This window comes from Enhydra lutris, unplaced genomic scaffold, assembly GCF_002288905.1.
Source record: "Enhydra lutris kenyoni isolate GAN:26980312 unplaced genomic scaffold, ASM228890v2 scaffoldscaffold8, whole genome shotgun sequence".
Classification (NCBI taxonomy): domain Eukaryota; kingdom Metazoa; phylum Chordata; class Mammalia; order Carnivora; family Mustelidae; genus Enhydra; species Enhydra lutris.
Genome location: NW_019154092.1, coordinates 1,422,092 through 1,489,163, shown reverse-complemented (window position 1 = coordinate 1,489,163; position 67,072 = coordinate 1,422,092). Strand labels below are relative to the sequence as shown.

The 67,072-nt window shown below is 53.4% G+C and overlaps 5 protein-coding genes across 11 annotated transcripts; 3 read left to right on the top strand and 2 right to left on the bottom strand.

Annotated features, from left to right (window-relative positions):
• Positions 1-1,110: 1,110 nt before the first annotated feature.
• LOC111142755 (chromosome unknown C22orf15 homolog) lies at positions 1,111-2,756 on the top strand. Its single transcript, XM_022496049.1, has 5 exons — positions 1,111-1,270; positions 1,869-1,955; positions 2,049-2,186; positions 2,421-2,495; positions 2,576-2,756. Exons 1-5 carry the CDS (start codon positions 1,246-1,248, stop codon positions 2,713-2,715), a joined length of 465 nt encoding a protein of 154 aa, XP_022351757.1. The 5' UTR covers positions 1,111-1,245; the 3' UTR covers positions 2,716-2,756.
• An 855-nt stretch (positions 2,757-3,611) lies between these two features.
• LOC111142584 (coiled-coil-helix-coiled-coil-helix domain containing 10) lies at positions 3,612-5,597 on the bottom strand. 2 transcript variants are annotated; one of them, XM_022495875.1, is made up of 5 exons: positions 5,459-5,597; positions 4,971-5,178; positions 4,688-4,708; positions 3,931-4,078; positions 3,612-3,828 (listed from the first exon to the last, which is right to left on the bottom strand). In XM_022495875.1, the coding sequence occupies exons 1-5, from the start codon at positions 5,497-5,499 to the stop codon at positions 3,809-3,811; spliced, it is 438 nt and encodes a 145-aa protein (XP_022351583.1). In that variant the 5' UTR covers positions 5,500-5,597; the 3' UTR covers positions 3,612-3,808. The 2 variants fall into 2 exon arrangements, with proteins under 2 accessions (XP_022351583.1, XP_022351582.1); XM_022495874.1 differs by lacking the exon at positions 4,688-4,708.
• A 2,396-nt stretch (positions 5,598-7,993) lies between these two features.
• On the top strand, positions 7,994-18,363 carry LOC111142751 (matrix metallopeptidase 11). 2 transcript variants are annotated; one of them, XM_022496045.1, is made up of 9 exons: positions 7,995-8,124; positions 9,641-9,644; positions 13,175-13,404; positions 14,339-14,482; positions 14,562-14,695; positions 14,835-15,076; positions 15,156-15,372; positions 16,033-16,290; positions 17,525-18,363. In XM_022496045.1, the coding sequence occupies exons 1-9, from the start codon at positions 7,997-7,999 to the stop codon at positions 17,656-17,658; spliced, it is 1,491 nt and encodes a 496-aa protein (XP_022351753.1). In that variant the 5' UTR covers positions 7,995-7,996; the 3' UTR covers positions 17,659-18,363. The 2 variants fall into 2 exon arrangements, with proteins under 2 accessions (XP_022351754.1, XP_022351753.1); XM_022496046.1 differs by lacking the exon at positions 9,641-9,644 and having other exon boundaries at positions 7,994-8,107.
• A 1,131-nt stretch (positions 18,364-19,494) lies between these two features.
• On the top strand, positions 19,495-56,582 carry LOC111142756 (SWI/SNF related, matrix associated, actin dependent regulator of chromatin, subfamily b, member 1). Of its 2 annotated transcripts, none has more exons than XM_022496051.1 (9): positions 19,495-19,772; positions 23,655-23,766; positions 25,470-25,599; positions 30,150-30,287; positions 32,323-32,450; positions 42,637-42,803; positions 48,808-48,998; positions 55,711-55,842; positions 56,240-56,582. In XM_022496051.1, exons 1-9 carry the CDS (start codon positions 19,680-19,682, stop codon positions 56,277-56,279), a joined length of 1,131 nt encoding a protein of 376 aa, XP_022351759.1. In that variant the 5' UTR covers positions 19,495-19,679; the 3' UTR covers positions 56,280-56,582. The 2 variants fall into 2 exon arrangements, with proteins under 2 accessions (XP_022351759.1, XP_022351758.1); XM_022496050.1 differs by having other exon boundaries at positions 23,655-23,793.
• A 1,910-nt stretch (positions 56,583-58,492) lies between these two features.
• Positions 58,493-60,705, bottom strand: LOC111142757 (derlin 3). Of its 4 annotated transcripts, none has more exons than XM_022496054.1 (7): positions 60,585-60,705; positions 60,406-60,471; positions 60,247-60,320; positions 60,035-60,128; positions 59,373-59,568; positions 58,812-58,902; positions 58,493-58,712 (listed from the first exon to the last, which is right to left on the bottom strand). In XM_022496054.1, exons 1-7 carry the CDS (start codon positions 60,675-60,677, stop codon positions 58,631-58,633), a joined length of 696 nt encoding a protein of 231 aa, XP_022351762.1. In that variant the 5' UTR covers positions 60,678-60,705; the 3' UTR covers positions 58,493-58,630. The 4 variants fall into 4 exon arrangements, with proteins under 4 accessions (XP_022351762.1, XP_022351760.1, XP_022351761.1 ...); XM_022496053.1 differs by having other exon boundaries at positions 58,572-58,736; XM_022496055.1 differs by having other exon boundaries at positions 58,572-58,712; positions 60,406-60,468.
• Between the last annotated feature and the right edge of the window lie 6,367 nt (positions 60,706-67,072).

The window sequence follows — 67,072 nt, the reverse complement described above, 5'->3', positions numbered from 1 at the left end:
CAGAAACCGAGAGACAGAGAGGGTGCTAAGGGGGAGGAAGGAAAGAAGATGATGAAGAGAAGAGAAAGGGGGAGAGAAAGTCAAAGAAAGGATGGGCATGGATGGAGAGGCAAAGAAACACAATATCCTGTCCGCCAATGTCTATCCTGGCTTTATGCGTAAATGCAAAAAACTGAGAACTATCCAAACAATAGCAGGTGAATGGATCAACACACAGGCACACCCCGACAATGGGACCCTCCTCAGCAGCAAGAAGGAACGAACTGTTGAGTGACTTGCATGCTGAGGGAGAGAAACCAGACTCCAAAGGCTCCATGCTGCATGATTCCCTTTACACAATTCTGGAAAAGGCAGCGACAGGACACAGAGCTGTGGTGGCCAGAGGCTGGCACGGACTACAAGGGGGCATAAAGGAATTTGGGGGCTGGGGATGAGGGAAATGATCTGCCTCCCGAATGCGGTGGTGGTTCTATGAGACTTGTCAAAACTCGAAAACACGAAAAAGTGAATTTTACTGTATGTAAATCACAGCTCAAGAAACTTGCCCAAACAAGGAGAGAAACGAGCACAGAAGGAAAGATAGGGGAGGGTGGAGGTGAGGAGAAAGGCAGAGAGGGCAGGGAAGTGAGGACAGGGAAGGGGGCCTTGAGAAGGTAGGGGATCACAAGGGTGCTGAGAATCTCCCTGCTTCCATCAGGCCATAGCCCTACCTGCTCATAGTTTTCCCAGGACAAGGGGCCCTGATCCAGGAATCTCCCCGCTTTCAGCCTGGGAGCTCTGTCTCTCTCTCTACTGGTGGGGGATGTGGTCTTGGGCCATCCCTGGACCACAAGCCTTGAACCCCCATTGCAGCCCTGCCTTAGGGAGTGCCTGTACTCCTGCACCAGATCCTGTTACCGGGATACTGTGGGGTGGGGGAAGGCATTTCCTGCCTAGATGACTTGGCAGCTCCCACTGCCATGGAGACCAACTTGGAAGCTGGGAGGGCCTCAGTCTCCTCGGGTTGCTCTGAACCAGCGGGCAAGAGGAAGAGGAAGCCAAAGGGACCCCTTTAGACTGGTGGTCTAGACCTAAGGGGGGCCAAGCAAGGACCTAAGCCCGGATCCACCCACCCATTGCCACACACACACACATTTCCTGGCAGTGCCATCCTCCCCACTAGATCTCAGCCCTAGATCCTTCCATAGCTGGAAAATCAGATTGGGGGATCAAAGCCCCCACATCTGTCTCCTCTCTCCTACAGCCATGTTTATCAAAGTGATGTTTGGAGGTAAGTGGGGTCCCCTGTCCCTACAGATGGGTAGAGGGGTGGTACATTCAGAGGCTTGCTTCCCTCTGACCTGGGGGAGATTTGGGAGGCAGTGTGGGGAAGGGGGATGCACTTGTGTAAGAGGATGGGGGAGGATTAGGGAAACAGCTCTATGAGGAGGCAGAGAGAGTGCTTGGAGTCTGTTGTGGGGCAATCCTGATGGCTGGGTCCTGGAAATTCTCATGGCTCCTCTAGAGGACCAACCACCACCTCACCATGGGGTGTGTTGTTGAACTACACAATCTCTAATTCGGTGGGTGGTCAAGCTTCAGGGTTCATCAGGCACCTAAAGCTCTGGCCACAGTTGCAGACTTCCCGACTTCCAGTGGCAGGTGGGGCTGGGGTGGGAGGTGAGGTCCTGTGCAGAGGCAGCACTGCGTGCAGGAGACAGGAGCTGTGTGCCCTGGTCACTGACACCTCAAGAGATGGATGGAGGAGGGTACAGGCTCAATAATGGAGCCCAATTCTCTGCTCTGGTTAGAGAAGAGATGGAAGAGAGACAGATGGTCCCAGATTGGGGGAAGAAGGGGGTCACACTCACCTCTGCCCACCCCTACAGCTGGCTGCTGGGAGCTGGTGAACACCTGGTGCAGCCCCGTGACCCTCAGAGCCCACTTGAGGCAGAGGGGGCAGGTGCCCCCGGATGGTGAGGGGGCAGGGCGGGGTGCTGGGGAGGAGGGGCCAAGGGCCCCCCAGCAGAGATGCCAGCCCTGCCTTGCCTCCCTTTCTGCCTTCCCAGCGATCATTGCCCTCCTGGCTGAGGACGGGCACTTGGTGAGTCTGGATGAGGGACTGGAGGAGGGGACATCCCCGGCCCCTTCCATGGGCAGCCCCCTGCTGCAGGAGCGTGGAACCTATGTCCTTGTGCAGATCTTCAGTAAGTGGGGTCCAAGATCTCCCCCTGGAGTTATGTTGGAATGAGGGAGGGGGGCAGCATTCGAGACCACCTGAGGCCCTGGCCATCCCCCCCAACCTTTGGCCAGGACCTAGCCCTGACCCTTTCCATCCAATGCTTTGTCGGCCCCAGCCAGGCCCAGCAAACAGGTCCAGAGTGAGAGGTGGGGGTGTGGACTAGCAGGCCGGTCAGGAATTGGTCTTCCTCCCTCCACAGAGGGGGAGGGTGGGACCCCCACCCGCTATGAGTCCCTCCTAGAGAACCTGGATGACCAGTATCCAGAGCTTGCAGGTGAGTGTCACGGTTGAGCCCCAGGGGGAGGGCGCACCTTTTCCCCAGCACCCATAGGTAGGGCTTCCTGGGCCTTCCAGAGGAGCTTCGCCACCTGTCAGGCCTACACCCTGCAAGTGATGGCCAGAAGAGGCGCACGAGCACTCGACGTGGGCACCAGGAGCAAGGTCCCCTTTCAAGGCCACGAAGGATGGGCTCCCTGCCATCCAGGACCCGTTAGCTGGGGCCAGAAGCCAGCCAGGTAAGGAGACACGGACACCTGGGGGGATGCTCACACCCAAAGTCCCAGGGGACAGGCTTACGTGTGCTGATAGACTACAACCACCATCCCCTGCACACAACCCCCCCCACCAACACACACACACAAATACCAACAAGGTGGAACGCACTGGCCCGAAAGACATCCCCACCACTCCATTGGACTCTGAGTACCCAAGTTCAGGAACATCCTCCGTGGCCTGGAGATATCAAACAGAGCCTAGCACACAGTAGGTGCTCAGGGCAGGGCTGATGCACTCAATGAAGGCAGCAGCCCAGAGCACGTGATCCTGAGGTCTGCCTTGGCTGTGCAGGGCCTGCTCGTCTGTTCCAGCAGGTCCTGTGATCTGGCACATCACAGCCAAGTGGCTGAGCTGGACTCTGATCCAAGGGGGTTGGCTGTGACCTCTACCGTGTGATCGGGCCCAAAGAGCCACCCAGGGCCATTCTTCTTGCAGAATCTGGACTTACGAAGAAGTTGCATCAGCCAGAGGGGCAAGGTCATGGAGTGGCTGCGAGGGCACCATGGGGGGGTGGCCCCCAAAATGTGGGTGCAGAGAAAGGGATCCAGAGGCAGAGACAACAGTGAAGGGAGAACAAGCAGCCCTGAGAGCAGAAGACAAAAAACAGGCTTGTCCAGGGATTCCAGTCCCCAGAGTCAGATGCCCTTGGGGGTCCAGGCGAATGCCTCACTCCTATCTGGACTGTCCAAGGTCATCAGATTTCAACAGCCCTCCTCCCCAGCCCCCACCCAGGATGTCAGCTTAAGGTAAAGCAATTCAACCGCACAGATGGACGTCTGGTGATGCTCTTTGACCCTACCCAGTAGACAGGCTAGTGAGAGGGCACACGGCAGGCTACAGTCTAAAATAAACTCTTTTAATTGCACATCTGTGTCTCCGGTCATTTGCGGGGTGAGAAACCCCCTCCTCACTCCCAATCCCAGCTACGTGGGTACAATCTGACGTCATGGTCCAGCTGTCGGTGAAGAGGGGAGGGTGGGTGGGAGGGTGCAGGGCTGGCTCATGGATCTGCACCAGTCTGCACCTATCTCTTCAGGGCAGGGAGCTCAGACCTGCAGAGAGAGAGGGGTGGCATGGGCCAGTGGTCAGCCTGCAGGTACAACACGAGGGACTGTCCTTCCCACTCCGGCCTGGGTCAGGGGCTGCCTGCTCACCGTGGTTGTATTTGCACTGCTTCAAGGCCTCGCTGAAGCCCTCACACAGGGACAGGTCACTCTGAGTGGTGGAGCAGTCCAGGAACTGCTTGATCTCGTAGGCACAGGGCCCCATCTGCAGGGGCTGGGGGCCAGGCCGGGTGGGAGCCTAGAGCATGGCACAGGAGGCAGCAAAGTCGGCTCTAGGTTGGCACCCAGAAGTGGGCTCCAACGCTGGGGGCCGCCAGTCTCTCCCCACACCCCCAGCCCAGGTGCCCCTGGGCTCCCTGGTAGGCTGAGTGACTCAGGGGCCAGCCTGCCCTGTCTAGCCCCAGCTGCTCTGTCTGAGAATCAGGAGCCCACAGCCCTTTCAAACCGACTCAGCTGATGCTAGTGCCGGTATGGACAGCATTTTCCAATTCCCTCATAATGGGCTCACTGAGTAGGCAGGGCCTGAGAGATGGGAGAAGGCTCTAGAAAAGCCAAGCGTTGTGCTTGTACTCTTGGCTTATGTATAAGCCCCACCCCCACAAGTATTAGCAGCTTACAGGCTCACCAAAGCAATCCTCATGACCCCTGACCCTGCCACTAAGCCACATTTGGCTCAGGACTAATGGGGTGCCCAGTAGGGCATCGGTGAACAGGAAATGGGGCTCAGACCTGCTGCTGGCTACCCCTTGCCCTTGGGATGCGGGGACTGCAGGGCAAAACCTGGGAATGGGGAGAGCCCAGGCTCAGAACTTCAACATCCCTCCACTAGGGTTAGGTTACCTTGAGCCACTCTCTGAATCGCTAAGGGCTTTGGTTTCCCCATTTTTAAAAGGCTGCTTGGTCCCTAGAAGTCTAAGGACCTTGGCCTCAGGAAAGGGGCTAGGAGAGCCTGCCTGTGATCAACAGGGGGCTAAAAGCAGAGAGAGGAATAAGACCCTTCTTGGAAAAGTCCTGGGCCTGAGGCAGCTCTGAAGGTGCCAGAGCACTTCTCGCTGGACATTCCAGCAGCTTCCTACTAGTGTGAGCCTTATGGGAAGTCGGCCTCAGTTTCTCCTGAGCCCGCTGCTCACCTGCTGGGCGGCAGGCTGGGCGGGCTCTGAGCTCCCCCCGCTGAAGGCTCCAGTCAGGGCACTACCCACGACGTGTCCCACAGCCGAGCCCACGGCCACCCCAGCGGCCGTGGACGCCATCTGCGCCATCAAGCCGGGCTGGCCCGACGTGGCGGGGGCCGGTGCAGGGGCCGAGGGCGGCGGGTGCGCGGGCGGGTGAACAGTGCGGCTGCGGGGTGGGGGTAATTAAGTAGGGTTAATCGCGGCCGGATCCCTGAACTGGGGCCCCAGGGGCCCGCAGCTCCTGGACACGAACCCCGTCCTCCCCCTCCTCCCCTCTTCGCCCCGAGGGTGGGCGACCACCCTCTTAAGACACGCGGTTGCGGCACGCCCGCCCCTCCCCCCCCCAAGATGGCGCAGCAGCCGCCAAGGTCAAGCTATTGCGCCCTTGCGCGGGAGTGCCCACGTTTCCCTAGCCCCCTCCCCAACCGCTCCTGTCCCGCTCACACCTGGCTGGCCGGGCGGTCGCGCTTCGGCTCCCCCGGGGCATGATGGTGGCGGTGAGACGCAGCCAAGCGCAACCAGAAACGGCGACAGTGACAGCGGCTCTACCTCGGGGACTAACGCGGCACCGCTAAACACTGCGGGCGCAAGGGGGCGGAGCCTAGGGGATACGCCTCCAGAGGGAGTGGCTGAGAGTGGGGCGGTGCTCACCTTCACGCGGGTCTCCGGGACCTGTCCCTTATAGCGTCACCTCGTCTCAGCACCCTTCTTACCTGGCAGTGTTATCCTGCGCTCTCTGCGCCTGGCCCGAGCTGTGTGGGCACTGGGGACTCGGGCCAATGCTGCAAAGTGCCGAGGGCTGACCCCGCGGTGATGGGCCAAGTCCCTTAAAAAACCACCTCTGAGGGCACCCGGGTGGCTCAGTCCTTAAGCGTCTGCCTTTGGCTGGGGTCGTGATCCCAGGGTACTGGCATGGAGTCCCACAACGGGCTTCCTGCTTGGTGGGAAGTCGGCTTCTCCCTTTCCCACTCCCCTCGTTTGTGTTCCCCCTCTCGCTGTCTCTCTGTCAAATAAATAAATAAAATCTTAAAAAAAAAAAAAATCCACCACCTCGGAGCCTAGGGAGTGAAGTTGGTTGCTGTCCGATCGCCAGGGAAGAAATAGATAGGGAGGCGACCGGATGAACCAGCAAGGGAGGGGCACCAGGCGCCAGACCAGGCTTTGGTCCCCCTCCTACGGACAGGGTTTACCCACTACGACTTGACCTCAGGGTCCCCCGCCGGGGAGGAGGGCGGCGGGGATAGAGGGGAACCCAGCTGGGAAGAAATACCCAAAGGAAGGCCCGGCGAGATTCTTTTCCAGAGCTCCCGCCAGGGGGCGCCCGGAGCCCCTCTTCGACTCCCTGGTTCAAGTGCCTGGCAACCCGGCGAAGCCTTTTGCAGTACCCTCCTCGGGCGGGATGACCGCCCCCTCCGTTTCGCCCAGCACCCCGCCTGACACTCTAACCCGCAAAACGGACGCAGCGCGGGACACTGACAGCGTTTACGAGACATACAAGCAGCATGCCCATTCCAAAGGTGCCCAGGGGCGTTTGAATCCTGTGACCTCGGGATTTTACCACCTTGGTTCCAGGCCAAGGGAAGGGTGGAGGCGCGGATTTAGAAAGCTTCCCAGCCCTTCAGGAACTTGAGGTTTATGGTTTTTTTTTTTTCTGAGTGATTTCTCGGTGACCATATTATTACCCTTGGACTGAGAGGAGCTCTGATTTCTTTACCCTCCCCTATCACTGTCCCATGTGCCGTGGGGTGGGAGGTGGGTACAGGACTTGTGGCACCAGGATTGTAGGGAGGATGAAATCACCCCAAGCAAAAGTGAGTCACTTTAAAGAAATAGATTGCTAACACTTGAGGTCTGTCTTCTCTTTCCTCTCTGTCCCTTTAGGAGTGTCTGTGGAACCTTCCTGGAGAGGCTATGGGGACTCCTGGGACGGGGACCAGGAGGGAGGGGTTGAGTGGATCTGATTGCCCCCCTCTCCCTCTTTGACTCTTTCCCTTACTTGGCCCAGACTGGGTGCCCACAGTCTCACCTTGCAGCTTCTCAGGACCCTGCCTGGCAGGATGGGAGCCACTGCCTGGGTCTGGGGTCTACATGGTTGCCCATGATGGAGCAGATTGCCTTAGTGAAGTGACGAGGCCCCAGGTCATGAGAGCAGAGGGTCCCTTCCAGAATATGGACACCACCCTCTCCTTTGATTTTCACCTCCTTTCTCTCAGATCTCAGGGGCCTGACCCCTAGGGCCCCCGTGGAACAGGTTAGTCTCTTGGGCAGCTGGTGCCCCACTCAGACACCATCCCCCCACCTATCTCAGCCTGCTGATAGCACCCTCCCTCCCCACCCCTTCTCTTGCCTGCTGGTCTGAGAAAGCCTGATCTGGTCCCTTCCTCTTGGGCCCTCAGTTTTCCCATTTATAAATTGTAGTTCTGTTCCAAGCTGGGGGGCTGGCCACCCTCCTCCTTATGCCTCATTTTCCCTTGAGACACATCCTGGTATCAGAAGGGCTGTTGTGGCATCTTCCAGATGGATCAGCTAAGGCTGTAAGGGGTAGAACTTGCCTATGGGAACAACCACCTGTCATAGGCTAGAAATAGGTCAGAGGTCAGGCCACCAGGGAGACCAGCTAGGGAAAGCCTTCCAAAGGTGGGGGGTAGGGACCAGAAGGAGTAAAACCCAACTTCTGTCAGACTCCCCATAGCACAGCAGGGAAACTGAGGCCCGGAGTTGCACCAGCTAGCTTGGGTCACCCAGCACTGGGCCTCAGAGACCTCAGGCTCCGCCCGACCCCGGGAAGGACTGGGTCTCCGGCCCCCCGCCCCACCCGGGCCAGCCGCTCCCGGTCCACCTCCCCCACCCTGGCGGCGGCCGCCGCGGGGAGAGTTTAGAACAAAAGGCACGAGGGGCGGGGCCGGGGCGGGCCGGAGGCGGGGCAGAGGCTATAAGGGGCGGTGGCCCGGCGCGGCCCAGCAGGCCCAGCAGCCCCGGGGCGGATGGCACGGGCCGCCGGGTTTCGCCGCGCGGTCCTGCGCGCCCTCCTGCTCTCGCTGCTGCTGTTGCTGCTCCCGCCGCCGCCGCTGCTGGCCCGGGCCCCGCGGCCCCTGGTGAGTGCCCGCCGCTGGTCGGCCGCTCCTCTCCGAGGGGGTGCCAGGCACGCGGGCTGGGCCCAGGGGCCGAACTGGACCCACGGGGGCGTCCGGGGTAGCCTGGAGAGGCCCATTACCCGAAATGCTTTCTGGGTTCCTGTGAACGTGAAAGATAGTGAGCTTTCCGTCCCTGGAGGTGTGCAAGTGGAGCCTGTGCCGGGATCGCTCCGGCTGGTGAGGCGAGACTCTGCGCTAGACTAGCACGCCCGGTCCCAGCGTGGGGACCTGCTCCTCGGTGGCCGCAGCTGCAGATGCTGGGCTGTGTGCTGGGCCAGGTAGCAGAGGGAGTGGTTACAGGGCCTCCTATTCATTGCGGGGACAAAGACTCAGGCTGGTGTCAGCCTCCAGGTGTGTGGCCTCGGTGAGCACACCTACACCGTGCAATGAGCTGGAGCATTAAGGAAGAGCTGGGAGGGCAGCACTGCCCTGTGGCACATGGAGTCTGAGCCCGGAAGAAGTGGCACCACCTGGGCACCTACAAGTTTGGGAGGTGTGAAACCAGGACAGAATGAGCGTGAGAGCTCCAGGGAGGGTGTGTGTGTGTGTGTTCGAGCATGTGACAGAGAAAGAAGAGCCGAGAGTGGGCAGCAGAAACCCTCGGAAAGGAAGGGGATGGGGAGAGAAAGGGAAGAGAGAAGAAAGGGAAGAGATAAGATAGTCTGGGTGAGAGGGCAGCAGAGTGACCAGAGGAAGGGCAGTCACGGGATGTTGTGTGAGAGCCTGTGCCCAGCTGGAGCCTCAAAGGACCACTCACAAGGGTGGCCAGGCAGAGTGAGGGCAACTGCAGGCCCACAGGCCCCTTGGACCTCAGCTGGGGCATCCAGACAGCTCAGGCTGGGATGGGAGCATTAGCAGGTGTGACAGGCAGGAGTCGTGGGATGGTCTGGTGAGGCAGGAGATCTGACCATCCAGGCCCCCTCTGTCCACTCACACCAGCTCTGCCCTGGCCAGCCTTGCCCCATCCTGGCTGGGAGCAAAAGAGGATAGGATGGGTAGGTTAGGGAGGGTGGGGCCCCTCAGTCCGGAGGCTCTGCGTCTTCCCCAACTCCTCCCAGTCCCCTTGAGCTTGGGGCAGAGTCTGGAATCCCAATGGGTAGCCCCTGGGTTCAGGAGTTGGAGATCTGGTTTGAACCATGTGCCCTAGGTGAGTCCTGTTATGTCTTTGGACCCCACCCCTCCATCTTGGTTGAGATGGGGTGGATAACAGTGCCCACTGCCGGACACCTAGGATTAAATGAGGTCATGGGAGGAGAGGGCACAGCCAGTCATGCTGGACACACACTTGTCACCTGTGGCTGCCACTTTGACGCTCGTGCAGGGTCAGTCAGGGCCGGGTCTGAGCTGGGCTGTTGTCTATCACTCCGCAGATATGCAGGGAGCACTTGGGGTCGCTTTCGCCATGTTTATCCGCAGGCTGCCGTGTCGGCAGGGCCAGGAAAGCTCTGTAAATATTTATCCATCTCAGTTCGCAGCTTTTAGGCTTGATGAAAGCCCCGCAGCCCTGTGGCTCTGATGCTATGTTCCCTCCTGGAGCCAGTGGGGGAGGCGGGCAGTAGAGGGACCTGTTTGTTGCCTGGTGTACGACTTGGGTAGGCTGCTTGACCTCTCTGAGCCTCACCTTAGAATGGTGTGGTGATGCTCCCCATTCTTTCCCACAGTCTGACCACATGCCCTCCTATCACGGTCGCCTCCTGCTGACTGTAGAAGGCAGAGCTGTTATTAACAAGACCCCTTGGACCAATAGCAAACTGACAGTCAGAGAGGGGCAAAACTAGCCCAGTCTTACCCAGCAGTTTTTTGGTTTGGGGTCCTTTATCTCCCCTCTACGGGGTGCCTCCCATTTTCTAGATTAGAAGTTGATCCAGGTGCTGACCCCAACCCTCTAGCTCAGCCAGGACAGGGAGTCACCTCAGAAGTTCCTCAAGTATGTTTGAGGCTGTGGTTTGGTGCCCCCAAGAGGAAGGCAGGGGTGAGTGAGCTCAGTGTCCACCACACGTCAAGCCCAGGAGAGGCTCCTGATTGAGGAAAAGGAGAAGGGAAGGCATCAGAAAAAGAAATATTTCTCAGGAATGTGGGTTTTGGAGATAGGCCAACAGTTGAAGAGGTGAGGGGAGGGGGCACGAGCCCCAGGTCTAGGCCCAGCTCTTCTCTGACTTGCTGTGTGACCCTGAGCAAAGTCCTTGACCTCTCTGGGCTCTGTTTCTTCCTCTGAGAAATGTGCTGGTGCCTACTCTACAACCCTCCCAGGGGTGTAGATGAGGCCAGGCATGGTCAGTGCCTACCACCCCACCTCACTGAATCCCAGCAGCCTCAGAAGAACGAAGCACACCAATCTTAGGGATCAGCAAGGGGCTTTGTGCCAGGCCTTGCAGTTAAGGTGCCTGACCCTGGGCCAGAAAAGACTCAGAAAGATGAAGTGTGGGAGGTCTGCAGGTCAGGGAGCATGTGTCCCATTCCAGTAATGGGGAAACTGAAGCCAAGAGCCATTAAATGATGGGTTCCAAACCCCAAATACTGGAAAGGAAACCTTGATTCTAGCACCTCCTGCTCACTCACTCCAAGACCAGTGAGTGTGACATGGACAATGAGCCTGAGCCTCTGGCTTTGGGGGAGATGCTGCACCAGTCCCTCTTCTCTGGGCCTGCAGGCTCCCTGCTGCTAGGTGCAATTCCTGTTTATGATTTGGTCTGAGAACTTTGGGGGAGCTGGCCCCCAGGCGAGTGCTGGGAGCTGTAGCACAGCTGGGGAGAGCAGATATCTAAGTGTGGGAGGGGAAGGCCCACAGGGCCAAGGAGCTGGGCCAGGGAAGAGGCTACAGTAGGCAGTATAGAAGAAGGTTATTTAAAGCCCTCTGCTATGGTGCCATCCTCAATGGACAGAGAAGTCACAGCTAAAAGAGGGAAGAGACTTCCCTCCAGGGTGACCGTGACATAGGACTGGGCTATGTCACTGGGCCTATCTCAGACTGTGGCTCTTTCTGTTGGACTGAGAGTACCATGTTTCAGGGGTCTGGGCATGGATCTAGAGCTTCATGAGGACAAGAGAGGAAGGGATGGTGTGTGTGTCCATTACTCACCCTCACTCCATGGCCCGCTGCTCCAGGCCTCACGGGAGGGCAGAGAAGATAAGAGAATTCTGAACAGAGGTGTGAAGAGACCTGGTAGGCTGGGCTCTGGGCTCTAGGCTCCCAGGGAATAACCCAGTCTTGCCTGTTCCAGGGTTGGGGGAAGGAATCTGTTTATCCAGAAAGTCAAAGGGGGCAGTATGGGGAAGAGAAGAGGCAGGCTCCAATGGCTAGGCACACAGACCTGGGATCCACATCTGCAGCGTGAGACCTCGCATGTGTATCTTCCCTATCTTACTGGGGGTGTTGGGGTGGAGTTCAGTGAGCTGATGGGGGCCCTGGGAAGTAGCAGGTGCTTAATAATTTTCCCACTCCTTCTCTACTGTCACCAAGGTGAGGCCAGCCTAGATCCCTCCTCCAGGGGAAGGGTGGCTCCAGCTTGAAGAATACAGCCAGGTAGCAGGTAGGGAGTGGGTTATGAGCACAGAGAGCCTACCACCTGCCAGCTATTCCCCGGGCAAATTGCTTAACTGCTCTGGGCTCTGTTTTCTCATCTGAGAAATGGGCGATGAGGACAGTGGAGTTAGTGAGAGATCCCACCCAGGGATAAGAGCATGTCTGTGAACTGTTGGCGGGGTCCAAGTCTAGATACAGGTGGACTGCAAATGAGAAGTACTTACCTAGCAATAAGTCCAGTAGTGACGGAAACCTACAAGCCAGTGAGGCTGGGCTCTACCAGAGAACTAACCAACCATTCAGGAAGCAAGCTCTGAAATTAGAAAGCTGGTCTGAAATTAGAAAGGCTTCTTCTCATACCCCAGGTAGCTGTGGCCTCTGGGGTCAGAAGACCCCTTCCTAATGGGGTGTTCTTGGGGTTGAGTCTGGGTGGCTCTGGGAGGCTGAATTATTGGTAGCTCTGGAATTGGGAGACTGGGGGTGCTGGGACAATGATCAGAGTCCTGGGACACCTAGAGCCTGGGAGAGCTGCCAGAGGCTAAGGGCGAGGGTGGAGCCTGGGTGGCCTGGCTCCCACCCCAAATATGGCTGTGGGGAGGCCCCAGCCTCCCGCCCAGACCTGTCAGCCCTAACACTTAGTCCCTGACAAACAGCATGGCTCTGTGCTAGCCTCCCCTTTGCCTCCTGCCTGGGACACCAGAGTCTGTACCTGGCCCCACCTGCGCCCTTGCTGGGTGACCTTGAAGGGTCTCCCAACCTCCAGGAGCTTCTGCTGTTTTTAAGGCATGAGAACTGTGACCTCCTCCCTATGCCCGCCCGACCGACCCTGGAGGTTGCAGAGGGTGGGAGCTCCAGGTTAGAATTCAACGCCCATCTGTGGTGCTAGGGCTCCAGCAGGGCAGGGTTGGGTGGGGGCTGGGCAACTGGTAATGGTCTGTTTCCCCTTGCCCACACATGGATTGCCACTGGGGAGGTATTCTCCCCATTTTTCAGGTGAGCACATCAAGTCTGCACTGCAGGGCTACACCTCTTCCACACTGGGGAGTGGTGGTGGTGGGTGTCAGAGCCCATTCACCTAACTGGAGAGGGCAGAGTTGGTGGGGTTGGCAGGGAGGCTGGAAGAAAGGAAAGAGAAAAAGTGGGGGCCAGTTGGTGGAGCAGGAAGAGCTTTCCTGGCCTTTCCTTGAAAGCTTTGTAAGATCTATTCCTGGGTAAGTGTGGAGAGTCAGGCGCCTTACTGTAGTAGTCAGTAGACCTTACTGGCCCAGGGGCTGGATAGGCAGCCCAGGCCCTCCCGTAGAGGGCAGGAAGGCAGCAGGGTGCCTTGGAACAAATCTCAGCAAATCTGAACCTGTCCATGCCGAAGGACCCTGCTGTGCGATGACTTGTACCCCTCGCCCTCAGTTTGCCCATCCATAAAGTGGGCTGGGGCTGCACATGGGTATGCTGATGGGCTGGGAGGACACAGGGCCTGATTAAGCCTTGCCGTCCTATCTCCTGCCCAGGATGCACACCGCCGCCACCCTCTGAGGAAGGGGTCACAGCCCTGGCATGAAGCAGCTCCTGGCAGCCTGGCACCTGCCCCTACTGCCCAGGAGAGTCCCCGGCCTGCCAGCAGCCCCAGACCCCCCCGCTGCGGTGTGCCTGACCCGCCTGATGGGTTGAGCGCCCGCAACCGACAAAAGCGGTTCGTGCTGTCAGGCGGGCGCTGGGAAAAAACGGACCTCACCTACAGGTAGGGGCCAGTGGCCATGCAAGCAGATTCTAAACGTCTCCACAAACCTGCGCGTCTGTGTGGGAACAGCCACCCTCTTCTGCTTCTTGACACACATGCTGGAGCTAGATCTCTGCGGTTAACAGATCTTTGTGTCCACTGACCCCTGAGACATCCGTGGACCGACTCTCTGAACCCCAACTTAGATGCACACACAGGCAGCACTCTATATGGCCATGCCTGCCCGCGGAGGGGGCCGTAGCTCTGTCAACACTGGAAAAGGCTACAGCTGGTGGCTCCCTTGACATGCAGGGGTGTGGCCTTCCATCACCCAGGCAACCTCTACTGGGGACCTAGAAAGTGCCGGGCCCTGGGATTTTGCGGTAGTTGGAGGAGACATGGCCTATCCTCTCGGGGAGCTAGGCATTAGCCATGTCATTGTTCAGACCTATGATGAGAGCTTGGAGTCCAATGCGGGTGGGAACCGTGGTGAGCGAGCAGGACAGGTAACCTGGGCAGTGATGCAGAAGCTGAGGCTTCTCCTGCAAGTGACGTGGGGCGTTGCCCTGGGACAGAAGGCACGTGAAGGATGACGGTGTCACACAGATCAAAGCTCAGAAATGTCCTGGGTGGGGAACTGAAACCAAGATGGGGGCCAGGGGCTGGGGTCCCCCCCACAGCAAGTGGCACAGTCAGGTCTAGAAAGTGGGTCCTGGGGCTCCTCCTGGTTCTGCGTTCTTTCCACCAAATGCAGACACCTGTGCGCACCAAAGGACATGCAAACCCTTACAAAGATGTTGCCCTGTGGAAGAGGGACCGCAGCTGAGGCCCAGAGCACACTTGGCTTGTGTCCCCCCTGCATGCCTCCCCGCTGAGCACCCAGGGGCAACTCCTGGCCCATCAGCCAGCAGGGAGCTGTCCCAAGCGAGGCCCAGGCCCCTCCTCCTCCCCCCAGGATCCTCCGGTTCCCATGGCAGCTGGTGCGGGAGCAGGTGCGGCAGACGGTAGCAGAGGCCCTGCAGGTGTGGAGCGAGGTGACACCACTTACCTTCACCGAGGTGCATGAGGGCCACGCTGACATCACGATCGACTTCACCAGGTGAACCAGTGGCCTGAGAACCCACGGGGAGCTCACCCCACCTATCAGCGGCAGCTGACTCTGCCCCACCCACCCACAGGTACTGGCATGGGGACAACCTGCCATTTGATGGGCCCGGGGGAATCCTGGCTCATGCCTTTTTCCCCAAGACCCACCGAGAAGGAGATGTCCACTTCGACTATGACGAGACCTGGACTATCGGGAACAACCAGGGTATGGGCTAGGGACCCGCTTTCCAGCTGGGGCAAGTGAAGATCATAGCCAATGGGGACAAGTCCTTGAGCTGGGCTCTGGAGCCTGGGTATCTTGCAGCAGGAAGTTCGGGGATTGCTGGGCTATCTCCCTTTTCCAGGCACAGACCTCCTGCAGGTGGCGGCCCATGAATTTGGCCATGTGTTGGGGCTGCAGCACACGACGGCTGCTAAGGCACTTATGTCCCCTTTCTACACCTTCCGCTACCCGCTGAGCCTCAGTCCAGATGACCGCAGGGGCATCCAGCACCTCTACGGGCGACGACGGCCAGCCCCTACCTCCAGGCCCCCAGCCGTGGGCCCCCAGGCCGGGGTGGACACCAACGAGATTGCCCCGCTGGAGGTAAGGCCCTGTTCCCAGCTCCCTTCGCCCTCCGTGGTTCCGATGCAGGCTCTTTCTCAGCCCTTCTCTCCCACACCAGCCGGAAGCCCCGCCGGATGCCTGCGAGGCCACCTTTGATGCGGTCTCTACCATCCGTGGCGAGCTCTTCTTCTTCAAGGCGGGTTTCGTGTGGCGGCTGCGTGGGGGCCGGCTGCAGCCTGGCTACCCTGCGCTGGCTTCTCGCCACTGGCAGGGACTGCCCAGCCCCGTGGATGCAGCCTTTGAAGATGCCCAGGGCCACATCTGGTTCTTCCAAGGTGAGGGGGACTGGGGTTTCTGCTCAGGAGACTTCTGGGAGCCAGGAGCATCATGGCCAAGGAGAGGGCTGGCCAGCCAGCCAGCCATACAGGGCAGAGTGCCCTGAGGGTGGTTATGGGTGATTAGCATGCCTGCCCTAGAGATGAGGTCCCTGGGGAGTAGATGGGGGGCAGTGTCGCCTGAGGGCACAGTGTAGAAAAGGCAGAGCAGGGATTTGATCTGGTTCTGGCAACCCCAGACCCTGTGCTGTAACTTTCACCTGGGAAAGACAGGAGCCTGGAACATTCTAGGTGGCAGGGACTTCAGCCACAGAGGCTCAAGCCTGCTGCGGCAAGGGTGGGGCCCAGCGACTGGTCAGAAGTGCTTGCCACAGGTAGCTAAATGCCAGGGGAAGGAGTGGGAGCTCAGGAGGTCTCCTTCCTGTTTAGAAGGACCTTCCCCACGTGGTACCTCCAGAGCATGCAGCACCTCAGCTTATCCCCACTGGCTCTAACTTCCCTCTGGGGATAAGGGTGTCAAATGGGATTACTGGCCTGAGTGTTCAATGGACAAGGAAACTGAGGCTGGGGAAGGTCTGTGGCGGTGGTGGTGGCCACGTGGTCCACACTGGCTGGGCATAGCCGGCGGGCAGCTCCATTGCAACCTCCCCTCTCCGGCAGGTGCTCAATACTGGGTGTACAACGGTGAGAAGCCAGTCCTGGGCCCTGCACCCCTCTCTGAGCTGGGCCTGCTGGGGTCCCCCATCCAGGCCGCCTTGGCCTGGGGCCCTGAGAAGAACAAGATCTACTTCTTTGGAGGTGGAGACTACTGGCGCTTCCACCTCAGCACCCGCCAGGTAGACAGCCCTGTGCCCCGCCGGGCCACTGACTGGCGAGGGGTGCCCCCAGAGATCGACGCCGCCTTCCGGGATGCTGATGGTGCGTTGGGGTGGAGTGGCTGGCTGGTATGAGTGGTGCCAGGGCCGCACCTCCCCCACAGCAGTTGGCTGGGCATTCGCTCCTCATCGCAGGTCCTCTGTCCGGGGCTTTCCCCATCCACCCTCCTCCTTGCGCCAGGGCAGTGCTCTGCCCCCATGCTGCAGATGGGAAACTGAGGGCCAGAGTCGTAATTCGTAAAATAATAACTGCTGCAAGCTGAGGACTGATGATGTTCTGGGCACGGTGCTAAACTCCTGGTGTGTCTCCTGCAGTTCTCAGACCAGCCCTCTGACCTAACACTTCCTTCCTTCATTTCTTTCTTTCTTTCTTTCTTTCTTTCTTTCTTTCTTTCTTTCTTTCTTTCTTTCTTTCTTAAGAGTTTATTTATTTATTTGACACAGAGATCACAAGTAGGCAGAGAGGCAGGCAGATAGAGAGGAAGGGAAGCAGGCTCCCCACTGAGCAGAGAGCCCGATTCGGGGTTCAATCCCAGGACCCTGGGATCATGACCTGAGCTGAAGGCAGAGGCTTTAACCCACTGAGCCACCCAGGCACCCTGACCTAACACTTTCTACAAAGCCAGTTTTCAGAGGGGCAAACAGAGGTTCAGGTGAAGAGGTCCCTAACTGGGCCTCTCAGGTGGATCATGGGGAGCCAAGCCTCCCATCCAGGCAGTCCCTGCCGCTTAGCATGGAACCACCGGGCTGGCTTCCCACAATCTCAAAGGACTAGAGCAGGACTGATGTTCATTCCACTACTTTCTCCCCTGTACTCTCAAGCTTGCTTCTGTGTTGTCCTACCTCGGGACCTGCTGGCAGAGCTATCCTGTGGTGGCTCTGGGGCTCTGGGTCACCCATATGGTACACCTTGCCTCAGGACATCTGCCTATAGTCACTGGCAGGTATAGGAATAGACTGACATGGCAGGGAAGGGGTCGGTGGTGTCTGGGGAAGGGAGGGAGACTTGCTTTCCTGAGAGGTAGGGTTTGAGTTTCTGAGACTCCAGGCATCTGTGAAGCTGGACAATAGTCCAGCTCAGACCTGGGGAAAGGTAGGATTCTGAAGGATGGAAGGTTCTGGAATGGCCATGCTGGGACCTGCAGGTTTCAAGGAGTGCAACAGTGGTCAAGCCCTGGCAATCTGACCTCCCCCTTTGCCTGGACCTGGACACATTCTGACTGGCAGGTGCAGGGCCAGTGTCTACCCATGCCAGCCTGACCCTCCTCTCTCCTCAGGCTATGCCTACTTTCTGCGCGGTCGCCTCTATTGGAAGTTCGACCCTGTGAAGGTGAAGGCCTTGGAGGGCTTCCCCCGCCTCGTGGGCCCTGACTTCTTCGGCTGTACCGAGCCTGCCAACACTTTCCGCTAACATCGACTTCGATGCTCTCAGGGCTCCTGACCCCTTCCAGACCACTGGTCTGGGGTAGAGACCAGTGGCCATCTTTGTGGCTGTGGGTACAGGCACAGGATGGAACCCGTGTTTCCTCAGGGGGGTTGGGGGTGCAGGTAGGGCCATGCAGGTCATGGGCACCTGCCAGCAACTGTCTCAGATGGGCAAGGAGACTCTGGTGTTACTTGAGGGTCACAGTGGTCTTGGGCCAGCCCCACCCAACCTGTGCAGGTCACATTCAAACCCTGCTGCCCTCAGTCTCCATTCCTGTCCCTCAGGTTAGCACCTCAGCAGGGCTGGGGAGCTGAAGCCCTCATTCTGTCCCTGCTGTGAGGTCCCTGTGGGGTGCTGTCATGTGGTGGGTGAGCCTTCTGCCTTTTCCTGAGAGGTCAGCTCTGGGTAGGTGTTTGGAACTGGCTGCCTTCTAGCTGATGATCCTAGTGATGTGTTCCCCAGGATCCAGGCCAAAAGGTCCAGAGTCAGCTTGGGGCGGGGGGGGGGGGTTTCCTGCTGGAGACCCTGGGCCCTGGAAGCCCCAACATACCTCAATCCTGGCTTGGGCTAGATCCTTTCCAGCCCTCATTCCAGCACTGGGACCCTCTGAAATCATGTAAATGTGTGTACAGTGTGTACAAAGCCTTTTTTTTTCTACTGAGTACTGTCATTAAATATGGTTATTTTCTACTTGCCTGCCTGAGTTCTTTCTGTAACTATGAGGCCAGGAGGGGAAAAGAGCTGGGGAGGTGGGAGCCTCCTGTCTTAGGAGCCAGGGTCACAGCCTACTCCATCCATGCACCCACCCGAGCTTCTGCCCTTGGGCACCAAGGCAATGCCTAGGGCTCCTCTTGCTCTATTCCTTCATTTTGTCTGGCTGGACACCTGGAGTGGCTTTGCAATTGATTCCAGGCTTCCCCACTGGCCCCTTGGGGCATCCTCCACCAAGTGGTCACTTTATCTGATCCTGTCCCACCCTAGCCCCGCTCCTCTAATACTATGTTTCGCACTGCTGTCTTTGAGAACAAAACTCAATGGTTAGCACAGCTGATCCCACCCAACTCTGAAGGGTCACCTTGCCCGGCCAGCCAGCCTCACCTATCACAGCTGCAATTGTATTAGACCGAACCATGTGAAATTGTCAGTGGTGGGCTGTTCTTGACCTATGGCATTGTGCAGCCAGACACATGGATGCTTTGATGCTTTCAACAGTGTTAGCTCCACTCCCAGCTGTAAGCTCTGCAGGCCAGGGCTATCGAGTTTCGCTCACCACCCCACAGCTGCGCCTGTTGTAGTCACAAAGTGCAGAGTTAAGGAAGGAATGGAGAAGTTTGCCAGCCAAACCAAATACCACCTGGGCCTTGGAATGCTGCCAAGCCTGGGGAAACTTTGCCCATGCCACTCCCCCACCCAGTGTTGTCATTCCACCCATCTCCACAGCCGCAGGAACAGCTGTGGGCCCGGAAATAGGGTATCTGTTCCTAGGATCCTCTTATCTACTCAACTACACTGGGTTTTTCTGGGTGGGGAAACTGAGGCACAGATAGCTCTGGCCTCCTACTGGCCTCAGGCTCCATTTCACTCCTCCTCCACTGAACTGAGTCCTACTCCCAGCAGTGAGGCTGGGAAAACCACCGCTTGAGTCAGGGCCTCGGCTGCTATTTCTGTCCTTGAGAAGTTCTGCTGGGTACCTCTACTCGGAAAGCAGCCTGGAGGAAAAACGGGTCATGGTTCCTTTAAAGGGCCCGAGGGGGCGCGCCCCGGCCTTTTGTTTGGGCGGCGGCGGCGGCGCGCGCGTCAGCGTCAACGCCCCGCGCATGCGCACTGAGGGCGGCCTGGTCGTCGTCTGCGGCGGCGGCTGAGGACCCCGGCGGTGGCACGAGGAGCGGATCCGCCCGCTTGTCGCTTCCCGGCCTCGGTTCTCCTCAGCTCGGCACGCCCCGGCTCCTCCTCAGTCCTCCCGATCCATCGCAGCCCGGCCCTGGCCGCCCGCCTCCGCCGCCGCAATGATGATGATGGCGCTGAGCAAGACCTTCGGGCAGAAGCCTGTCAAGTTCCAGCTGGAGGACGATGGCGAGTTCTACATGATCGGCTCTGAGGTAGCCCGCGGCGCGTCCTCGTCCTCCGGCTCCGGCCCAGAGGGAGCCTCGGGGCGGGTCTGCGCGCCGGGAACGCGCATCTCCATTCATCGCGGTGGGCGGGCGCGCGCGGGGGGGGTGCGTAGGAAGGAGCGGGGCGGGGCCTGTTTGACTCCGCCCCGCGCACCTCCTCGTTCGGGGTTTGCTTACTCTGTTAGCTGTGGTGGGGGGCGCGCACCGCGGCCAGGGCTTAGGGCACCACGAGGAGCCACTGGTTCCGCCCTGAGTTGGTACAATTCCAGGCAGCCGCCGAGAAACAGGATGTTTCGGTTAGCCCCTGGGGCGCCTGGGGGAGTGATTTTGAAAGCTTCACATGCATCCCTCCTCCTTTGCTACATCTGGGATCCCGAAATTGCAGGTTGGAAACGGGGCTTACTGATGTCTCATGCCTCATTGTGTTGGTTACTTTTATTCACCAGTGAGAAAATAGGGAGGAGGATGCTTGCTTTTGCGTGGATGAGGCCCCAGTCCCTGAGCTAGATCAATCAACAGTTCCGAAGAAATTGACACTTGGACTATCCTGAACTTACTTTGAATTTTCAGGGAGAGTTTCTAAATATTTTCAGTTCTTAACCGTTAGTGACAGCATTTTGTTGAAACAGCTGGACAGCTGACTTTAGGAAAACCCTACAATTGGTCTTTCTGTGGGAGTTTGTACTAAAAACTAAGCTTTTTTCTAGATTGCCTCAGACTAGCCCTTTTTTTTTTTTTTAAAGATTTTATTTATTTATTGGACAGAGAGAGATCACAAGTAGGCAGAGAGGCAGGCAGAGAGAGAGAGAGGAGGAAGCAGGCTCCCCACCAAGGAAAGAGCCCGATGTGGGGCTCGATCCCAGGACCCTGGGATCATGACCCGAGCCGAAGGCAGAGGCTTTAACCCTCTGAGCCACCCAGGTGCCCCCAGACTAGCCCTTTTTGATCCAAAAGTAATCCCCAGCTAGTGTGTAATTGGGGATATGCAGTTTAGATGTGCAAATACCAAGCCATAGAGTCTTTTTTGGGTAATGAGATAAGAGCCAGTCCTGGAGAACTAAAACAGTTACAAGATGCCCGGGGTTGTTGCTCCTTGTGGCAGTGTTCAGTATCATATGCCAGCATTTCCTTCCCGTTTTTTAAAATAATGGGGGATTTAAGTCTTTATGATTGAACGTAGCATGAATGAATGGAGCCTCATGATAGTCACACTGAGGCTTTGAGGACACCCTGTGATTCCTGGCTTGTTTTAGTCGTATCAGGTTAGGAGACCAGTGTCGTCAGTAGCATCAGGACTTTAGTGTCCATTTTTCACCAACTTTTATAAAACAAAAAGGGCAGGATTTATCCATCAACTTTTCACGTTATCACATCAGTGCTGCTCTTCAGACATAGCGGGGAAGCGAATTCCATGCCTGTCCGTGTGCCACAGCTCAGAATGGTCATCAGTGACCTGTAGGAAGTGCCCAAATGCAGGATACAGGGCATTTAAGGAGTTTCTCTATGGTACTGGATACATTGTTTAAAGAAGCCCTTACCTGATCTAATGGGCAGGAAAAGTACTCAGTTTGGCCTTGACTCTGGGTGGATGCTACTTTTGAAAAGCAAGCTTTCATTTATTAGGTGGAGTATATTGAGAGATGGGAAGGCGGAGGTCTGGCTTCAGCTCTGCTCTGCCTCCTCACTTTTCTCATGTGTGTGAGAGATGCTTAGACTCAATGGCCTCTAAGATCTTCCCCATAACACCTCTTGGTGTCTCGAAGGCTAATTGTAGTCTTCTCTTGCAGCCCTATTGAGTGAGAATTGTCTTGAGACCCAGTCTGTAGAAACCTAGATGGGAGAGGGGAGAGTCGTCTGCTTTCTTGGACCAAGCTGAACAGTTGTCAGACCTCTGGAGGTCTGGGAAGGATTCAAGATCAGGAGGCTGACTATTGATAACCAGTAGCTCCTGTGACAACGTTGGGTAGATGGGCTCTGAGCCCTTTACCCTTGGAAGGGTTGCGTTGGCCATAGCAACACCGCTAGGGTTGCCTGGGAGGCAACTGTAGTTGCAGCAAGCCTATGTGTCACTGTTTTCCTGCCATCTTCAGGCAGCTGTGTTCGCCAAGCCAGAGTAACAGAGCTGACGGGACCCTAAGAAGTCCTCAGGTTCACACCTTCTTATTTTATTTAAGATTATTTATTTATTTATTTATTCGGCAGAGGGAGACACGGCGAGAGAAGAAACACAAGCAGGGGGAGCGGGAGAGGGAGAAGCAGGCTTCCCACTGAGCAGGGAGCCCCATGCGGGGCTTGATGCCAGGGATCAAGGGATCATGACCCTAGCTGAAGTCAGACGCTTAACTGACTGAGCCACCCAGGCGGTCCTTATTTATTTATTTATTTATTTTAAGACTTATTTACTTATTTGAGAGAGAAAGAGAGCACGAACAGAGTGGGAGGGGCAGAGGGAGAGGAAGAGAGAATCTCAAGCAGACTCCCTGCTCAGCACAGAGCCTGACTCAGGGCTCCATCTCACAATTCTGAGATCCTGATCTGAGCCAGAACCAGAAGTCAGGCGCTTAACTGACTGTGCCACCTGTGCGCCCCAACCTTCATTTTATGTTTCACCTTCCAGAGAGGGTGAAGGCTGGTGTAGGGGAAAGCCAAGAAGGCAAACCCTAGTCTCCCAAGTTCCAAAGGGGTCTTGGGGGGAATGTAAGTGTTCTGGAGCCCTACAGGACCCGCAGAGTAATAGTAGAGGTCATTGTTGTCAATTTCTTTCCAAAAACCTAGTGGAAACTATCTGTTTGCCCCTGATTAGTAATGATACTCAGCCAAATAATGCAGAGAGGGGTCTGTGCCTTCTGTATGAAGCATGAGCGACTGACTGCCTGTGGCCACTCCTTTAAAAGGCTGTTCGGCAGCCCTGGTTGTCAATCGTAACAATCTTTGATTCATGAAAATGGGAGAAACCCATTTTAATTTAACAAATATATCGTGTGGGTAGGTAAATGGAAAAAAAATAATAGAAATGGCGCTCCGTGGGGCAAAGTTCAGAGTTGCTACCTGTTTGACAGATGAATGAGGAGACCCAGGAAAGGGCTGGGCTTCCCACCACTGGTGGAGCCATACATGGCACTCGGTCTACTGACTGTCCCCTGCTAGGGGACCCAAGCAGTCATTTTTGCACTGTCAGTGAAATAATTCAGTTTCTTGATGAAAACTTGGAGACTAGATTTCATTTCATTAAGGAAGTCATACTTTGACTATCTGGGACAGACAAGCTGAAGCAGTTGTTTGGGGTAGTAATGATTTATATAGCAATCTGGTGATTGCCAGTAAGTGCTTTTTAAACTCCTTGGAAAATTCCTTTGGTGTCCCTGGTTTGAGTTTTGTTACTAAACAAAGCAACAGGGGCTGTGGGGGAAATTATCCTGCATCTGTCTAAAATTAAAAGACCTTTTTGGTGTTTATTAGATTGTAAAAATATCAAAGTCTTGTTCTTAGGATAAAAGAAAGTCAAAGAGGCCTTACATTTCTGGAAAGGGCCCAGGATCCTCAGTCTAAAATCAAAATCCCCGCGAGCTCCTCAGTGAGCTCTGGGAGCCTGCATCAGAAGCGTCCTGTTAGGCCTTTCAGAACGTGGTCCTGTCTTCAGGAGGCGGATGTTGTGACCCCTGCCACGAGGGGCAGATGGGGGCCAGATGTGCACTGCTGTTGAACCCTCCATGTCAGCAGAATGTGTTTTTAAGGCTGCATGAAGCCCGGGGCCCAGAGGGTAACTCATGTTCAATTTGTCACTCAGCTGGACAGAGCCTCTGCACCACGACCCTCTCTTTCTGCATTGAAGTGTGACCCTCATAATGAGCCTTCTTGCTTTACTCATAGGTGGGAAACTACCTCCGTATGTTCCGAGGTTCTCTGTACAAGAGATACCCCTCACTCTGGAGGCGACTAGCCACTGTGGAAGAGAGGAAGAAAATAGTTGCATCGTCACATGGTAAAAAAACAAAACCTAACACTAAGGGTGCGTCTTCACGAGGGTTTGTAAACCTGTTTCAAAACCACTCGCTTATGTCATGAAGATAAAACGTTTTCACTCCAGAGTGTCTTCACTGCAGCCCTGACCTTAGCGGGGCAGGGTCGCCCTGGGGCTCACCACACAGCTCAGGCGGGACAGCCAGCGGTCCCCCTGTCAGGTATTTTTAGCAGGGCCTGTGGGGGCGTGAGGGCGCAGGGCCGGGACTCGAGTGGGTGCTGTGAAGACATGTTGGTCTCAAAACGTTTTAGGAATGCTGTGATGCTCTGCCATCTGCCGTGGGCGTGTCGCCATCGTCACCCTCCATGCAGCCCGAGCGGCGGGTGGTGGCCCCAGCTCCCACTCCCCTCTGGGGCTTTCACCGCTTTGCTTCCCAGAGCACATCCATCCCGTAGCACCTCATCCTGGCAGCCGGCGTGCTAGTGCTCTCGTGCATGTCCCTGCTTGGTGTGCCTGAGGTGTGCCTGGGACCTGCTGGCTGAGCTGCCTGACACTCAAGACACGGGTGGGCTTTGGCAGTGGCAGCTCTGCACGGGGCCAGAAGATGCTCTGCAGATGCTCAGAGGGCTCTGGCGGGAGCCTCTCACTGTACCTTCTGGTTTGGATGCGGCGCAACATGTGAACTTGGCAGTGACGCCTTACACAGAGCTGCCCCGGGCCTGGGTTAAGACTCTGCCTAAAGCCGTGCATGTGTGCGTGTGTGCATGCGTGCGTGCGTGTGTGTGCGTGTGTCCGTGCACGTGCGTGCTTGTCCGTCTGCCCTGTGTCTGTAGGTGCTGCTGTGGTCTTGTCCACTGTGGGCAAAGTAGTGGTTCTTTTAATGCAGGAGCCGGAGCTGCTTTTTTTTATCTGCTGCTGTAACATTGCCACTCACTCGCTTTAAAAAAGTCTCCTTTTTGTCCTCCCATCTGCCCCCTGCCCCCCAGTGGAGCACCAGTCACTAACGCAGTGAGTTCCTAGCTTTGCGTTCACCCTGGCAAGTCTCAAGTGAAAAGTCTTAGTGACTCTTCTGCCTTTTGCTTCGGAGACTCCTTCCCCATAACCGATTTGTTTCTCCAGGAGAAGCCAGTTGGGATGCGCAGACAGCTAGCATCTCTTGACCGAGGTTCCCCGAAGAGCTCTGGGTTGAGTTGCCTAGCTTCTGTCCTGCTTCCCAGATGGCATGCGCTGACTGGCGCGGGGCCAGACATTCATGTTTGGTGTGAAGCAGCTCTTTCTAACTCTCTGGGCTCTTGTCTTAAAAGAAAAGTATTTTTCATCTTTCATTCCATCTCTCCACTTTGCTTCGTGTCGTGGATTGCCGTGGTGTCAGACCTCTTCCCACTGGTGGTATTACTCTGGAGCCTCCCTTCCCCACCCCCCGCCCCGGAGAGAACTGGTTGGCTGTGCTACGCTGTAGCTGCTGCTGTCCCGTGCGCTTCCTCTGTACCGGTGCTCCTGGCACAAATCAGTGCGAGTCAGTCCTCTGTAGTGTTGACTCAGTAGGACCCCAAAGCACTCCATCCAGATCGCCCTTTTGGAAGAGGCCAACATTTAGCAGTAGTAAGGGTGACACCTGCTTGTCCCTCCTCGTGCATGTGAGGACCTTGATGTGCCGCATCGATTGGCTGCTGCTCCCTGCTATCCCGCCAGCAGGGTGACCGCAGCGGCGTCTCTGCTTACAGATCACGGCTACACGACCCTGGCCACCAGCGTGACGCTGTTAAAAGCCTCAGAGGTGGAAGAGATTCTCGACGGCAATGACGAGAAGTACAAGGCGGTGTCCATCAGCACGGAGCCCCCCACCTACCTCAGGTAGTGCACCCCCCGGCCAGGGCATGCTCTCGGGACGACACCCACAGGTATTTTTCTCCTACTCCAGAACTGACTATGATTCAGCTGAACTGAAATACTTTTCAAAGATGTATTTATTTGAGAGTGGGAGAAAGAGTGAAGGCACAAGTGTGCACTTGCACATCCAGGGTGTGGGGTCGGGCAGAGGGAGGAGGAGAGAGAGTCTTTTTTAAGCAGACTCCCTGCTGCGCCTGGAGCCAGAGGCAGGGCTCGATCTCAGAACCTGAGATCACAACCTGAGCTGAAACCAAGAGTCAGAAGCTGCACTCATTGCTCCACCCAAGCACTGCTGAACCAAAATACTTTGCAACACTTTACCCACTGTGCTAACAAATTGTCTTAGCCAGGTTTCCAAGTTTCTTCTGTGTCTGTGGAATTTCTGAGAAACATAGGCCAAGTCTTGGCTTCTGGAAAGCTGTTAGGAATGCTTTGAAAGTGGGACTAATCTGTTCGAAAAATGAGTGGCCCAGATAAATTCACAAAAGAAACGAACAATAGATTTTAAGATTTATTTATTCTTTTAGAGAGACAGAGTGCGCACACGAACAAGCCTTGGGGTTGGAAGGGAGAGGGAGGGAGAGAATCTCAAGCAGACTCTGCGCTGAGTGCTGGGGGGCTCGAGCCCATGACCCTGCGATCATGACCTGAGCGGAAATCAACTGCTGGATGCTTAACTGATGGAGCCACCCAGGCGCCCATGAACGATAGATTTTAATGTATGAGTTCAGAACCTTTGAGAGTATTTACAGTAAGGATGAGGTAAGTAATTGGACGGTGGTTACATTATAGAGTCTGTTCGTTCAGATTTACTCTTTAATTTTTTATCTTGTTTTTCATTTTCACAGGTGGGGTTTTTTTTTTTTTTTAAATTTATTTATTTGACAGAGATTATAGGTAGGCAGAGAGGCAGGCAGAGACAGAAGGCGAAGCAGGCTCCCCACCGAGCAGAGAGCCTAATACGGGACTTGACCCCGGGTCCCTGGGATCATGACCTGAACCGAAGGCAGAGGCTTAACCCACTGAGCCACCCAGGTGCCCCCCTAGGTAATTTTATTTGGTGTTTATTCATTCAGGTTTATAAGAGAAACCTGGATACTCTAGTATCTAAATAGGTAAAGAGTGGCCTCCCCCCCCACCCAGAAACACAAAGAGTAAACAAATAGAGGAGACGATGTTTGTCCCTGTGTAGTGTTCAGAATTCAGAGTAAAACAAATAAACGACTAGTGACATAAAGAACCAGGGAAGGTAGGCTAGAGCTCGCACACTCAGGCACCCTACAGAGGCTTTGTACAAGGCCATGGTGATGACACCAGACCTGTTTTCATTCTCTGGCCCATTAATGTCACCGCTAGGAGTGTGTCCCAGACAAATAATTTAAAAGACCGCCACCACCAGCAGTAAACCATAATATGCACCAGAGGCACTTGGTAGCATCAGGAGTAGTAACGGACGATATGGAGCCCCTTGGGTGTCCAGCCTTAGGGAGAGGCCGAGCGAGAAAAGGTGTGGCCAGCTGAGTAGGCTAGGATGTGACATCCTAGGACATAGACCAGGGCAGACTATCCTCAAACCAGATAGACTGGGATATTGGTCACTGTTTAGGTCATAATTAAATAGACCCTGCGGCAACCAGAAACATGGCTTCGTGTGCATGAACTGTGCAGAATACCTCTGTTACCCTCTCAGTTCTCAAGAACACATGCATTTAGATGCACAAAACCCCCGGGGGCACTGAAAGGGGGTGGGAAGGGTTATTGTTTGGAGTGATGCGGTTATGGAAAAATCCTTTCTTTCCAGATTTTCTTTCAACTTTACCATTGGGTCGTTTTTCTAATCCTCCCCCCCTCACCCCCACCCCCACCTAAAGGTGACACACATCCCACTTGGCCAGTGTTGCATGTGTGCTCTGCAGATTCTTCTTTCCCTCTGGGGATGTGGTAAGAGCATAAGGATGGCTAGACTTTCCTAGGGAAGTGGCAGAAGGAAATTATGTACATATGGCTGGGGCTTTCAAGTCCGCACATGTCAGCCAGGAACCTTTTACGGGGCAGTAAACACTTCTTGGTGATCATGTCATATGAGGAACAGCTGAGGGAATAGAGTACTGTAGTTACCCCAGAGCCCAAAACTATTGGGAGGGGGCGGCTCCTGGGTGGCTTAGTCGGTTAATGGGCGACTGTTGATCTCAGCTCAGGTCTAGCTCTCAGGGTCAGGAGTTCCAGCCCCGCATTGGGCTCCACGCTGGGCATGGCCTACTTCAAAACAAAACAAAACAAAACTGCTGGGAGTGCTGGGGATAGAAGTTGAGTGAAGCTGGTTTCCTTGGGCTCTGTGCTCAGGAAGTGCCTTCCCACTGCCCAGTCACCTCCATAGGAGGACTGAGGCCTTCCTCCTTGTCACTGGATGGGTCAGGCCGAGGCTGGATGTCCCCTCTTGGGCACACCTATGTGTCACAGAGGAAAGGTTGAATCCCTTGAGCCAGATTCTTGGATTCAGTGTCTGGCTTACTCCCTGTGTCTGGGTCAGGATTTGCACGCTCCTCGAGACAGCTACCTGACAGAGGGGCATGGCAGAGCGACCCAGGCCTGGGAATGAATGGGATCTCTACTGAGATAAGGCAGGATTTTTCTGGTGAAGGAGGAACCACAATGCCAGGTCTGAGAGGCTCGGGGAAAGAAGTGGTGGTTTTGACCTGGGGTTCCCAAATATAGGGCCAGCTGCACCAGCATCGCCCAGGGAAGTTGTAAAGAACTTGTATTCCTGGGCCCTCCTCAGAGATCAGAGTCCCTTAATACGGGTGGGGCTCGGAGATTTCCTACCAGAAATTTTGCACTTTTTTTTTTAAGATTTTATTTATTTATTTGACAGAGAGAGAGAGACAGCAAGAGAGGGAACACAAGCAGGAGGAGTGGGGGAGGGAGAAGCAGGCTTCCCACAGAGCAGGGAGCCGGATGTGGGACTCAGTCCCAGGACCCGGGGATCCTGACCTGAACCGAAGGCAGACGCTTAATGACTGGGCCACCCAGGCACCCCAGTTTTGAACCATTATGTGAATCTGTGCAGCCAGGATTCAAAACCATTGGCCCATATGAACTGTAGGGGACCCCAGTCTTGCTGTCCCAGCTATAAGCTCTGCCCAAATTAGTTGCGTGTTCTTCCTTTGCTCAGGCCTCTGGTATGTGGTAAGGCAGGTCATCAGATCAGAGTAAGATGTGGGTATGGGAGACTTGATAAGAGTTCCAGCTGGGAGTTTGGTACTCTACATCTCTCCCTGCCCCCACCCTCAGAAAAGGGGCGCTCTGCAATGGCCTTATTGAAGGGGCAAGTGACCCCAGCTTTAGAAAAGGAAAGAGTCAAAGGGCCTGCGGCCTGGCAGGTCATGGCCACTGCTTCTGCCTCCACCATCCCATGGAAAGAAGGGCTGCCAGCCATGTCTCCCTGCCCCTCCTGTGAGGACACCGAGGGGAGGGGAATCGAGCAGTTGCTGTCCTGTTCTCAGAAGTGTAGCACACAGTCATTGAAGGAGACGCGGTGTGGCCGTTGGGGATATAAAAGCAAACGACACATAGTCGCTGCCTTCGCGTTGCTCAGACTCACTAGGGAAGGTGGCCTTGAGAATGAAAAAGTGATACACAGGGCACGGTGGGAAAGTACTTGCCTTTCAGACTAACCCAGCCCTGGAGCCTCGGCTTAAAATAGCCTTCTGGTATTTTCCTAGTAGTAAGAGGAGCCTGTAATTTGTCGAGAGGAGTGAGTCCTTTATGGTGGATCACTTAAATTACTTGGAGCCTCACTTTCTAGAAAGTTTTTACTAACATAGCTTCTCATCCGCCCTGCTGGTCTGGAAACCTGGAAGCCGGAAGTGTTGCCTTGTCCATCTCAAGCTGGCCTGTGTATCTAAAAGAACAGCCTGATCTTGTCTCTCCTTTCTTCTGACTCCTCGGGACTCCTAGCCGTCTTTGAGTGCAGTCAGTTCTCACAGAGCATGGCGACCCCTGGGATCAGGACTGTCTCCATGTCCCACCTGTTCAGCCCTGCCAAGCCCACAGCCTGTCCAAGTTTCCTCTCTTCCGCCACCTGTGCACTTCTGGACATGCCCTCCCCATTCCAGTTACTCCCCTATCCCGACTCCCAGTGAGCCCCAACTCAGTGCACAAGGCTCCCCTCCAACATCTTTTCTCCTGGAAGCTGCCACCTCATGCATGTTCCCTCCAGAGGGGACAGTGCTTCCCAGGAGTCCTGCCTGGCAGGTACCATGTTACACTGCCACTCGGGCACTGGTCTGGGTGCTGCTCTTCTGTCTGGGGTCCCTGCACCCTTCGTCTAGCCCGGGTACCTCTGAATTGGTGCCAGTTGGAGCCTGAGGAGTAGACATGTGCAGAATTTGGGGTGCTTAGGGGCCCCCACAGGGTCCTGGAGCCCGGCAGGGGTGCAGTAGGTGTCCACTGACCGTGACTTGGAGCCCGATGGGCTCCTAGACTGAGCAGGGGCATTTCTCGCATCTCCCCAGGGAACAGAAAGCCAAGAGGAACAGTCAGTGGGTGCCCACCTTGCCCAATAGCTCCCACCATCTGGACGCTGTGCCCTGCTCCACGACCATCAACAGGAACCGCATGGGCCGGGACAAGAAGAGAACCTTCCCTCTGTGGTGAGCATGCCTCAAACCCTTCCCCGCCATGGATTCCACCTCAGTTTTAGCCTTTTCCCTCTGCTTTGACCTTGTGTTCCCTAAATCGCTATGCAGCCTTCTCGAAACTTGTCCCCCTCGGCTTCGAGGGCAGCCAGTGTCCAGCTTGCTGCTGCTCCAAGGCTCTGCCTGCTTTAGTCTCGCTGCTCTCTCCTGTCCCCAGCACCTCTAGTGGTGCTCCTGAAGGTGCAGCCCTTGGATCTTCCCCTGTGGTTTCAGATGCCATCCCGCTGAGAACCCTCTGGTTTGTTCCCTGCGGCCACTGGAGCAGATCACCACAAGCTGGGTGGCTTAAAACAACGCACGTGTATTTCTCACAGTTCAGGGGCAGGAGTTTCAGTGCAGCAAAATCAAGGTGTTGGCTGGACCCTACTCCCTCTGGAGGCTCTCAGGGGAAGCAGTTCCTGCCTGTTTTGGCCCATGGTGGCTTGTGGTTGCATCACCAGTATGTGCCCCAGTGGGTCACAGGGCCTCCTCATCTGAGTGTGTGAAGTCTCCCTGTCTTCTCTTAAAAGGATGCTTCTGAGGTGCTTCAGGGTTACTTGCAGAATCTTCTCCTCTTCAGATCCTTAATTAAATTTGCAAAGTTCCCTCTCCCCCCTTTTGCCATATAATGATCACAGGTTCTAGAGATTAGGACTAGATGTCTTTTAAGTATCCACCCCCACTTTCATCTCTGCAGCCCGGCCTCACCCCTACACATTGTCCTCAGGTGTCTGTCACACGCTGTTTGCAGACTGTCCAACCCAGGACATAGTAATCCCAGCCTTCCTGCGCTCAGGCCAAAACCTCAGAACTCTGCCTTCTTCTCATGCCTCAGAGCTAGTCTCAGCAGATTCCTGCCTTCTCAGCCTTCCAAGTGTCCGGAATTGGGCCACCCTCGCCAGCCCCCCACTCAGGTGTGGGCTCCCTCGCCCCAGGGCAGATGGCGCCACTCCTGTTGCAGGTCTTCCAGATACCCCGTCACATGTCTGCCAGGGCTAGAGTCCTTATAGTGGCTACCGCTCTCTGGCTCCCTCTCTCGCTGCCCTCACTCTGCCTCAGGCATATGAACCTCCATGCTGCCTTCAGACCACCCAGAAGCTTCTGCCCTTGTAGTTCCCTCTGCCAAGAGTTCACCCCTTGCCAGCATCTGCATCGCTGACCCCTTTTCCCTCTTCCTTCACTTTTCCCTTTCCTTCCTTTTGCTCTTTGACCTCACTTTCTCAGCACTGCTTTGCCCTCTTTAAAACAGCCACTCTTGTCCCTTTCCCTATCCGTGCTTCCCAGAGCCTTGGTGTCTGGCCTTTGTTTGTCTGTCACCTTTGCCCTACCTGAGACAGGTCTCAGCCCTCTGTATTCCACAGACTCCCTTAGGGTCCCCTTACCCTCCAGCATCTTCCCCTTCCCCTCTTTGTCTGCCTAAAATACGGTTATGACCACAGAACTGCCTTGCTTTGGGTTCTCCTGGGGCTCCCTCAGGAAAGAGGCTGGATTCCGTAGCCTGAGATGGAGAAGCGTGGGTACTTGTGGACACCTGTAGCTTCTCTGCATCCCCCACACTGCTCCCCCTTTTTCTTCCAGTCTGCACTCCTCCTCCAGTGCTCTGGCTTTTACTCCCCCAACAGCTTCTCACTGCTCCTGCCCTTTGGCTTTTGCTCAAGTATTCTTCTTCTGGAAATATCGTTCCTTTCCTACAGTTTTCTGTGAAAATTCTGCCTGCTCTGGGGCTTAAATCTCCTTTCCTTTGGGGTGCATCAGGGTTATAGCTCACTGCCCAAGGCCGCAACTCCCTCTCCCTTCCCTATATGTCCTTGAAGAGTGAGCTCTGCCCTTGTGGCTGCAGGACCCCTGCTGGCTCGTCTCTGCCAGCTCAGCTCTCAGTCAATGAGTTGCCATAAGAAGTGGGCTTTTCCCCTCTGGCCAGGTTCGCAGTGACCAGCAGTGCAGGGAGGGAGGTCCTGAGCGTGGAGACCCACAGCACCCCTTGCTGAATTTGCTGCCACTTCACTTCCAGCTTTGATGACCATGACCCAGCTGTGATCCATGAGAACGCATCCCAGCCTGAGGTGCTGGTCCCCATCCGGCTGGACATGGAGATCGACGGGCAGAAGCTGCGAGATGCCTTTACCTGGAACATGAATGGTAATGTTGGGCTTTGCGAAGCCCAGGCCCGACTGTGGTGGAACGGTCCTTTTTCTTACCTACTGCTCATTGGGATCCTGGACTCTGAACACGACATTCAGAGCTTCATGGCATAGATGGGGAGGGTGTGGACTCTGCGTTCAAATCCTGCTTCTGCCCCCCCATAACCTGAGGGTTGGACCCATGAGCTTCAGGTGCCTTCCTCTCCCACTGAGCGTGGGTGGGTCAGGGGCCAGTCACGATGCAGGCTGTCTGTCCACAGAGCTTGATGATGACCTTGATGCTGCTTAGACCAGTTTGGCCACATGGCCATCCATACACCTCCCATCAGCCTTGTCCACCCCTCTGGTTTTTCATGATCTGTGTGTGTGCTCGTACCTCACTGGGCCCCATAAGGTCTGCCCTTGCTCTGTTCATCCTCTTACCATCCTTGGCTTTGTAAGTCCTGGGTCAGGTTCCTGCTTTTCCCTGGCTCCCAAAGTCTGAGCATGACTCCATGCAAAGGAGCAGACGAAAGCATAGGAGATGTTCGCCGGAGTGTTCTGTTCTCATCCCAGCGAGGAAGGAGGATTGCACCTGTATTTATTTTTTCTTTATTGTTTTCCTGAATCTTTCAGACTTTTTGCAATAAACAGATTATTTATATTCAGATCCAAACCAAACAACAACAATGAAAAACCCCAGTATCATTTTTTTTTTAAGATTTTATTTATTTATTTGACAGACAGAGATCACAAGTAGGCAGAGAGGCAGGCAGAGCGAGAGAGAGGAGGAAGCAGGCTCCCCGCTAAGCAGAGAGCCCGATGTGGGGCTCGATCCCATGACCTGAGCTGAAGGCAGAGGCTTTAACCCACTGAGCCACCCAGGCGCCCCATGAGTATCATTTTTAAGTGAAGGAAAGTGGAGACTGTCCAGAATCTCACCGTCCCTGCTAATAGTTTCCCTGCCAGTCATTTGCACGTGCAAGCATACTTAACAGACTTGTAGTTATAGTGCAAGTATAATTTTATTTTAATTCACTTATAAGTATCTCTCTGGTTTCTTTGGTCTTCATAATTAGTGCACGATTTCCTGGTGAGTTGTAGTGCCTCTGTTTGCTCAAACTCCTTCTGCTGTTAGACCTTTCCATGGCAGAGAACATAATTGCTTACAACTTTTTTGTCCCAGAGGGATTTCCTCAGGGAAGAATGTGTGTAGTTGTTGGTACACAGTTGTCTTGAGCTTTCTGGAGGAATCAGGGTGCTTCCTGTGGTCATCTGGCACTTGACATGCCAGGCTTGAGTCCAGGGGCCTCTGCCCAGCTCTGGGAACAAGACCCAAGAGCCAGGTGCCTGTCCTCCAGGGCCCATGGGTTAGTGGGCTAGAGAGAGGATATGGCCAGGGGGAGTTGGGATGAGGGGTTCCAGGAAGTTGTAATGAGCATAGACAGGGCAGGTATGGTGCGTTGGTGATACTCCAACATGGGGACAGGACAGCTGATGAGCCCCAGGCCATGGCCAGTGCTGCACAGCCTCTGTTACACCATTCCCGGCTTATCTCTGCTGGTGTGTGTTAGAGTTCATTGTTAATTCATCTTTCTCTCTCCCTGTTTCAACCCCTTGAGGTCAGAGAGCTGGTTTTTTTTTTTTTTAATCACTGCTCTTCTTACAACATTTAGCATAGAACCTGGCCATAGGCCATGGCATAGGAACTTAGCTATTCAAACTGACTCCGTACACGTATTACCATGTTATGCTTCTTCAATAACATGTAGAAATCTCAAACTATTTATCTCTACTCCCACTCTATTTTAGAGATTTTTTTTTTAGAGATTTTTTTTTTTTTTAAGATTTTGTTTCTTTGTCAGAGAGAGAGAGAGAGAACTCACAAGCAGAGGGAGTGGCAGGCAGAGAGAGAAGCAGGGTCCCCGCTGAGCAAGGAGCCCCATGTGGGATCAGGCCCTGGGATCATGACCTGAGCTGAAAGCAGCCGCCTAACCAACTGAGCCACCCAGGCGCCCCTACTTCCACCCTATTTTAGAAGGGAGAAGGCATCTTACATGGGAACGCTGGGTACAAAAGAATAAAGCAAATGCAAAATATGTCATTAGGGAAAATTGGATGAGGCAGAAGATGAAATGAGAAGATGCAAAACAAAGCCAGTGTTCTGGTTCATATTCTCAGTTCAGTAGGCGTATGGGGTGAGGGGAGGGCATGCCACTCAGCCCTTTAGAACTGGGCAGACAGCGACCGGATGATTGGTTCTGCAGTTCCTGGTGTGGTCAAGATGAGCAGCCACTCGAGGTTCAGAAGCAACAGAATCACAACGTACTGCTTGCATCCAAAAGCACCTTTCCCCCGGCTCCCAGGAAGAGGACACTGTATAACGCAGTGAAGACCTGTATCTTCTGGGAACACTGCCAGGAGTTTCTCTGGGCTATTCCTCAAAGGAGTCCTCTGGTAACATATCCTATCCCCCACTAAGTGTAATTTGGTACAAACCCTTGGAGAACCAAAATAATTTTGTTCTGCAAGCTCTTCATCAGCCCACAGTGGTACTTAGCCTGTCTAAGAGCTGTAATTCTTAACTGGTGATTAGGAAGCTGTGCCCCTGGCATGGGAGTTAAAATTGCATGTTCAGAATCACTGGTGTTCTTTGTGATCATATCTCATTTACTTAGAAATTTCAAATAACTATGGTGGGTGTGAGATACTTTATCATATCACCAAGGGACTGAAAATGTTGAGCGCCGTGAATGAACTACATGTCCTCCAGAACCAGGACAGTCTTCAGAACCAGGATTTGGCTCCAACAAACTTTTTGGAAGGAAGCTGTTAACAACGAGTTCAAGGTTATCTTCTCTTAGAAGGATATGGAAGAGAGCTTATGTGAGTCACTGGTGAAGTATGACATTATCTGTCTCAATAGCCAGCCTCCTTGGGGTGTGTTAAAATCCTCCAGAAAGGATGAGCTGCTGAACAAGAACATGTGGACGCCAGTGTGGCCCCACCAGGGGCTGAGGGCATCCCGAGGCAGGGCCCTGAGCTGCCCCAGGAGAAGGTGTGGCGTCTTCTCCTGCACACGGGCCAGGGGTGACCAGGGCCCTGCAGGTTAACTCTGTGGGGCCTGGCTACAGGAAGCAGGCTCTAGAGATTTGTGTCCATGTGTTCCCTTTGGATGCTTAAAAACCCCAAGTGACAGATTCAGGAAGCCGAGTGGATCCCAGCAACATAAACCCAAAGAAATCCATGCCAAGGCCTATCTTAGTTAAACTTCTGAAAACTAAAACCAAAGAAAAGATCTTGTAAGCCGAGAAAAAGAACACCTGACTTAGAGGGAAAGACCTAGGCTGACAGCAGATTTCTCATCCGAAACCATGAAGGCTGGAGGAAATGGCACGTGGTTTTTCGAGCACTGGAAGAAAAGGACTGCCAATCTTGAATCTTACACCCAGTAAAAATATCCTTCAGGAATGAAAGGGAAATCCTCAGATGAAGGAATACTATCGCCTAGAGACCTAACCTAAAAGAAGGGAGACGATAGGGCACCTGGGTGGCTCAGTCGGTTAAGTGTTTGCCTTCAGCTCAGGGCATGATCCCAGAGTCCTGGGATCTAGCCCCGCGTCGGGCTCCCTGCTCAGTGGGGAGTCTCCTTCTCCTTCTACCTCTGCCCTTCCACACCTGCTTGTGCTCTCACTCACTGACTCCCTCTCAAATAAGTATTTTTTTTTTTTTTAAAGGAGGGGCACCTGGGTGGCTCAGTCGGTTAAGTGGCTGCGTTTGGCTTGGGTCATGATCTCAGGGTCCTGGGATCAAGCCCAGCATCAGGCTCTGTACTCAGTGGGGAGCCTGCTTCTCCCTCTCACTTCCCCTCTATGTGCGCGTGCTCTATTTCTCTCAAATAAATCTTATCTTAAAAAAGGGTATTATAAAAGAAACTTCGGAACATCATGAAGGAAGAATGAATATGATAAGCAAAGGTATGGGTAAATATAATAAGCTTGCTTTCTCCTCTTGAGTTTTCTAAATTATGTTCAACAGTTGATGCAAACGTGGTAATGCTGTCTGATGTGGTTCTAAATATATGTAGAGGAAATATATTAAGATACTTATATTATAAATGGGGAAATGTAAAGGGACGTGATGAGAGGTAAGGTTTCTATACTTCACTTGAATTGGTAAAAATGAAGAAACCATAGACTGATAAGTTATGTGTATATGATGTTACATATAGAAGGGCACTTGAAAATTCTCCACAAAGAGATATGCTCAAAAATACTACAGATAGGGGCGCCTGGGTGGCTCAGTGGGTTAAGCCGCTGCCTTCGGCTCAGGTCATGATCTCAGGGTCCTGGGATCGAGTCCCGCATCGGGCTCTCTGCTCGGCAGGGAGCCTGCTTCCTCCTCTCTCTATGCCTGCCTCTCTGCCTGCTTGTGATCTCTCTCTGTCAAATAAATAAATAAAATCTTTAAAAAAAAAAAAATACTACAGATAAATCAAAATGGAATCCTAAAAAATGTTCCAAGTAACCCACAGGAAGGCAAGAAAAGAAAACAGGAAAAACAAAAACAAAGTGGCAGATGTAAGCCTTAATATGTCAGTAATTACCAGTTTAAAAAAAAGAGATTCTCAGAGTGCACTTTTTCCAACACTTCATTTTTTTAAAAAAATATTTTATTTATTTATTTAACAGAGAGAGACTCAACGAGAGAGGGAACACGGGGAGTGAGAGAGGGAGAAGCAGGCCTCCCGATGAGCTGGGAGCCCGATGCGGGGCTCAATCCCAGGAGCCCGGGATCATGACCCGAGCCAAAGGCAGATGCCTAATGACTAAGCCACCCAGGCGCCCCTCAACACTTCATTTTTTATTTATTTTTATTTTTTATTTTGTTTTAAAGATTTTATTTATTTATTTGACAGACGGAGATCATAAGTAGGCAGAGAAGCAGGCAGAGAGAGAGGAGGGAAGCAGACTCCCTGCTGAGCAGAGAGCCCGGTGTGGGGCTCGATCCCAGGACCCTGGGTTCATTACCTGAGCCAAAGGCAGAGGCTTTAACCCACTGAGCCACCCAGGCACCCCAACACTTCATTTTTTTAAAGTAACCTCTGCACCCAACATGGGGCTCGAACTCACGACCCCAAGATCAAGAGTCAAATGCTCTACCAGCTGAGCAGAGTGCATTTTTTAAATGATAGATTATCTACAAGAAACTTATTTCAAATATAATGATATAAATAAGTTGGATGTAAGAACACAGAAAAGATACATCATTCAGGCATTGATCAGAAGAAAGCAGAAACGGTAGCATTAGTATCAGATGAGGCAGACTTTAAGAGCAAAGCAAATGACCACAGGTAGAGAGTTGAAGTACAGTCGTACCCCCTTCTCCATAGGGAATATGTTCCAAGGCCCCCAGTGGGTGCATGAAACTGCAGATAGCGCCCAGTCCGATGTATACCATGTTTTTTCTTATGCATACGTACTTACAGTAAAGTTTATAAACTAGGTACAGCAAGAGATTAACAATAATAGGACAATTATAACAGTACTGTAATAGAAGTTACGTGAATGTGGTCTCTCAGAATACCTTAGTGTACTGTACTCACCCTTGTTCTTGTGATGATTTGAGACGATAAAATGCCTACGTGATGAGATCAAGTGAGCTGTAGGATTAGCCTACTGTGATCTTCTGATGATACCTCAGAAGGATGGTCATCTGCTTCCAGACCAAAGTTGGCAACAGGTAACAGACTGTGGAAAGCAAAGCCACAGATAAGGGTTGGGGGGTCTGTAATGATAAAAAGGTCAGTCCACCAACAAGACATAGCAATCCTAAATATGTGTGCACCAAACAGCAGAGCTGGAAAAAATGGGAAGCAAAAACAGAACTGAAAGGAGAAACAGGCCAATCCACAATTACAGTGCAGACTTTGATATCTCTCTCTCTCAACAACTGATAGAGCAACTAGACAGAAAATGAGCAAGATGAGGGGCGCCTGGGTGGCTCAGTGGGTTAAATCCTCTGCCTTCAGCTCAGGTCATGATCCCAGGGTCTTGGGATCGAGCCCCACATTGGGCTCTCTGCTCAGCAGGGAGCTTGCTTCCCACCCACCCACCCCTGCCCCTGTCTGTTGCTCTGCCTACTTGTCTCTCTCTCTCTGTCGAATAAATAAATAAAATATTAAAAAAAAAAAAAAGAAAGAAAATGAGCAAGATGATAGAAACCCACCACCACCACCAGCAGCTAGCAGTGTCAAGCATTTGTGGAACACTGCATCTGTCACAGCAAAATGCATACTCTCTTTAACTTCCTATGGGACATACACCATACAAACCATGTCATGGGTCATAAAACAAACCTCAACAAATTTAAAAGAATTGAAATTGTATATTATGTGTTCTTCAACCAGAAGGGACTCAAATGCTTCTAAACTCAGCAACATGTTTCTAACTAATTCATGGTTCAGAGAGGAAACCTAAAGGGAGATAAGTGTATACATGAACCTGAATGAAAATAATCACATATCAAAATTGTAGGATACAGCTAAAGTAGTCCTGACAGGGTAATCTGTAGCATCAGAGTTTACAGTAGAAAAGTAGAAAGTTTCAGATTTATAATCTAAGCTCCTGCTTCAAGAATTGAGAAAAAGAAGAGCAAAATAAAACCAAAGCAAGCAGAAGGCTGGGCTTAATAGAGCAGAAATCAACAACATTAAAAACAGAAAGACAATGGAGAAAATTAATGAAATACAGCTGATACTTTGAAAAAGCTCAGTAAAATTGACATACCTAGCAGGACTAACAACAAAAGATGAAAACAAAAATTATCAACTTTACTACAGACTCGGTAGATATCAGAAGGGAGTACCACAAAAGCTCTACACACATAAGTTTGGCAATTTAGACAAAATGGAGCAATTTCTTGTAAAACATACGCTACCACAGTTCACTCATTATCAAATAGATAATTTGAATTGACCTATCACTATTAAGAAATATGATTCATAATTTGAAAACCTCTCCAAAAGGAAATTTCCAGGCACAAATAGTGGCTCTGGGGAATTTTACCAAACATTTAAAGAAGAACTAACATAAATTCTCTGCAGTCTTTTCCAGAAAACAGAAGAGGGAACAATTCCCAAAGAATTTTACTGCGCCCCCCATGCATTTCACAAAGCTCATACTACCTTGTTATCAAAACTAAAGACAGTACAGAAATAAATTGTAGACCAGTATCCCTAATGATTATAGACATAAATTGGGTTTTTTAAAAGATTTTATTTATTTATTTAACAGAGAAAGAGAGAGATCACAAGTAGGCAGAGAGAGAGGGGGAAGCAGGCTCCCCGCTGTGCAAAGAGCCCGATGTGCGGCTCAATCCCAGGACCCTGAGATCATGACCGGAGCCGAAGGCAGAGGCTTAACCCACTTAGCCACCCAGGCGCCCCATATAGACATAAATCCTTTTTTTTTTAGAGTAGGTTTCAGGGACGCCTGGGTGGCTCATTCAGTTAAGCCACTGCCTTTGGGTCAGGTCATGATCCCAGGGCCCTGGGATCCAGTCTTGGCATCGCTCCTTGCTCAGCAGGGAGCCTGCTTCTCTCTGCCTCTTCCTGCCACACTGCCTGCTTGTGTGTGCGCTCTCTGTCTCTCTCTCTCTCTCTCTCTGACAAATAAATAAATAAATAAAATCCTTAAAGTAGGTTTCGTGCTCAGCACGGAGCCAATGCAGGGCTTGAACTCAACCCTGAGATCAGGAACTGAGCTAAGATCAATTGTCAGACATAAATGACTGAGCCACCCAGGCGCTGGGACACATAAATTCTTAATAAAAGAGTAGCAAACAGAATTCAGCAATATATAAAAAGAATTGTACACCAGTGACCCAAATAGGGTTTGTTATTCTGGGGATGCAAATCTAGTTAAGTGTTTGAAAATCAGTCAACGTAATCTACCGTATTAACAGACTGAAAAAGAAAAACCAGACGATAGCAATTTGTTGCAGAAAAAAAATTAACAAAACAGTCATTCTTGATAAAAACTTGAAGAAAAACGAGAATAGAGGGAAACTACTTCAATATAATAAAGAATATATACAAAATATCTTATAGCTAACATACTTAATGGTGAGAGACTAAATGTTTTCTGCCTATGATCAGGGACAAAACAAAGATGTCTGCTCTCATCACTCTTGTACCTAGCCAGTGCAGTTGGGCAAGAAAATTAAATTGAAAACTTACAGATCAGAAAGAAACTGTCCCTGTTCGGGGGTGGCTGGGTGGCTCAGTCAGTTGGGTGCCAACTCTTGATTTTGGCTTGGGTCTTAATCTCAGGGTCCTGGGACTGAGCTCCACATTGGACTCTGCACTCACCAGGGATTCTGCTTCAGGATTATCTTTCCACCTCTGCCCCTCCTCCTGCTCACACACTCACTCTCTCTCTAAAATAAATTGTAATAAGTAAATAAGTAAACTCTCCCTATTTGTAGATGACATGATTGCCTACATAGAAAATCCCAAGAGATCTACAAAAAAACCTTTTAACACTAATGATGAGTTCAGCAGGGTCATAGGATACAAGATAAACATGCAAAAATCAATTTTATTTCTATGTACTATTGGTGAACAGTGGGCACTCAAAAATATGTTACCATTTACATTCACTCAATAAGAAAAGGAATACTTTGGGGGCACCTGGGCAGTGTGGTTGGTTGAGCAACCAACTCTTTGGCTCACGTCATGATCTCAGGGTTGTGGCATCAGGCTCCAGGTTCAGCACGGAGTCTGCTTGGGATTCTCCCTCTACCCCCATGCACACATGAGTTCTCCATCTCTAAAAATCTTTAAAAAAAGAAAAACAGTACTTTGGTGTAAATCTAGCAGATATTTACAGGACTTATATGCCAAAACTACAAAAACACCAACAAAATTAATTAAAGAAGATTGAAATAAATGGACAGGCATACCATGTTCATGGATTAGAATACTCAAGATGTCAGTTCCCCTAAATTGATATGCAAGTTGAATGCAATTCCTGTGAGAATTTCAGCAAGACTTTTTGTACATGTAGACAAAATTAACTAAAATTTGAATGGAAAGGCAAAGGAACTAGAATAACCAAAGCAGTTTTGAAAAAGAATAAAGTAGGAGGAATCAGTCTCCCCAGTCTCAAGTCTTAACATATAGCTACAGTAATCAAGACTGCATGTTAATCTACAGTTATCTCAAACTAAAAAGTTTAGTAATGTTTTGCACATTGTACTCATAGGGTGCTTCATAGGGCACTTCAGCTCTGTGCTGCAGTTTCCAAAATTAACTATGCTTGCTTGCTATATGAGTTACTGATCTTACTGGCTGAGTGTTCTGGGTCTGTCCTGGTGGTACTGTTAGGATGCCTGGTCTCTAGCCCTTCTGGGCTAGTGAGGAAATAGTAGGGTCAGTTGTTGAGCAGACCTGGTTCCTGATGATGGAATCATGCCATGTACCAATAAGGGGATGCATCCTTTCTTGTCTGTGGCTCATCCCAGAAGTGGTGCATGGCCATTACAGTTTGGGTTACAACAACAGGGCAGAACAGAGAAAACATTTGATCACATGGTACCTTGCTGTAACTGGCCAGTTGCAGATGGCCCAGTGCAAGTTCTTACCTGGTATGGCTACATTTCCAGCATCGCTGGATGTCCATTTACACCTGCATATTTGTCACCTTGTTATGTGTATGTCCTGCCCTGAGAGAAGCTGAAGTAAGGTCCCTAAAAAGCCACAAGCAGCCTAATATCTCAGGGATTTCTCTTTTGGGAAGGAAGTGGTGAATGATGGTATGCCAGTGGGATGCCGACCTCAAAGTGACTTATCTGGAAGGAGACTGTTATTTTGGTCAGACTTCCATAACAAAATGCCAGACTGGATGACTTAAACAATAATTTATTTCCTCTCCATTCAGGAGTCTAGAAGTCCCAGATTAAGGTGTCAAAGGATTGTATGTGTGGAATGAGGGCCAGAAGCCGGTGATGCTCTTCCTCCACTTCTTCCCGCAGCCCCATGTCTGAGAGGGTCACCCACCCTCCCAGAGTGGTCATTCCCTTCATCCTCAACTTTGTTGGGGAGGTCTAGTAGAGAAGCAAGGGGATGGGGAGGCTAGGGCCAAACATGGTGAAGTTAGGTCCTGCAATCAGTTGGTAATTCCTGCCCTTTTTCCTGATTTCAGAGAAGCTGATGACCCCTGAGATGTTTTCAGAAATCCTCTGTGATGACCTGGATTTGAACCCGCTGACATTTGTGCCAGCCATCGCTTCTGCCATCAGACAACAGATAGAATCTTATCCCACAGACAGCATCCTGGAGGACCAGTCAGATCAGCGTGTCATCATTAAGGTGGGCAGTTCTTCACCCTGCTCCAGAGCCTGCCTTGTCCTGGGTGGGTCATAGGGTGCTGAGAGTACATTGAGTCCTTGAACCTCCCTGGCTTTAGGGTCCATGCTGTGGAATTGGACTTCTGGAAAGCTCTCCTAAAGGTAGCATGTGACTCTTTACCCCAGGAAGGGTTGTGGGCTGTTTTCTCTGAGTAAGGATGTATTCTGGATGTATTCAGGGCAGTGCCAGGTGTTGAGCAGAGCCCGAGTGGTACAGAGGAGATGAAGCCAGCTGCCAGGCAGAGCAGGGAAGCCCACAGTGAGATGGACAGCAGTGCCACATTCTTCCTGTGAACTGGCTGGGTCAACCACACTTACCACTATCTAGTAACCCACTTCAGTTCTGGAGGAAGATGTTGCCTTACCCATTGTTTTACAGGTGAAGAGCTTGCCACATGAAGAGGTGAAATCACCTGCCCCATACTGCCCAGCTGATAAGTGGTAGTGCTGAGATTTGGGCCTAGGCCTGCCTGCTATAGAGCCTGCGTGGTGTGAGGTGTTATCTCATTGTGGCTTTGATTTGCATTTCTGTTAATTAGTGACGTTGAATATCTATCATGTGCCTATTGGTCAGTAGTAGATCTGTGGAGAAATGTGTTCAAGTTCTTTGCCTTCTTTTAATCAGGTATTTTGTTCTTTTGTTGTTGAGTTTAACAAGTTATATATTGTGGATATCAGCACTCTATCAGATATGTGATTTGCAAATATTTCATCTTGTTCTGTAGGTTGCCTTTTTACTCTTTTTTCTTTTTTAATTTTATTTATTTGACAGAGAGAGAGAGAGAGATATCACAAGTAGGCTGAGAGGCAGGCAGAGAGAGGAGGGGAAGCAGGCTCCCTGCTAAGCAGAGAGCCCGATGTGGGGCTGGATCCCAAGACCCCGAGATCATGACCTGAGCCAAAGGCAGAGGCTTAACCCACTGAGCACCCAGGCACTCTGCCTTTTTACTCTTTTGATGGTGTCCTTTGATGCATAAAAGTTTTTATTTTGATGAAGTCCAGTTTGTCCTTTAATTTGTTCCCTGTGCCCTTGGTCTCATATCTAAGAAATCACTGTCAAGTCCAATGCTATGAGGCTTTTTTCTGTTTTCTTTTAATATATTTATAGTTTTAGCTCTTACATTTGGGTTTTTCATCCATTTTGAGTTAATTTTTATATATGGTGTCAGGTAAGGGTCTAACTTAATTCTTATGTATGTGGATAGCCTGTTTTCCTAGCATCATCTGTGGAAATGACTTTCTTTTCCACATTGAATGGTATTGGCACCATTTGTCAAAAATCATTTGCCTGTATATTTGAGAGTTTATTTCTGGGATTTCTTTTTTTTTTCTTTTAGGATTTTATTGATTTACTGAAGAGAGAGAGAGAGATCACAAGTAGGCAGAGAGAGAGGGGGAAGCAGGCTCCTTGCTGAGCAGAGAGCCTGATGCGGGGCTTGATCCCAAGACCCTGAGATCATGACCTGAGCCCAAGGCAGAGGCTTAACCTGCTGAGCCACTCAGGCACCCCTATTTCTGGGATTTCTGTTTTGTTGGTCTATGTGTTTGTTTTTATGTCAGTACCACACTGTTTTGATTACTGTAGGGTCTGAAATTAGAATGTGTGAGTCTTTCAGCATTGGTCTTCTTTTTCAAGATTGTTTTTACTCTTCAGGGTCCCTTAGTTTTCAGTTCAAGATGGATTTTTATTCTATTTCTGCAAGAAACTTTGTTGAAATTTTGATAGGGATTGCAATGAATTTGTAAATTGCCTTGGATAGTCTAGACATCTTAATAATACTCTGTCTTCCAGTCCATGAACATGGGATACCTTTTCATTTACTTATGCTCTCTTTAATTTCTTTGAGCAGTTTTTATAATTTTCATCATACAGGCCTTTCACCTCTTTGGTTAAGTTAAGTCATAAGTATTTTATTCTTTTTGATGCTGTTCTGAAAGAAATTGTTCTCAATTTTTTTTTCAGATTGTTTATTAGTGTATAGAAATGCAGCTGATAGTTGTGTGTTGACTTTGTATCTTGCTGCTTTGTTGCATTTGTTCTAACAGTTTTTTTGTATGTGATCTTTAAGGTTTTCTATGTATAAGATCGTATCATCTATAAATAGAAGTAACCTTCACTTCTTCCTTTTCCAATTGGGATACCTTTTATTTCTTTTTCTTGGCTAGAAATTCCAGTATTCTGTTGACTAGAAATGGCAAGAGCAAGCTTCCTTGGCTAGTTCCTGGTCTTAAAGGAAAAGCTTTCTGGTTTTACCATTGAGTATGATGTTCACTGTAGGTTTTTCTTTTTTTTTTTTTTTTAAGATTTTATTTATTTATTTGTCAGAGAGAGAGAGGGAGAGAGAGTGAGCACAGGCAGACAGAATGGCAGGCAGAGGCAGAGGGAGAAGCAGGCTCCCCGCCGAGCAAGGAGCCCGATGTGGGACTCAATCCCAGGACGCTGGTATCATGACCTGAGCCGAAGGCAGCTGCTTAACCAACTGAGCCACCCAAGCGTCCCCACTGTAGGTTTTTCATATGTGGATTTTATTAAGTTGAAGTTTTTTTCTTTTTGTAGTTTGTTGAGTTTTTTGTATGAAAGTTTGTTAAATTTTGTCAAATGCCTTTTCTGTATTTATTCAGGTGATCCTGTGTTTTTTGTTTTTTCAATCTGTTAATATGGTATGTTACATTGGTCAGTTTTTGTATTGAACCATCTTTGCATTGCTAGAATAAATCCCATTTGGTCATGGCATATAATTCTTTTAACATGCCACAAAATTCAGTTTGCTAGTATTTTGTTAAAGATTTTTACATCAGTGTTTTTTTTTGTTTGTTTGTTTAAGATTTTATTTATTAGTTAGAGAGAGAGAGAGAGCACGTGGGAGCACAGGCAGACAGAGTGGCAGGCAGAGGCAGAGGGAGAAGCAGGCTCCCTGCCAAGCAAGGAGCCCGATGCGGGACTCGATCCCAGGACCCCAGGATCACGACCCGAGCTGAAGGCAGCCGCTCAACCAACTGAGCCACCCAGGTGTCCCTTTACATCAATGTTTATGAAGAATATTGATCTGTAGTTTTCTTGTAGTATCTGGCTTTGGTATCTGGACAACAAGCTATGAAGTGTGTTCTTTCCTCTTCAGTTTTTTGACAGAATTTGAAAAGGATTGATGCTAGTTCTTCTTTCAGTGTTTCATAGAATTCACCAGTGAAGCCATTAGGTCCCAGGGCTTTTCTTTGTGGGGAAGTTTTTGTTTACTCATTCAGTCTTCTTACTAGTTGATTGATTGATTGATTGATTGATTTCCTTCCTTCTTTCTTTCTTTCTTTCTTTCCTTCTTTCCTTCTTTCCTTCTTTCTTAATGTGGGCTTGAACTTTTGACTCAAGATCAAGAATTGCATGTTCTGGGGGGTACCTGGGTGGCTCAGTCAGTTAAACATCTGCCTTCAGTTCAGGTCATGATCCCAGGGTCCTGGAATCAAGCCCTGTGTCAGGCTCCCTGCTCAGCGGAGAACCTGCTTCTCCCTCTTCCTCTGCCTGCTGCTCTGCCTGCTTGGGCTCTCTATCTTTCTGTCAAATAAATAAATAAAATCCTTTAAAAAAAAAAAAAAAAAAAAAGAATTACATGTCCTGGGATACCTGGGTGGTTAAGTTGGTTAAGTGTTTACATTTGGCTCAGGTCATGATCCCAGGGTCCTGGGATCAAGTCCTGTGTCAGGCTCCCTGCTTCTTCCTCTCCCTCTGCCTCTGTGCTCTCCCTCTCTCTCTTTCAAATAAATAAATAAGAAAAATCTTTTTAAAAAATTAAATTAAATGTAAAAAAATAAAAATAAAAAAACTGCATGTGCTACTGATTGAACCAGCCAGGTGCCCCACTGGTTAATTTCTTTTGAGAGAAATACGAATCTGTTTTTCTTAACCCATTCTAGTTTCGTATTTTGGCTGGCCAAGCAGCAGAAAAAGGGCATGACTGAGAGGGAAGGGGAACTTCACAGAGAAATGGGGGCAGTGGGAGCCTTACCTGCGTTCTCATACCTCGTCCGTCATCTCTGAAGGATGGCCCTGAGGACTCTGCCCTGTGCCGAGTCTTTGAATCCTCGCCTGTAACTATAAACGTAGTGGGGAGGTGGCCTTAAGGATTTAGCCACACCCACCGACATTTTCCAAATAGATGGGGTTGGACATGAGTACGGTCTTCATGAGTCTGACCAGCTGGCTTCCTGATATTTTTTTCTCAGGATTTTTTTTGTGTGTTGTTTCAAATCCTCATGGAGCTTATGGGCAGCCATATAGGAAGTTGTCAGGCGGTTGAAAATCTGCTGAGAGTTGCCACCATCTCTCTTGACCAGAGGCTTTCTTGGCAACTGGGCAGCTGTGGGGCCCATTCAGGCCCTCCATCCCACCTGTCGTGCCCCCTCTCCTTCCCTGCCTCAGGTTGAGTTTCCTGCCCGGCTCTGACACAAGGGTTCGCTAGCACCAAGGTCGGACACAGCTGGCCCAGGGAAGTTTTGCTGCTCAAAACACTCCACAGGGCTTCCAGATCCCTTTGTGGAAACTGGAGCCCTTAGGAAACTGGAGCCCTCAGGCCCAGCTCTGCCCAGGATCCTTCTCTGCAGGGAGCCCCATGGTCTGCTTTCTATGTCCATTCAGTTCTTCCTAAAATGCTGCCTTCCCCAGGAGGCCTCAGCCTCCATTCACATATTTAACTTGCTTTGGTGTCTCTTCCCCAGCTGGAATGTCAGCCATGAAGACGGTTTTTTGCCGGTCATACTCACCTTTGCGTTCCCTGTGCCTCTCCCTGACGACACACAATCTGTACTTTTTAATAGATGCAAGTGTTAATGACCAGTTATTGACAGGGGATAGGCCCCCAAGTCTGCGCAGTGCTGCCTGGTGGCCAGAGGACTCCTGCCATTGCACCCGGGGCAGGGCCTGCTTGGGTTGCGTGGGAATGGGCTACACCCATTGCTCCTGTTTGATGTTTTTCTTTGGGCTGCCTGCTGTTTCCCATCTTTTTGGTCCCAGCATGCCCTCAGGGCTCACTGGGCATTAGGTTCCTGTTAGGGGAAGAGGCAGCTCTTTTGATTTCATTCTGCAGACCATCATCATACGGGTTAGTCGCCCAGTATGAGCAGAACATGGAAATGGGAAAAGATGGGGCTTGTTTGCAGTGAGGGAAAAGTGGTGTGCGGGGTACAGAGGTGCAAGGCTTTGTGAATGGGGAGAGGGAATGGGGTCCCACGCTGCTCTGAGGGCAGCAGGTGGTCCCCGAGCAGTGGCCACCCTGATCTTTGTTTTAAAAAGCTGAGCACGCAGGGATAGTAGCATGGATGGGCAGGTGCATGGAGGCCTGCTTAGCTGGAGAGCAGTGAGGGGTGGTTCCAACCCCACAGAGTCACAGGAGGAGCCTCGTGGGCACAGTGCCCAGAGAACACAGCCAGACCCTGATGAGTCCTTCCTGTTTCAGAGCAGGCCTGCTCATCTGTGGCGTGATGAGAAAAGGTAGGGGTTCTGAGTGCAGGTGTTGGTGGGATGCTCCTGTGGCTCAGGCTGTGTCCCATCTCGGTCTGGGGACTGCACAGCCACAGCCCAGACCCTCTCCTGGCGCCAGGTTGCATGTCAGGATGTTTGCTGGGAGCATGGCGGGCTGGGCTGGCCATGGGCCTCTGCTACCTGCCCCCAGGCTTTGCGCTATGGGCTGTTCGAGTGGGATGTGGGTCTGTGATCACACTTACTAAGCAAGATGGGTGACTCTGCCGGGTCTTCGCCACAGCCCCTCATCAGGTACACGGTGTCATCTCCGTTAACAAGATGGGAACCTGTGTGGCCAGAAGGACAAGGGCCAGCCCCGGTTCTCAGCTAGCAAGCTGTGGGTAAGGTCCAGCCCGGCCCAGTGGCTCCCCAGTCAGCTGTCTCACCTCTTCGAGGCCTCCCGAGGTTGGGCGTGGTTCTGACTCCTCTTCCTTGTGTTCTTTGGTTCTTGCCCCAGCTGAACATCCACGTGGGAAACATTTCACTGGTGGACCAGTTTGAGTGGGACATGTCAGAGAAGGAGAACTCACCAGAGAAATTTGCCCTGAAGCTGTGCTCAGAGCTGGGGCTGGGCGGGGAGTTCGTCACCACCATTGCCTACAGCATCCGGGGACAGCTGAGCTGGCATCAGAAGACCTATGCCTTCAGGTAGGAGACCAGATGCGGCCCGCCCTCATTCCTTTGCAAACCTGTTTTGGGGAAAAAACGTCTCCCTATGTGCAGTGATGCTTTTGGGTCTCTCTGGAGCCTTGGCCACCTCAGCAGCCCTTTGGTGGCTCACTTCTCCTGCCTCTTGTGTGTCAGCGGCAGAGCTCCCCATCCTCATCACGGTGGGGGGTGATTCTATCCCCTCTGTACCCAGTAGTGCCCCCCCCAGCTGCCTAAGGCCACACTCTGCTGCCCCGCCACCTCTGTGCTTTTGCCCAGACTCTTCCCTCCGTCGGGGGTGGACTGCCCACCCCAGGAGCTGTCATCTGGTGGACTTGCTTTCTGTCTCAAATAAGGGCTGCTCCTCGGGAGAATCAGGGATCTCCAGCAGTTTATTTTTACTGTTATATCTCACCATTGTTAAGTCAGAGGCTAGTCGAGCGCCCACATCAGCAGGACCCCATACTGGGGGTTGTGAAAGATAAAGAGCCACATCCAGGCTGCCTATGAAGGTGGAATTGTAAACAGAACATTCCAGTCCTGTGTCCTTTGTGGCAGTGTCGGGGTGGACCAGGGGATGGCGGCTTCTGGAGAGGCAGATGTGGCTTTCCCATTGATGGTGGCCCCGGAGAGCAGAGTACAGGCCTGGTAGGGGGTGGGGTTGACGAGTGATCATGGGGAGTAGAGATTGCCCGCTGCGGAACTGTTCCCTGAGCTCCTTTTCCCCTTGGGAAAGTGCAGTCTGGGGGTAGCGATGAGTATCCTGCATCAAAACAGGATGTTAGCATTTATTCTGCTCATAACTGTCATCGTCTACATTTGGCAATCATTACTCAGGGATGGCAGCTTAAAATGGCCCATGAGGAGCCAGTGCGAAGGTCTTTTGGCAAAGATATGACAGTTAATGGAGCTCGTGAGTATGTTTGTGTCTCAGCTGATTTTCCCAGAAATCCCAGGAGACTCACTGCTTTCTGACTGGTTCCTGTAAATCTGAGCAAGAGAGAAGGAATGACCATACACTTTCGGGGCTTGAGGATCCTGGCCCTGGGAAACCACTGAGCTCCTGGGGGGTGTCCAAGCGCCGCCTGCACTCCCAGCATCTGGGCTGAGACAGCACACGTTCCCCTCTCGTAACCTCCCAGCAGCCCTGCCGTCCAGGTGGTCCTGCTGCACAGACAGGGTCCAGGCTCTGCCTGGGAGGAGGCATCCATGAGCTGCGATGTGGCGGTGTCTGGCCCTTGTGAGAGTCCAGCTGGAGGTGCGGGCCTACATGTCCGTTCGTGCTGTACCTGAGCCAAGGCCTATGGGCCTGAAAGACCGATCTGGGGTGGCCTCACTTGCTGGAGTGCCCCTCCCTAGGTCCTGGGAGGTGGTGAGTGGTACAGGTCGTGGGAGTGACACCGACCCCAGATACCTCATCCCCCAGATGCTGATCGGGTCAGAATCCACATTCTGACCAGCAGATGCTGTGGGCTGGGGGTGCTCGTGCTGCTCAGAGAAGAAAGACCCTGTGGGTGGTGGCGTCCTCCTGCTCTTATCTCGGGGCGATCCCAGGTAACCTCCCAAAGCCCCTGCCGAGGTTTCAGGCCATTGGTGGTATGCCAGACAGCTCCCAGAGCAGGCCCCCTTGGGAGTCCCTGGTGGCAGCAGGTCAGGACTTATAGACGGCCCCCACGCCCCCATCTCAGAAGCCACTTAACAAGTTCCAGCCGGCTGGATGGGGAGCATTCCAGAGACCCAGCCCGCTGTGATCTGCAGGCTGTCATGCTGAGTGTGCAGGTTTCTCGTCCTGGGGATGGAGGGCGGGGCCGCTGCCTGGAGACCGGGGTAAGCACATACCCCCTTCCCAGCAGCCCCAGCAGGCCAGGCCGGTGGGACACAGCCTATCTCAATCTGAGAGACACCCCAGTGTCTCTTTTGTATTGGGACGGCTGCTTGTGATTTCCCAGCTGACCAGGCCTCCTGCACTCCTCATGCTAGGCCTGGCCTGTCTTGTGCTGTGTGCAGTGTGGGCAGCTGGACTCTGGAGAGAGTTTGCAAGACAGGAGCGGGAGCTTAGGGTCAGAAGCTGGCTTGACATAGGCTTCATCGTCCAGGGAACAACTGTGGCCTTCTAAAGCAATCAAGGGAGGGGACTGCAACTTCTGTCTCTTGCCCCTAACCCACATTGTCACTGCTGCACCACGTCATCCTTTGGGAGCTCTGACTGCTCTTGACTCTCCCTAGGGAGCCTGGTGTCAGTCAGTCTTTCTGGGGGAAAGGCTGTATAGTGGGAGTAGAGTGGGCTCACGTCCCCAGGGCCAGGGGCCACTTGGTCTGTGGAGGCTGGGATCAGGAGCCCCGGCCTGGTCTCTGGTACACCCAAAGCTTGGCGACCGCTGAGTCACATGACTCCTTCAGAGGGGCTTGAAATCCGGGGCCTCCGTCATCCCGTGTTATAAATGCTCTGAATTCCTGCCAGCTGGTCCTGTCTGTCTGCCCCTGGACCAAGCCCAGCGTCCGGCTGCGGTGCCATCTGCAGTGATGGTGGCACTGAATTGTGTCCACAGTGGAGCAGGGCGTCCACAGTGGAGCAGGGCAGGCTGCTGGTCACGGGGCATGTGTGAGCAGAGGCAGACAAGTCTCAGGAGCTAGGCCAGAGAACAGGCTGCTTCCCTCCTGCCATGGGACGGGCAGGCCTGATATGGGCAAGCGTGAGGAGGGAGCATGGCATGTAACAAATGGATAGGGGGCCCCAGACTCCTAGCAGGAGGGGGACAGGGCTCCACCAGGGTAAGGGCCTGGGGTGACTGGCACATGGGAGGCTGTCAGATACCCAAACCTGCAAGCTGCTACCTGTGAGGAAAGTTGTGTCCGTGTAGTTGCTGGCCAGTCCCATGGCTGCAGCTGGGTGCAGAGAAGAAATAGCACCCTGTCCAGCACAGGAGACTTGTGTGTGGCCACTGAAAGTACTGGAGGCTGCAGGCCCGGGGTAGGGAGCATGAGACCCCAGGGTGGGGAGGGAGGACAGAGTGCCAGCCAGGAGGAAGCCAGGGACAGGGGGAGGGGCCAGAGAACTTGGGAGCTGGGCCTGATGGGGGACAGAGAGGCAGTGTCCCTGGTGCACATCAGGGTTGGGAGACGCCAGGGGCATTTTGGATTTGTTGACCAGGAGCCACACAGGTTCCTCCTGGAACTCTGCCTACCTGCCGGTGGCAGCATTTGCTTGCCTGCTTATCTGCTTTGAGAACCACTTCCTGGAGGTACAATGCATGTACGGTGTGGTCCAGCCGGCTAGCACGGGCTCTGTAGGATCTGCAGAGCCCCAGCTGTCACAGCTGGCAGGGCTTTCATCACCCCCAGCAAGCCTTGCCCCCTTTCGCCATTGCCCTGCCCCCATGGCTCTCAGCCCCAGGCGACTACTGATCTGCTTTCCATCAGCTTGCCTCTTCTGGGTACTCAGTATAAATAGAATCCCAGATCACGTGGTCTTTTGTGGCTGACTTCTCAGTGTCGCTTCTCCCTGTGGCAGCCTGTATCAGAGCTTCGTTCCTTTTGGGGGCTGAGTGATATCTTATCATACAGATGGACTATATTTTATCTACCCAGTCAGCCGTCGAGGGACAGTTGGGCTATTGTCCCTTTGGGGCTGTTGTTAAGGGTAGTGGGGTGAGCGTTCATTTTTGTTTCAGTGCCTCTTTTCAGCCCTTGGGTAGGTGCTAGGAGGGGAATTGCTGGGTCACGTGATAGTTGTGTTGAGCACTTGGAGGGAGGGCCCGACTGCTTTCCAGAGGCACCCCCCTCCCATTTTACTTCCCGGCCAGCAGAGCCAGACTTCTGGTATCTCACTTTTGAATCTAGCCCTCCTAGGGCAGTGGGGCAGGGGGAACACGGTGGTTTGGATTTGCATTTCCCTGACCACTGATGACCTTGGGCATTTGTACATTGCCTTTGACAAAATGGCTGCTCAGGTCCCGTGTTTTTTAATGGGGTCATTTGCATTTTTATTACTGAGTTGTAAGTGTTCGTTATATATTCTAGATAGGAGTCCTTATCAGAGATAGGATTTGCAAATATTTTCTCCCACTTTAGCGTTGCCTTTTCACTTTCATGACAGTGTCCTTCAAAACACAAAAGTTTTTTGTCATTTTTTTTTTTTAATTTAGTTATTTGTTTTGGTTTGGTTTGGTTTTGGGTTGGTTAGTTTGTTTTGCCCAATAATCTCCACACCCAACCTGGGGCTTTAACCTACAACCGGGAGACCCAAAATCTCGTGTGGCACCGACTGAGCCAGCCAGGTGCCCTGAAGCACAGAAGTTTTAAGTTTTAATGTAGTCCAGTTTATTTTTTCTTTTGTTGCCTCTGCTTTTTTTTTTTTTTTTTTTTTTTTTTTTCTTCCCTACATCCAGCGTGGGGTTCAACCCACACCCCCCAAAATCAAGAGTTGCTTTTTCCCCTGACCAAGTCAGCACAGCGCCCCCATGGTCCTTTTTTTTAATGTGACACCTGTGAAACCACTGCCTAACCCAGCACCATATGTTCGAAAGACTGCTCTCTCCCCGTTGCGTGGGCTTCCACACCATGTAAAAATCCATTGACCATGAAGAGGAGGGTGGTGTCGGGTTTTGTCCCCTGCCCACTCCCAGCTGAGCAGCCATGGGCAGGTCATTTCCCTCCAAGACTCTGTCTTCCTCAATTGTGAAGTGGGCCTAGTAGTGTTTCCTGGCTTTTGTGTCATGCAAGGGCGTAAAAGTGAGATCACAGCAAGACAACCCTACAAGCTGCGGCCCAGGGCCCTCTGTCACCTCAGCTACGGCCCTCCCCTGCCTGGGCTCTGTGTCCCCACCTGGACTCTGCAAGAAGGTAGGAGCATCTTGGGGTCCCAGGTGACCTTGAAGCCGTGATGTGGAATCCCCTCAGAGGAGGAGTGGGAAGCAAGGTGGCTCTCCTGCCTTTGTGTTTGTCCCAGATCCGAGGCAGGCCTGCTGGCCCAAAGCCCATTCTTACAGGGTTGGATCGAGCAGTTCTTATTTTAGAACAAACCCACAGGAGTGGAATCTTCCCAGAGCCAAGGGGAGGTAAACAAAGGGGCCTCCAGAACCTACTCACGAGCTCTTGTTTAAATTAAGAGGAAAACATGTTTTGCTCCCCTCAGCATGGGCTTGGCGCCTTTCATGTCTGTCCTCCCGAGGAAGGCGGCAGCTGGGAGGCCTTGAGGTGCGGGATGATGTTTGGGTCTGTGGCTGGGTGGTTTAGGATTACCAAACCACGGCCCTGGCTGCAGAACAGCTGTTAGGAGCTGCTGAGGAGGCTCGGCCTCGGGGAACCTCGGATGGGGGCTTGGCGCATCCACTGGCCTCTGAGTCACCAGCACAAGGTCCGGCTTCGGGGACTAGCTTCAGCAGCAGGAAGTGAACCCCACTCCTGCAGAGGAGCCGGGGGGAGCCCTGGGTTGTGGTGAGAGCCTTAGCCCATGTCTGCTCACGTTCCTTGAGACTCTGGGATGAGGAGAAGAATGCGAGGGAGGCCAGAGCTGGCCCTCGGCTGCTATGTGCCCACTGGACACCCCTCTCCAGTGGGCCACTCACACAACCTTGAGCACCGGTTACAGGGAGACTCTGTGACAAGGCTCTTGGCCCCTGGGGAGCCCCTTCCCAACGCCAACATAGTGGGCATACGTTGGCTGATTTAAATAACAGCAAAGCTCTGAAAAGTTCCCATAGCCGTGATATTGTTCCTGGTTTCCAGATGAAATATCAAAACCAACAATGCCCGACCAGAGCGAACAGTGTTCTGCAGGGGGGCAGACTTGTGATAGGGCTGCAGTGGAGGGGGCTGGCCTTCTTGGGGTGCTGAGCCTTGGGGGACAGGTGCAGGCCACCCAGCTGGAGAAGAGAGAAAAGGGCCTGGTGAGGCGGTGGTGGTGACAGGGGGAGGGGCTGGGAGAGGTCACTGTGAGGGCCATGCTCTGAGGCTTGGAAACCAAGGCCTGGAGAGGTGGCAGCTCAGCTGTGTCCTCCCTCCCGTGGTGTCTGCTCCTCCCCCCCTCCCCGTGCCCATGCTGTGTCTCCTTGGCAAGAAGGGGCTTAGGTGGCCATCAGAGTGGTCATTTAGAGGCTATGGAGTGTAGTGATTTGGGGACAAGGGTCCCAGGCCCAACTGTCTACCTTAGGCAAATAGCCCAGTTCTCTGGGGCTTAGTTGGGCCGGTGAAGTGGGCTGAAGGGCAAGTGTGCAGAATATTCAGGAATAGGCCGGCCCAGCAGCCTTCAGTGGGATGAGGCATCGAGGCTGGTGGGTCCTGGCCCTGGACACCGAGTGGGATAGACTGCCCTCCCCTGCCTCCCCAGCAATGCTGGTCACAGGGAATGCCCTCTCCAGGTTTATAGACAGAGACACCTAGGCAGCAATCAAGAGCCTGTTTGAGAGTGCTTCGAAGAGAGGCTGTTGTTGTTGGGGGGTGGGCCTGGCATCTCCAGTGACTCTGCCTTGAGGTCTGAGTGACAGGTGATGACCGGGCCACTCCTCTCAGGAGTGCTGTTCTGAGGAGCCAGGCATGGAAATGGCCCAGTAGGGAGGAGACAGAGGAGGTAGCAGGAAAGGCGTGGGCCTTCCTGCCATGGCCTGGCTCCAGCATTCTGGCAGGGGGTGGACAGTTTCTGGGGACGTTTCTAGCTGCTACTCTGTGAACTCAGCAGTCACGACCCCCCACCCCACCCCACCCCGGCCCACAGTGAGAACCCCCTACCCACGGTGGAGATTGCCATCCGGAACACAGGGGATGCTGACCAGTGGTGCCCGCTGCTGGAGACTCTGACAGATGCCGAGATGGAAAAGAAGATCCGCGACCAGGACAGGAACACGAGGTATCCACACCCCCACCCCTCCAGGTCCCTTACAGCTGGCTCTGACCAAAGGCACTGTCTTGAAGGCAGGTGAGGGATGTGGTGACCTGGTTTTGTTGGGAACTAAGTTGCCAAAGGCAGGTCCCTGGGTGGATTTCCCTGCAGGGAACAGAAATAAGCCCTCGGGTTGGGTCTGACCACAGTCCAGACCTACACATCTGGAGCCCTGGAGAGGTAGGCGGGACCTGAGCAAGCTGGAGAGAGGGCAGACTTAGGGCCTCCAGCAGCAGACAGGCCCAGGCCAAGTGGGGCTAGGGATCCTCCCTCTTATCATCCATGTCCTATCTCTGTCCCCACTCCCCCGGCTGCACTAGAGATCCCTGGGGGGCTCTGGGTCACTCCTTCTCTCCTCCTGCAGGCGTATGAGGCGTCTTGCCAACACTGCCCCAGCCTGGTAACCAGCCTGTCGGTGCATGGCTCCCACGGAGCATTCAGAAGATCGGACCGCCTCTCCTTCATCTCCTGGCAAGGCAGGAGGCAAAGTGGGCAGGCCGGGGCCATCCTGAGGAGCATGGGGTGTGGGGAGGGTTTCCGGTCACCCTCCCCTGGGCACACATTCCAGTTTCTGAGCCCCAGTCCCCACCCAAGTCCCTGGTCAGAAAGAGGCCTCATTTTTGGATTGTGTTTTGTTTTTGTATAGGAGCCCCAGGTAGGGCTAGCGACACTTTTTAAATAAAGACAACAGGTCATGTTCCATTTTTTCAAAGTGGTAGCATAAAAATAAGAAAGGGGACGAGGAGCAGGGTCTGGCTGGGTGGCGTGTGGCCAAGGCCAGCACACCAGGCCTCTCGCCCTTCTGTGCCTCAGAGCCCCAGGCGGGCAGGTGGGGGCTGAAAAGGCTGCATCCGAGGCCCTCAGGCCCTCAGCCCGCTACCCACCACCTGTGCCATCCTCCAAGGAACAGAAGTGAGGCCGAGAGGTTCAGAGGGCGGGGGCCGGCTTACCTGTCAGCGACAGCCCCACCCTGTTCCAGCTCCACCCCAGCTGGAGCCCTGAGCCCAGCCAGCAACTCTCTCAGGTGGGTCTCAAGGAGTAAGACAGACGGAGCGGCACGCCTGCCTGGGGCTGGGGTGGGGGGTTGTGGTATGTCAAGAAGGGAAGCACAGCCCTGGGCCTCTCCTCAGCTCTGCATCCTTGTCCCATGGGGAAATGTCCCCACTCTACAGAAGGCATGTGGGCTCCACAAGGGTGGCATGTGCGGGTCTCCTCACGGAGCCAAGCAGTGCTTGGTGAACTGAGCCCATGGCTGCAGTCTTGCCGAAGAGAACAGACCCCAACACCAGGCGGCTGCCATTAGCTGCTGCTGCGTCTTCCCTGTTGGGTCAGGGCAGCTCTGCTCCCCGGGCATGGCAGGAGCATGGTGCCACCTGGCTCCCAACCTGAGCCCCACACTGGCCAAGGGCAGAGCTCTTGAGTAGGAATTGGGGTCTTGGTTGCCAGGATATAGGGGTAGATGGGCCTGACTCTCTGGGCTGGGGGTCCTGTGATCATGTCCTGGGACATGACAGCTCCTAGCTCCTGGCAAGTTTGTACTCGGGCCCACTGCCCTTCATCCAGGAGTGCAACTTGCTGGAGCGAAGTTGGGCTTCACTGGAAGGCCCTGAACAAAGAGGAAGATTCCAAGACTGGGCTCCCCTGGCCTTGGAGACAAGTGGGCTCCATTGCTGAAGGGTTTGCTTGGTCCATGTGCCCCTGCAACTGGTGGGATGGACTGAATACTGCCCGCCTCAGCCCCTCTGGGCAACCCAGCCCAGTGCTCCTACAGAGCCAGCTGCAACTCCACATGGTTTCCCTACAAAATTAAGGTCATACTCCATGATGAATACTTGTGTCATCTGTGAATGTGACAGCCTAGGGCTGGAGGAACGCCTTTGCTGCTGATCATCAAAGAATCAACTGTAATTCTGACTAGTCTAGGGCAATGAGGAAAGTTGGCCAGGCTGTCTGGTACCCGCTTTACCAAAGAAAAAAGGTGAGCTGTGGTATCAGATCAGGCTCCCATGGTCCTCAGCTACAAATATCAGGGAGAGAACTTTGCAGAACTCTGCCGAGGTGAAAATTTCTCAAAGCTTTGGGGTTGCAGAAAGGGCAGAGGACCCCGGTCCTGGACCTCTCCTGCACCTGACTTCATGGAGCCTCAGCCAAGTACCTTGGCTGCTCAGCTGGAAAATGGGGCAAAGGTCCCCTTGTTGCCTGTGAGGGACAGAAAGAGCCAAGTGAGGCATCAGCCTGAGGGTACCATGGGCAGGAGCCCCTAGGCCTGGCATGATGGGAACATCCCAGTCCTGGCCCCAGCCAATAAGACCTGGCCAACCCCCTTGCTGCCTGGCCTGGAGCAGAGATCAGTGCAGGTGGGATTTGCCCAAGGCTCCATCAAGGTGTTGGCAAAGCTGGAGTAAGAACCCTGGGTATGCCATCTGTGAGCTCAAAGCTGCTGGGCAACTGTGGGCAGGTTCTTGACCCCCTTTTGGCCTCCCATCCTATCACCTATAATTGGTCTGAGAGGGCAGGCCAGGGTTGGTGGCCCTAGATCAAGGCCAGCAACACCTGCCCAGCTCTGTGGAAGGATGTGGCCAGCCAAGGCAGGGAGCCAGTGCTGCGGGCAACGAGATGCAGGTCATTCTGTTTATTTGGGTGGGCCCTGGGCACCAGCCCAGTCTCCAGGACAGGTTGCTCTCCTGTAATCGAGAGTTAGGGGTAGAATGGAGGCCTGCCAGAGGCCAGGAAAACAGGCTGGCCCTGGGTAGGGTCATTGCTGCAGGGGTCCTGGCTCCTCCTCCGGGAGGGGCAGGTAATTGGGGTCCTCCTGTGGGGCATCCAGTAGCAGCTTCCTGTAGGGAGGGGCCCACACTGAGCTGAGGCCAGCGGGCCTTCCCACTGGTGCAGGGAGCCATCTGAGGGAGGGTAGCAGAATTATCTCTAGCACTCACAGGAAACTGGGGGTCAGCAGCAGCCTCTTGCCTCCAGGCTGGTTGGGGAAGACGTCCTCTAGGAAGTAGTAAATGTGGCCCACAGCAATCCCTGTAGGAGAACCCTGGATGGCTGAGGCCACTCTCCAGGGTCCAGAGCCCGAGGCCCTCACAGCCTACTCCCTGCCTCCATGAGCAGGCAGGCCAAGCAACCTCAGGCCCCAGAGTATGAGTACCCAATGTTCTGCACAGACTGCCAGCACAGGGTTGACCTTGAAGGACAGGCTTACCTGGCCCAGAAGTGGGCAGGACGTGGGGAGGGGAGGGCCTGAGAACGTGGGAGGAATAGGAGCCAAGGCTGGCACCTTGACACACCTATCCCCATCCCTGGTCAGGACCCACATGAGCATCAGTACACCCGAATATGGGGAGCCCATAGCTGGCTGGGTTGTTCAGGGGCCGGGAGAACAAAGGAGCTAGAAGGTCCGGAAGAGGGGTTGGGAGGACAGGTGAGAGTCCTCCCAAAGACCATCAGGTACCAGATGGCCTGTTTGGGGAGGGCGGATGCACAGGCAGGCTTACCCAGCAGGTCCACGAGAATTGAGTTGCCCAACAGCAGAGAAAAACCCATGAGCGCCCAGGGCAGGAATGGTGCCTGGAAGGTGAGGAGGCCGAAGAAGTTGACTCTCACTTGGGGGTTGCGGCGGCTCCATACATACACCAGCATGACTGTGAGTGCCTGGCCCAAGAAGAACAGGCTGCCCAGGAGCCCCAGCAGCTGAGCCAGAGTCAAGGTGCTGGAGGCCTTCTCCTGGTGCAGGCCTCAGAGCTCCTGCCCAGGGCCCCTCTGACTTGCTAACGCCCTGGAATCATCCCTAGTTTCCCTTTCCTCATCACCCCTCTGTGCCCTTCCAATCAAGGCCACACTATGGCCTCAGGCCCCACAAGTGATCTGCCCTTCTTGTCCACCCCCAGGCTCCAAACACTGCCCGTCATTGCCCCAGTTTCTCCGGACAATGGGCATGCAGGGCTCAGCCCCCAAGCACGCCACCCGGCTCCCCTGCACATTGCCCTGTAGTATTTTGTGTACAGCATTGAAGAGCTGGCGCTGACATCCGGAGCTGAGTTCCCTATGTGCGGTAAATACATCCTAAACTGGAGGGAGCGACTCTGTCGCTCACCGACCAGCACTGGCTGAACCAGAGGCACTGCGGCCTTTAGTTTCAGAGCCCGGGAAAGGATACGGTCATGAGGACACCCCCGAAAAGGAACATGAAGACGAAGTCGGCCGTGCGGCCGCGGAACGAGCCCTCCTCCAGCATGCGGCAGTAGCGGAACCTGCGGCGTCCGTAAAGGAAGTGCCACCAGGCAGAGCCTCAGTTTCCCCACAGCGCGCATCCCCCAGCCCGGCGACCCGCCCACCGCCCCACGCTTGGGTCCGCGCAGTGCAGGATACACGAAGAGCATGTTGAAGAAGAAGCTGAATCCCAGCGGCCCAAAGAAGAGGAAGTTGGTGACGAGCCTCCAGACCTACAGAGATGGGAAGGAAGGCGGGCGGTCAGGCGCAGGGCCGGCAGGGCCCGGCTGTCAGGTGCCATGGGCGGGGCCGCCTCACCTGGAACTTCCGGAACACGAGGTGTGGGTTGAAATAGAGCTGGAAGGGGCTGAGGAGCTCCAGCTGCTGCGGAACCAGGGACGCGTCAGGTGGTGCCCCCGGGAACGCAGCGGTAACCATGACGACACCCCTCCCGGACTGCAGCCATGGAGATGCCCCCACCCGTCTAGCCAGCTTACCACAGCAGCGGTGGTAAGGACGCAGGCCGCGGTGTAGGCCCGCGTCACCGCGGGCACCTGCAGGAACTCGGCCATCAGCCCTTGCCACGCCATTGAAACTTCTTTGACACGCGTGGCCCAACCTGCTGCGCGCTCTTTAACCCGCCTACAAAGCCCGCCTCACTCTCGAATTCGGCCAATCCGCGTCGGAGGCGCCGCGTGCCCAGGGTCGAGGGAGGGACCCTGGGCCCAGTATCCAATAGGAGGAGGAAGCGGGAAGCCGGGGGCGGGACAGGGGTGGTAGGCGGGTCGGAACTCGGGACCAAAGAACAGGCCCCACGGTTGAGCACGTGGCGGTTGTTGTGATGGCTGGCGTGGCGGCGCGGGAGAACGTGTGACCAATAAGGAACGGGTCGCTTCGCGGCCAGCTAGAGAGAACCAATAGCGAGGACGCACAAGATTTTGGGGGCGGGACTGAGGTTACTCCGCGAGTGAAGAGGGGAAAAGACCGCGGAACTGCGAGACCGGAAGGGGCGGGGTCACACTGGGAGGTGGGCAAGGCGGAACCAACCGGAGTCTGGTGTTGGAGGCTCTGTGAGTCCACCTAGCGCCGCCAAACGCTTGGTCCCGTCCTTCTCTCCTACTGACAACCAAACACAGTGCCACCTGACCCTTAACAGAAGAGTTGCTCAGCACTGTGTCCAACCACCCCACCCCCGTACCCTCCTGCAGTCCACTTGACCCCACCCCGACTCCTGCGGGCAGTCTTCGAACCCAAAACGCCAGAGTGCCAACACCGGCCAGAGCAAGTGAACGGGCTGGAGAGGGCGTCTTCTTCTTCTTTTTTTTTTCTTTAAGATTTTATTTATTTGACAGAGAGCACGTGCACAAGCGGGGGGAGCCGGGAGAGGGAGAAGCAGGCTCCCCCACGGAGCAGGGAGCCCGACTGGGGGCTCGATTCCAGGACCCTGAGATCATAACCTGTGCGGAAGGCAGACGTCTTAACCAGCTGAGCCACCCAGGCACCCCGTTTTCATCATTTTGATGGAAAAGAGAAACTCCGTTTATTCATTCATTAAGTCCACTGTTTACTGAACACAGATTGTGTGCCAGGCGCTTTTCTGGATGTGGGAGATACAGCAGCCAAGAAAAGATGAGGAGACGGGTAGTCATAGGCCCGTACTAATATGAGAGCTTGTGTTCCCACGACAGTAAACTGACACAAATAATGCCAAGACTGGAGGGTTGGGTCGTGAGCCATCACTGCAGGTGGGGTGATCTGAGAAGCCTCTGCAAACAAGTGATGAGCAAGTGACGCTTGATTGTCACTTTAAAAAGACCCCTGTGGCTGCTGCAAGGACAGTAGACTGCCTGAAGAATCAGCGAGCTGGGGAGACTGCAAGGCACAATGGTGGCTTGGGCGGGTGGAGCCTGGAGCATGGGGGAAGGGTGGGAGGCGCTTTTGCCCATTGATGGGACAGAGCTGTGAGAGAGCAATAAGGGTGACTTGAAGGTCTGAGCCACAGGGTGGATGGATGGTGGTGGCCTTTACCAAGATGAAAAACGCTTGGGGAAAAGGAGAGCAGATGGAATCCCATTATGGCCCTGTTGAGTTTGGGGCATCTGTGTGACTTCCACCTGGAGAAATCTAAGGGTGGTGTTGGGGGAGAGATTGGCCAGGCAGTCCAGTTGTGGATATCAGTCCTCTGTACACCAGTGGCCTGTGTAGTCTTGGGCCCGTGTGAGGCATCCATGGGATAAGGCTAAAGGGAGAGGAGATGAGGCCCTGCCTGGGCGGCTTACCGTTCAGTGGTCAGAGAAGGCAGACCTGGCCAGGGAGGCCCGGGGAAGCTGGAGAGGGCTTCTAGATGCTGAGCCAAGAAAGGGCCTCCGGAGCAAGGCAGTGAGAAGCTCACAGAGATGAGGCCCGGGAACGGTGGGACGCAGCCGTGCCAAAGCCCCTGTGGCCAGGATACTGGAGGATAGGAGGAAGAGGAAGGTGCCCAAACAGATGTGACTTTACCAACATGGGGAGCTCAGGTGTGGACATAACTGTAGAAGACAAGGAATGCCCTAGACCAGAGCACTGAGGTCGCCCGAGGAGACTGGAAAGGCTGAGAACCAGCTGACAGAGTTATCTCAGGTGGATCCTGAGAAAACAAGGGTGCTAAGAGGGGTTCTCTAAGGAGTGGCTCAAAGAGTCCCCAGGGGACAGGAGCAGAGGGAGAGGCTGAAAGCATGAAAGGGCGCTGTGCATTTGGCTCCGGAGTGAGAACAGGTCTGGCCTGATAACAGTGGGAATTGGATTAACATGCTGAGAGTTTGGGTGGTGGGACCCCCCCCTTTAGATGGCCTCCATTGTCCAGCAAAGCAGGCCAAGGTCATGTTTGAGGTGGGCCCAGTGGAGTAGATCCCATCCGGGTGGAGGTAGGGCTGCAGACGCCAGGGCTGGCACCTGCCAGGCAGGAAAGCCATCCTGGGAGGTCAGGTTTCATGCCCGTGTGGGGAAGTGGGGGTATTCCTGCCTCCAGGCACCCAGCAAGCTCTAGGCCCTCCACTCAGGGTCAGGCCAGGGCTAATAGGAGGGGCTGTCATTGTGGACAGGGGCATCTGTCTCCCCTCTGATTGGGGCTGATAAGGCAGGCGCCTTGCTTAGGGACAGACAGAGAAGCACATTCCCCAGGGAGCCCGGGGGGCTGGGACAGGTGGGGACATCCAGGGGAACAGTGGCTGGATTTTAGAGCAGATGCTCCCTCCTCAGAACCCTGGCTATTCTCAGAGGGGGAAACTGAGCCCCAGTAGGAGGCACAGCAGGGCCTGAGGCAGACCTCCGTCACCAGTCCAGGCTCTTCCCGTCAGTTGCAGGCCCAGGGCGGTTCCACTTCTCGCCTTAGGCACCTTCAGACAGTTATTTAGGGAGAGGAACCCTGGACTCCCCATGGTCCCAGGGGCCTAGAGATGTGGGCAGGCAGCCTGATGTCTATGTGGCTGCTGGTCTGAAGTGGGGGTTGGGGGGTGAGGGGTGCCAGCTGGGTCCACCCTCCATCTTGGGCTGAGGATGAAGCTGAAGGAGGGCCTGTGGTCCCTGGGCCAGGTGACAACGAGCCCTGCTCCTCAAGCTGCCTCTCTGGCCTTGCTGTGTTTTCCTTTTGACATGAATCTGCCCCTTTCAGACCCTGGGCCTCCTCCATCAGGGGAGCTTTCCCTCAGGGGCTGGGAGCTCAGTGCCAACCCCCTTCCTGCACATGGGCCCCCAACTGTGGTGGGAAGACCGCCCCCACAACTCCAGCCAGCCCCTCCCAGGAGCAGCTGTGTCCCCGTTGGCCCTTCCTGTCTGGGTCATGGTGTATTTTTAGCACCGAATCCGGAACCTACTCAGCAACAGCCGCCTGTGGCCGGAGTGCAAGAACAATAAACCGTCCAGGTGGGCTCTGTCAGGCCAGGGCTGGCCCTCTGAGCTTGGTAGCAGATTCCAGACTTTCCAGGAATTAGCAGGTCTCTGGGGTGGATGGGAAGGGAAGAGGCAGCTTGGGGCTGAGGAAGAGAGCATGAGCCAGGCCCATCTGGGGAACAGTCTGTGCAAAGGTCCTGAGGTGCCATGGTGCGGGTACAGAGAGAGGCAGAAGGCATGGCAAGGAAGAGGGGCTGTATGCACTGTGAGGCTGAGCAGGGCTGTAGAGGCTGCGGTCCCTGCCCCGAAGGGTAATGAGGAGCCCTCTGGGAGTTTTCAGCATGGTGGTACATGCCAGTCAGATGGCAGCTCTCGGAAGGAAGAAGGAGACAAGAAGAGAAGCGCTCATCTGAATGGAGAAGGATGGCAGCCAGCCTGCATTAGGGGTGAGTGACAGAGGGAGGAGGTGGAAGCCACAAACCTTCGTGACTGATTGGCAGACAGGTGAGTGTCGGGGAGGGCCAGGTTTTGGAGGGAAATCTCCCACTGGCTTGGGACATGTCAATTCAGGTGCTGTGGGACATGACCACCTCAGGGAAGCCCTCCCTCCCTGGCCACCCCAGCTTGGTTCTCCCAGCCGCTTGTCACCTACAGCACGGGTAGGTGCTCTCAGCTCACCATGCTCTCTATCCCTGGAAGTCCTCAGTGACCTTTGAGCCTCAAGAAGGCCGAGACCCGTGCTCCAGTGCTGGATCTGCGGCCTGGGGGCTGGCACTGAGACCTGACCCTGCCAAGTGGGCCTCTGTGTCCCAGTCTGTGAAATGGGCAAGTGGGAAGAGCCCATCTGTAGAGCCTCCTTCAGCTGTAGTCTGTCCTGCTGTGGGGAGTATCAGACTCCTGGGACACAGGCGCCCCCCCCCCCCGACTCCCTCAAGGCTGGTCTCTACCCTGAAAGAGCGAGAATGCACCAAGGCAGGACTCTCTCCCCGAGGCTGGTTTTCTCACCTGCCTCCTCCCGGTCCAGAGCTCTCCCAGGGCTGCAGTGGGGAACATTCACAGAGGAACATTCACAGAGGCCTCAAGGGCCTGGGAGGGAGGCAGTAGGGTCTGGCTCTGGTGGGGATATGGGGAAAGATACAGACATTGTGCAGGGAGGGGCCAAGAGTCGTGGGCTTGCTGAGGAAGGACTGCCGGGTGGGCAGGAAGACTCTGGACAATGACAGTGGAGAGGGCACCAAGGCCAGGAGAATGACTTGAGCAAAGGTGTGGAAACATGGAGAATCCATGTCTCGGGCCACCTGGGTGGCTCAGTCGTTAAGCATCTGCCTTCGGCTCAGGTCATGATCCCAGGGTCCTGGAATCGAGCCCTGTATTGGGCTCCCTGCTCAGGAAGGAGCCTGCTTCTCTCTCTCCTTCTCTCTCTCCTGCTCCCCCTGCTTGTGCTCTTTCTTTCATTCTGTCAAACAAATGAATAAAATCTTTAAATTAAAAAAAAAAAAAAAGAATCCATGTCTCACGGAGGCAAGGGCAAATGGGGGCCTGAGAGCCAAGGTTGGAGCCAGTCGCCACAGTCAGAACAGTGGCTCAGCGACCCCCTCACCGGATTCTGCACCCCTCACTGAAGCCCCTCAGTGGGTTCCTCGACCCAGTTCCAATGCATGTGTGTGGGGCATGTGTGTGTGCTCAAGCTTCCCCGCACCCACAAGCAACCAGACCCCAACAGGGTGTCCGAGAATTCCACTCAATTCTAACACTCGACCTTGAGATAGCATCAGATTCCACAGGCTAAGGGCTCAGTCCCCCCAAGATCGCCCCCACTTCAGGGGAGAGTCCAAAGGTTATTACCTGTACTTCTTGGCTCTATATTAGGTTCCCACGAACCCCCCTTTGGGCTCCACTAATTTGCTAGAGCGACTCACAGAACTCAGGAAACCTGTTTACTCACTAGATTACTGGTTTAAGTCAAAAGATATTAAAGGGTACCAATTGGGGCTCCTGACTGGCTTCAACGGCGCTTCCGCCATCGTGGAAGTTGGAGTTCTGCACCAGGCCACATGGAAGCCTTCTGGTTCCCCAACCGGGAAGCTCTCGGAACCCCATCCTTCTGGAGTCTTCACTACCTAGGCACAAATGATGAAAGTGTGGGCTGCTGATGCTTGAATCCGCCTTTAGCTCTTCTTCTCCCCCACCCCCTATGTCAGGGCCTGGGACTGCAAGCTCCACCCCTTTATTCCAGGGTGGTTTCCCTGGCAACCGGCCCCCATCCTTAAGTGTTTTCCGAAAAGTCACCTGCTTAACATAAACCCAGCTGTGATGGAAAGGACCTTGTTATGAGTAATAAGAACCCCATTTCACCTTCATGGCTCAAAAGAGCCTTCAGGAATTGATAAGAGAACAAGTATTAGAACACAAGAGGCTCCCCTTGCTCTTATCCCCTGAGGAATTCCAAGGATTTGGGAAGCTGTCAGCAAGGAACCTGGATAAAGATCTAACAAATACGAGAAATATATTTTGATCATCTGAAAGAGCAAATCTCTCTCTCTTTTTTTTTTTAAGATTTTATTTATTTGACAGAGATCACAAGTAGGCAGAGAGGAGGCAGAGAGAGAGGGGGAAGCAGGCTCCCCACCAAGCAGAGAGCCCGATGCGGGGCTCAATCCCAGGACCCTGAGATCATGACCTGAGCCGAAGGCAGAGGCTTAACCCACTGAGCCACCCAGGCGCCCCCCAAATATATCTCTTATCAATCACACACTATCACATGGCCACCTTACCAAAGAGGTTATTTTTTTAATATATTTTTTAAGATTTTATTTATTTATTTGACAGAGAGAGATCACAAGTAGGCAGAGAGGCAGGCAGAGAGAGATGGGGAAGCAGGCTCCCTGCTGAGCAGAGAGCCCGATGCGATGTGGGCTTGATCCCAGGATCCTAGGATCATGACCTGAGCCGAAGGCAGAGGCTTTAACCCACTGAGCCACCCAGGCGCCCCTCAAGGAGGTTATTTTTACAGATGAGGAAATGGGCTCAGAGAGATTAAGTCACCTACTCGAGGACACTCAGCTAGAGAGAGAGGAACCAAGACACCAAGATGCCCATGCTGACTTTGCCACCATGA

Coding starts and splice junctions, on each gene's coding strand:
- LOC111142755 (XM_022496049.1), top strand. CDS start 1,246: ATGTTTATCAAAGTGATGTTTGGAG. Junction 1,271..1,868: donor TATCAAAGTGATGTTTGGAG/GTAAGTGGGGTC, acceptor CCACCCCTACAG/CTGGCTGCTGGGAGCTGGTG. Junction 2,187..2,420: donor TGTCCTTGTGCAGATCTTCA/GTAAGTGGGGTC, acceptor CTCCCTCCACAG/AGGGGGAGGGTGGGACCCCC.
- LOC111142584 (XM_022495875.1), bottom strand. CDS start 5,499: ATGCCCCGGGGGAGCCGAAGCGCGACCGCCCGGCCAGCCAG. Junction 5,179..5,458: donor GCGACCGCCCGGCCAGCCAG/GTGTGAGCGGGA, acceptor CCCACCCCGCAG/CCGCACTGTTCACCCGCCCG. Junction 3,829..3,930: donor GCAGTGCAAATACAACCACG/GTGAGCAGGCAG, acceptor CTCTCTCTGCAG/GTCTGAGCTCCCTGCCCTGA.
- LOC111142757 (XM_022496052.1), bottom strand. CDS start 60,677: ATGGCGTGGCAAGGGCTGATGGCCGAGTTCCTGCAGGTGCCCGCGGTG. Junction 60,472..60,584: donor TCCTTACCACCGCTGCTGTG/GTAAGCTGGCTA, acceptor CTGGTTCCGCAG/CAGCTGGAGCTCCTCAGCCC. Junction 60,129..60,246: donor TTCTTCAACATGCTCTTCGT/GTATCCTGCACT, acceptor CGGACGCCGCAG/GTTCCGCTACTGCCGCATGC.
- LOC111142756 (XM_022496050.1), top strand. CDS start 19,680: ATGATGATGATGGCGCTGAGCAAGACCTTCGGGCAGAAGCCTGTCAAG. Junction 19,773..23,654: donor TCTACATGATCGGCTCTGAG/GTAGCCCGCGGC, acceptor CTTTACTCATAG/GTGGGAAACTACCTCCGTAT. Junction 32,451..42,636: donor CTTTACCTGGAACATGAATG/GTAATGTTGGGC, acceptor TCCTGATTTCAG/AGAAGCTGATGACCCCTGAG.
- LOC111142751 (XM_022496045.1), top strand. CDS start 7,997: ATGGCACGGGCCGCCGGGTTTCGCCGCGCGGTCCTGCGCGCCCTCCTG. Junction 13,405..14,338: donor AAAACGGACCTCACCTACAG/GTAGGGGCCAGT, acceptor TCCTCCCCCCAG/GATCCTCCGGTTCCCATGGC. Junction 14,696..14,834: donor GACTATCGGGAACAACCAGG/GTATGGGCTAGG, acceptor TCCCTTTTCCAG/GCACAGACCTCCTGCAGGTG.